Source organism: Chenopodium album, chromosome 12, assembly GCF_948465745.1.
Source record: "Chenopodium album chromosome 12, dcCheAlbu1.1, whole genome shotgun sequence".
In the NCBI taxonomy this organism is placed as follows: domain Eukaryota; kingdom Viridiplantae; phylum Streptophyta; class Magnoliopsida; order Caryophyllales; family Amaranthaceae; genus Chenopodium; species Chenopodium album.
In genome coordinates, this window is record NC_137845.1 from 15,346,877 (window position 1) to 15,418,965 (window position 72,089).

The following is a 72,089-nucleotide window of genomic DNA, read 5'->3' on the forward strand; positions in this document are numbered from 1 at the left end:
GAATATGAGAAGAATAAAGTAGAGGCCTATTTAGGGCAGGTTCAATCTCTTTTAGGTTGGATTTGTACCTTCATCCCCGAACTTCCAGTCATGGTTCCAGACCTAATGGAGTTAACGATCTCCTGGATTGTTAAGGGGTGTAACCTTCACCCTGTGGACGATTTACAAGTTCCTAAAACTTGTTGGCGACTCTTTTACTCTAGCTTCCTTCCCTTTGGACGCCACCATGCTTAAGTGTATGATCACAGTGGGGCTCAAGTGTGGGATGCTTGAAATATTCCCTATAGTTTTTTGGCGACTCCACTGGGGACGATTTCTATTTTAATTCCTAAAATTTATTTTGGCAATGATTTAGAATGAGTGGATGAGACTCGAAAAGTTCTAAGTATTTCATGTGTGTAATTTTGATTAACATTATTGGCATAAGCATAAAAAGGTTCGCATTGGAAAGACCATCCGTAATGTGTTTAAAACATAGGATTTTTACACGTAGGTGTAGGGAATATTTCAAGCATTATGATCCCAAACTTGAACCCCACTGTGATCATACACTTAAGTATGGTGGCGTTCCAAAGGGAAGAAAAATAGAGCAAAAGAGTCGCCAACAAGTTTTAGGAACTTGTAAACCCAAAAGACAATCCAAAAGGACCATCAACTCCATAAGGTCTTGAACCAAACAGGGTCCGGGGATGAGGGTATGAATCCAATCTACAAAAGAAAGGACCCGCCCTATAAAATAGGCCTCTACTTTGTTCTGCTCGTATTCATGTGCGCTTTTCGAATAACATACAAACATTATATTGAACCTAACCTGTTTATCTATGTTGGTTGAATATTAATGCACAACTAAATCTATTATTGGCGATCACTTGAATTAAAATCACATTAGCCTAAACCAAATTAATAATTATCTTATTAAGCGTGATTTCAAGTACAAATTCCCTTTAACGATCATAAAAGGCGTGATCAAGCAATAACAATAATAATATATATCAAGCAACATAATAATAAACAATAAATAAATAATAACAACGATAATAACATGATAAGGCATAATAAAGCTTAAACATAATAGCAAGATCCTAGGCATGATACTAACAAGATTAATAACAAATCCTAGCATGTCACTAAGCAATAAAGATCAAAGCTTTAAACCTAATATGGTACTAACGTGATATTAGAAAGAGTAAAGGCATCCTAAACATGATTCTAGAAAGCATAAAATAACATCCTAACATGACACTAGGAATCATAAAACAATAATAAGCATGCTTTCTACATTGTTAATAAAATAGGGAGTAAGCTAATCTACTTACTTTGAAGCCTCGTACCTCTTTCTAATAACAAAATACACAAGTTAGTAAACTTCAATGAAAATAATAAAGAACAATTAAATAATTAAATTAAAATCAAATTAAATAAAGTTTTGACTAGTTTTGGACCAAACCCTCAGAAATTATCAAATCTTGCACGTCTAGGGCGAAGGCAACTTCGAACTTGGCTAAGAGACTCTAAGTCTTGTGAATGCGGAATTGTGTTTGAAAGGTTGGTTTAGAAAGAGCGAGAGAAAGAATAAGCTATATTGCTTAGAGAGAGAATAGAGAGAATTAATGATGAGAGTTGATAATTGATAGTTGATGATCTGAAAACAGAAGTTCGGGACCCTATTTATAATGAAAATAGTCCGAAAAAATACAGAATTTGATAAGGAATGAAAATAGTCCACTCGCGCCAACCCTTCCAAAAGTAAGGCTTCCGCGCGGTGCATCCGGACTCATAACCATGGACCCTCTTTGACTAACCCATATCCTGAACTTTAGAGAACTAGAGCCATGGTTAGGTTGCAAACTCATTGCATCACATTGTGACTATTTGACTACTTGTGCATTATTTGCTTGTGCATAACCTATATGCGTTTTCACTAACCGTTTGTTTGACTTGTGAATGAGTCTAAATAAACTAATTAATGACTAAAGGACTTTGCTAAATTAATTAATTAATTAATACAAATGATTAAAGTCTAAATAAACTGATCAAACTTGACTTAGTACGACTTTAGGCTTATCCCTTTGAAGTAAAAATACTGGAAACAGTCCCAGACCAATGTTCCAGCAATGGTGCAGAGGTTTGGACTGTAACGCCACACGCTAGTAATTAGCGCCAGGCGACAATGTTGTCGTCTGGCGCTGGTCCTTAGTGTTTAGCGACAGTCCGTGTTTTTGCTCGAGTCTTCATAACGAGTCTAATTAATTAATTAATCAGTTTAATCAGTTTATTAATGACAATAGTCATGTTTAGTCCTTAATTAAGCATAGTCACATAGTCTAGTCCCATGGTCATGACACGAGTCAAACATGTCACCTACACTCACTAGTCTTAGCACACACTTTGTGTATATGTCATCACGACCATGTCTTAGGTTCATGCATAAGTCGATTTTTCCGTCATTTGAGTTGGGGGTACATTCTATTCCTAGTTCTTTCATAACTCTCCATCTACATCGTTTTTCCATTCTCTACATGTTTTCTCCATATCACAACCTTCATTTTTCCTACCTCCTTCCATCTACTGCATGTTGAATAGAGTTTGAGTCAAATAATAACAAAAAGTATTCATAACTCCCCTTTTCACAGTACTTGGTCAAGGAGAGAAGGGGGATTAATCAAGGACAACACCTTTGTTTAAGTACTACTTTTTGACAAACCAATCAGTCGGAAAAGAAAAGCTAAGAAGATAACGACGTCTCGGGAAGAAGTCAACGAACTTAGGAAGGACGTGGCTAACTTAACCGAATTGATAAAGGCTATGGCTCTTCAAATCAATGACCCTGTGAAGCAACAACAAATGGAGCTCATGCAAGAAAGCTTGAGCAAACTCTCCAATGACTATAGATTCCAGAGCATTAGCTCACAAGGGGTCTCAGTGGATTAGGAACTTCTTCCGCAGAAGTTCAATGCCAATGACATCCCTAGGTTCAAGGCAACTGACAATCCTTATTTCCACTTAAGAGCTTTCGAGACTATAATGAACATTAAGGGGATCGATAGGAAAGTCTTTTATTCATTGTTTTCTTTATCTCTTAAAACCGTTTGTCAACATTGGTTCTTTTCTCTTGATAAAGAGAAGACCTCTTCTTGGGATTCCATAGTAAATGCTTTTATAGATAGATACAAGTGCAACATCCAAGTCGACACAGACCATAGACAACTTGAGATGTTAAAACAAAAAGAAAATGAAGGGTTCACCTCTTTCTTCAACAAGTGGAAGGAAACTTTCGCTAATATGGTTGAAGTTCCTACTGAAAAGGAGTCCGTAAGGATGTTCATCAAGAACCTTCAAGACAAGTATTCGAAACATTTGACATATCAACATAATTTGAATACTTTCAAGGCCGTCTATGACATAGGTATTGAAATCGAAGATGACCTTGCAAAACAAAAAGCTACTAACAATAGCAACAACAGTGGCTGGAAAGGAAAGAAGAACGACAATCCTTCTTCTTCCGAAAACGCCCATTCTAGCAACAATGTTAGTACCTTTGATCTCAATGAAGTCTTAGCCATGGATAGTCAGAGACCTAAGAAACAGCTAAGGAAAGAGTTCACCCCCATTGGAATGAACTACGATACCGCTTTCGATCGACTCCATGCCAAAGGACTCATCGCTCCTATTGGACCTTTTCAAGATCCAGCACCCTAAAATAGGTCACCCAATTGGAACGCTGACGCTCATTGCAAGTACCATCAAGGTAAGGGACACACTACTGAGAGTTGTTGGAAGCTAAAAGAGGTCATCCAACATTTGATCGATAATAACAAGCTTCCCATACCTCCAGCTGACAAGAAGAGCGAGTAATGATAAGACACAAGACATGAGGCGAGTTTCAATGACAAGATTTCGTGACCTCTTTTTTTATTTCTGTTATTCATCCTTTCCCCAATAAGTCTAGCATAGGCACCTTTTATTTTCCTTAGATCTTATTTTGTAGGTTTTTCCTTTATACCTTTTAATAAAATGAGCATTTATTTTCTTGCATATGATCATCGCATTGCATTTTTAAAAAAAAAAAAAAACGCCGAGCTAAGCACAAGGTATACTAATGATTTGAGGCACCCCTTATAGCCACATCATATCACCTTTCACCCTTCAAATATACAATCATTTTCTTGACAAACCACTTTGAGCCTCGTTTAACGATAGACCTTTATTTTTTCAACCCACATCTATCTAACCTTGGGACGAGATGGTGTGCAATTTATGCAATTTCAAAATACGAAAGCTTGAGTGATTTTACATAGAACTCAAAAATTCAAAAAAGCAAATAGCAATAAAAAGTGTACAAAAGAGCAAGTGTTCCAATGTCAGCAATTGTGATTTGTTGTTGGCCAGGAGTTTTATGCTTGTTGAGTGTTGTAGTTGGGGAGTAGGAGTATGCCTACGTTTGATTATGAATATGATTTGATAATGAGTATGAGTATGCTTATGTTTGATTATGAATATGATTACTATAATTAGTATGCTTATGGTTGCTTCTGATAATTATAATGAGTTTGAGATTATGAGATTGAGGTTCTAATGAATATGATTTGAGATTCTGAGTAGGAGTATGCTTATGTTTGATTGAATATGATTTGATAATAAGTATGAGTATGTTATTATCACATAGTGATGTTATTATGGTTATCACATAGTGATGCTGATTATGGTTATCACATAGTGATGCTGATTATGATACTTTAAATGATGGCTAAGAGATTTGCATGATGAAAATGAATTGAGAATGAGTTTAGTTACATGATTTACTTGATGTAAATGACATATTATAAATGATTTGCGCCCTCTTCCTCCCAGCAAGATGATAATTTGTGCATGGATTATATTTGTTGGTTTCCTATTTTTGCTTCTTTGCTTTATTCCACAGTCTGCTGACTATCTTTCTACATATATTGAATTCTTGCCTTGATTGAAACATTGCCCCTCTTTTTAAATGGTTTCCTTCACAGTTTCTCAAGAGGAATATGAGGAGCCTCTGTGAAGTGCTGAGCCTTATCTTCCGCTTATGATGTGTTCTTGATACGCCATCATTTGGTTGAGCTTCACCGTTTCGATCACTGTCATGTTGCTGAGTGTTGGTGTTATGTTGATGATTAACAGTTTCATGGGTTTCATCTTCTTCTGCCAATAAGTTTAGATCAATGCCTAGTCCCTCATTGACTTCTGAGCTATCTTCACTAGTGCTTTCATTCTCATCTTTACCATCTTCATCATCACTTAGCAGAATAAGATCTGGTGGTAAGTTCAAATCAAAGCCTGAAGTCATGGAAGAATAAGGCAATGATGCCAAAATCTACTGTATAATTTTTTTTTCCTTGTCAATTTTTTTTCCCCTGATAATCAGAGATAGAATTCAGAAATTTGTGACTGGAGTATATGAACAGTAAACTCCCTTTTATAGTAGTCCAACAATTTAAAAAGAGGCGGACCTCCAAATTTTCATTCTGAAAATTATTCATGTGAGGCATAATCCGTGTGATTGTAAATAACAACAAATGTTTAGTCCTTTTTTGTCCCATGCATTGAATATGATTGGGCTTTTGTATTTGTTTAAGATTGCTGACATGTTCTTGTCATTTATGAGCACACTATTTATTCTCTCTCTCTCTTTTTTTTTTAAATTTTTTTTTATTGGTAATGCAAGTAATATACTTTGGTACTTGTTTAAGGAATCTACCAAAAACCTTAATTCCTGTGAAAAATGAGAAATGAAACTCTAATAAAGGGACGAAGGGAGTATTTGAAGTTGGAAAGATTTTAATTGGGATATTTAGCTACTAATATAGGCAATAAAAAGTACAAAATATTTTATTAAATTAATAAGTTTGACATATTTTAATTATTATTAAGTATTGGACAGCGGGTAGATAATTTGCCTTAAAAGTGACTTTTTTGCCTTGGCAATATCAGCGTCTTTCTAGTATTTCTCTTTCTTACCAACCCCATGTATACTTATTTATCTATCCCACCAACTTTGAGTGTCACATTATAAATTTTCTAAAACTTTGTGAACGTGTTGCAATTAATTCGAAATGAGGGTGTAGTATAATGTTGAAAGCTTGAACCCTAAATTGAATTAAAAACCAAACCCTTGTTTTCGAAAAAAAAAAAACAAAAAACCAACCCTAGCACAATCAACCGCCACTCCCCGCCATTGTTACAAAGCTCGAAGCAAACGCTAAAATGGCTGCAACAGAAATGGAGGTCGAACAACAACAACAACCCAATTCAAATTCAACCTCATTCAAACGATTTGGCCTCAGAAATTCCATCCAAACCAACTTTGGCGATGATTACGTCTTCCAAATCACTTCCAGGTACTCTTTTTTCTGCTGCAAATTTCAATTTAGCTTTTCAATTTGTTCAGAATTCAATTTCATCGTTTAATTTTTGTGATATTAAGGGAAGATTGGTCGGCTATGGCAGTTTCATTGTCGAATAATTTGGTGAAGCTTTACTCGCCAACAACTGGGCAGTATATTGGGGAGTGTCGAGGTCACACTTCTACTATCAATGAAATCACTTTCGCCGATTCTTCGTCGCCGCATCTCTTGCTTTCGTGCTCGTCTGATGCCACAATTCGAGCTTGGGATACTAGAAATCTTCAACAGGTAATATTTGCTTTGAAGTTGGTGTTTAAAATAGTCCGTCGTTCTTTAATAATTGCAATAATCGGACAAATGTTTAGTATGTGAAATACAGTTGGAGTATTTTCAATGTATATTTTTCAAAAGATTAACTCTTTATAATTATTGAGTATTTGAATAATGTGTTTTGTTGCAGGTATCTTTGATAAATGCCGGTCCGTCTCAGGAGGTTTTTAGTTTCTCTTACGGTGGAGTGAATAACCTTCTTGCTGCTGGATGTAAAAGTCAGGCATGTATGGATGTGCTCCTTATTTAAATTTTTGTATGATGTTGATCATATGTTTTTAAATGTAACATACATGTGTTGTTTAGTTGGGACGTCGTGATTTGGTTGTAGTATTAACTGTAGACCTTGGTGTTGGAAGTTGGGTATTTTGGGCAGCTTACATTGGTTGCTGTGAAATCTAAGCTATGCTGACTCATTGGGTCGTTATTCTTGGGGGATTGTGATTTGTGGTGGATTGAGTGAGAAACATTGTATTATCTTGATTGAACACCTCTTTGGATTGTGAGATGCATTAACACTTGGATTTAATGTTTGTGGAAGGAGTATATGATCTTCCCATGAAGAAGTAGTGTGTCCATGAAATGTCGAGATTTATAGAATATTGGGATCAGCTTCTGGATGCTATTATGTGCAGTATATTAGTATTGTAGTTCATGTTAAAAATGTTGTGTGCTGTGCAGCTGTGCTTTGCAAAAGAGGTTTTTCTTTTTTTTTTTTTTTTTTTTTTTGGCCATTGATTGTATTTCCATACTAGAGTATGGATTTGTACCATTAAGGGATTTCCTGAATCCTGAATATGGTATAATGATTAAGGGGAGATATTAATTAGGAGGTGGACTATTGTTAAAGAATTGACTTATGAGGTGAGATTTTTAAGGGGTAATTTCAGTTGAGGTGTAGCCGGTTAATACCAACCCAAATTCCACACCACACCACCATCTTAAAAACATTCCTCGACCACCTCCACCACCAACCACCATCTTTAATCCTCTATTGACGACCCCAACGGAATGAGAAGAGAAAGAGAGTGACAAAGACTACATGCCAGTGAAACCACCATTGACACACATAATCTGGCTTTAAATGGGGGATTTCGATCAATAAAGTTCTAGATGGAACTGTGATGGTCAAGTTTGACCACCAAAAAGCTATTATAAATTTTGAACTAATGGTGATGAAAGAAGAACAAGGGCTGCGTGAAAGAAATACCAAAAAGCCATAATGAATTTCTGAACTAATGGTGATGAAAGAAGAACAAGGGCTGTGTGAAAAAATAATAGTAGTGACAACTCTGACAAGAGAATGACGGTGATGGCGCGAGAAGAGTGGCGGCGGTGAGAGAACGATGATGATGGTGAGGGTGGTGGTGATGGAGGTATGACTGGGATTTAGGGACACTGATGAGAAAGTCAATGCTTTAAGGATTGAAAAATTACAAGCTAATTGTTACCCCTTGGGGAGAGGGAAGAGAGGGGGGGGGGGGGGGGGGGGGGGGTGGGAGGGATGGGTAATGTACTACCCTCTAATTGAGAATCACAAAAACATAACCCATTCCAGGCATATGGTTTAGGCCCATAAAAAGTACCCCTTTAATCATACACAGCCTTTCTTGAAAATACTTTACCAAACACCCCATTGTAATGACGCATTATAGGAATAATGGGATACATCAAGACTGCTATAGACTCAATGTGTTCAGGTCTACTTTGTAAGTTAACTTCATCACTATAAAAGATTTTGTGACCCTGCTTGCAGAATGACCTCTGTTAGCGTCATTATCTGCACTCAACTGATTAGACATCATCTCAACATCTCACTTGTAAATTCATGCAGATACTTATCTGGGATTGGAGGAATAAAAAGCAAGTTGCTTGTTTGGAAGAATCTCACGTGGAAGATGTGACACAAGTAAGTAGATGTATCTCTGTATTTTGTAAATAGTAACTTCTCTTTCTTGTATTCTGTACCCATTTTCTCTTTTACCATCCATTTGTTCATGCCTTCACACCCAAAAGGAAAATGAACATTCATATATTCTTTATCTTTGGACATTTGGTTGTTGCTGAGCATATTGATTTTTAATAGGTCCGTTTTGTTCCTGGTACTCAAAACAAGCTTATCTCAGCCTCTGTTGACGGTTTGATGTGCCTATTTGATACTGCTGGAGACATAAATGATGATGACCATCTATATTCTGTAAGTCCGGCCACTATTCTATTTTCTATTCACTCTGCTACAAGCCTAATACAGAACATTTTGGATGTCTAATTATTTACTCTTGCTGAGATGAGATTTTCTCCTTTATATGTGTAGGTGATGAATGTGGGTACCTCAATTGGAAAAATTGGGTTTTTTGGGCAAGACCATGAAAAGCTTTGGTGTCTGACTCATATTGAAACCTTAAGGTATTATTGACAGGTGATTTGCTTTCCTGGTTGTCTATCATCCTTCTGCACTATTGTTTATAGCTCTTTGATAGGCCTCTTAGGGAATAAGAAATATATGCTACTCTTAAATACAGAAGATGTGTCATTTTTATTTAAAATAAAAAATCTCCCTAAATATTATTCCTCCTTTTCATGAGTTGTTTTTAGTTGTAATGTTTCATTTGAGAAGAGAAAAACTTTGACTATGAGTTGAAATCTATGTCTAAGAAAAAATAGTCATATCTGGTTACTTTATTCTTCTCAATGTTTGGTTTCAAGACACTAAAATTTTATACGAGTAATACATAAGTAAAGAATACATATATTTTTTTTTTTTTGTTGAAAGAAAGATAAAGAATACATATATTAATCCTTAAACATGTGTTGAAAACTGTGTAAAAAGTGAACAGGGATAATTCAAAGAAACGGTAGGAGTATTCCCTGTTTTTAATAATATGGACAGGACAGACGAACATTTTGTACAATCAAGCCAACATATGATGTATGGGTAAAGCTGGGCTGTTTTTCTAAGCAATCTTTTACTAGTGAGATTGTATACTTCTAGAGGGAATAATGGACAAGGATGTATACGTATACTGTACATTTATTAGTTATCGAAAACTGAATGACTGTATTGCATTACTATGGTAGCAATCAGCTATTATCTGAGTTCATTCTTGTTGGTTACAATATACATGCCTTCTCTGCTTTATTCTGAAATGTCCTCATATGTGCATGTAATTTGGCATCAACTGCAGCGTCTGGGACTGGAAAGAGGAAAAGGTTGTAGCTGACTTCCAGGAGCTCGTTCATTGACCTCTGAGAGTTGGGTTCAGGATCATGTAATGATGCTTAACTTAAATCTACACGTTCTGTTTGATCTAGCCCATATTTATGCCTCTGGGAAATATTGTGATGCCTGCAGGTTGATTATTTTATTGATTGCCATTGCTCATCAGAAGATGATCGCTTATGGGTGATTGGAGGCACAAATTTGGGCACCATTGCCTACTTTCCTGTAAACTACAATGGGCAAGTTATGTCTTCCCCTGAAGCTATTCTCGAGGGTGGCCATGCTGGCATTGTTAGGAGCATCTTGCCTGCCTCTGGCTTGCCCGGACAGTCATCAAACAAGGGTATGTTTGGGTGGACAGGTGGCGAGGATGGTCGATTATGTTGTTGGATGTCTGATGCGACTTCTGATTTGAATCGCGCATGGATATCAAGCTCCCTGGCAGTGAAGCCAAGTAAAACTCGCAAAAAATCTAGGCATCAACCCTATTAGCGATTGGTTCAACAGATATGTTTTCCGCTCTTTAGTATGTCTTTAACCGGGTTAATGCGCTCCTATATTTATTCGTTCTCTAGTGGTGACCTTTAATCCACGAAGTGTGTTTCATATGGTTTTGAACATATTATGTTATCTTAATTCTTTATCTAATTAGGGTTACAATTTTTGTTAAGTGAAATTTGTTATTCTATTTCAAAAGTTTCAAAATACAAGAGAAACTCTGCGTATGCAGATCAGGCTACTGGCAAAGTTACAATCACGAAAAACAAGGAATCTGTGGAAAATAGACAAATGGTTTAAAGGAAAAATGGTCTTCATCTGCATTTACTCCAAATGTTTGTCCATTTTCGTGGAAAGTAACAGCGATCTTTTAATCAAGATAAAGAAAATTGCATGCACGGTGCTGGGGCTAATGCTCATGCATTTTTTTAGTGACAGTAACATTTGAAGATCTAACTTCTTTCAAAAAGTCTGAACCCTATTTTTGGTGGGAAGTCGATGATGTAAAGTTACTTATCAGCTACCTCACCCGAGCAAATCTAACAGGTCTGGCAATGTCAGGAAACCGATTGTTGAGTCTCTCAGTTCAAGAAACAAGAACTACAACCAAACAGGAACTTGAATTTTGCACATATGTTGAAGGAATGGAGAATTGGAGATGAGAAAAACCTTGAACCTTGGTTAAGGAGGGTGTAGAAAACGGTTTAAAATCGAGTGATTAACTTGTATCAACTACTTTTTTGAGATTAAGTTTTGCTAAAAAATATGTTGACTTAACCAAGCATGCTTGAAGTTAGGTGGTGGAATTCACCTTATAACGTTGAGGTCACAAGTTCAAACCTCATCAATTATATTTGTTTATGTGTAGGGGATAAACTAGCTTAACCTAAGTAGGGTATGAGTAGGGTATTTCATCTTACCTCAATTAAAAAAAAAAATGATGCCCTTGATATTGCCTATTTGCCTATAGAAAATATGATTTGTTACTGAAAACAAATTTAAAAAATATATCTAAATTTTTGTACATCTACCAATTTTAAAAAACAGCAACAATTACGAGTTTTAATAGATGGCCTTTACTGAAACATTTGCCTGAATATAAACCAGAACCAAGCTCTTGGCCAATAAAAAGTGTCCAAGAGATTAATTTTGATAATCAATTATGCAGTATAAACTCACTTGTCAAATGAAATTAGTTTTTATAAATGATAACTACGTTTGCTATTCACCACCAATAACCAAAGAACTACGCCTACCAAGTGCTGTAGATATATCACTGGCTTTCGGCCTTCACAAATCACAATGACAAGGTTGAACACTACGGGAAACCAAATGACAATTCAACCACAGAGAATTAAGGGGCAACTCAAACCGTTTTACAACCTACCGAAAGATACATTACATTATCATACTAGTAGAATCCACAAACTTTATATTTCTAATCACCACCTTGCACACACTGATCACCCTGTTTTGCCAAAACGAGCTTAATTCCATAAAAGGTGGCTAATGCATCAAAACCAGCAGAACACCACCACAAGTAGCTCAGCACAAAACCCAGCTGCATTTCATCTACCACGGCCTCCAACTGCCACAAAACACAAGGATGATCTAAATTACACTTTTTCAAACCCAAGTGGCACACATCATTCTCAAAATATATAACATTGGGCTGGGGGAGGTGACTTCTATAAACTTGGATCAGTATTGTATCCAACAAACTAAATACGCTGTAACATTTTCCAAGGGCTTAAATTTCTTCTAATTGAAAACTAGATTCTAAAACAATTAACAAAGAAACAAATCATACCTTTCCCACCAGGCTTCCCACCAGGACCACCCCGACCTCTGCCTCCAGCACCTTTGCCTCCATCATCCATACCGCGTCCAATGCCTTTTAACTGCCGGCCAGGACCATCTTCTCTACCTCTTCCTCTCCCACGCCCTACACCAGGAGGCTTCCTATCTGGAAAGAGCAAATACATGAATTAAGAACCAATGCAAAGGAAGATTATTCACTAATTCGTAAAATTATCAATCCACAATTAGATAATAAAATGGTGTAGCCTATTACAATTAAAGTATAACAGAAAAATACCTGTGCGGCTCTTCTCCTCCTGGACTTTATCAATGACCTGAAAAGCAAAAGCACCACAAGTAAATTAGACAACTCATCGAAAACAAGATTCCGCAAAAAGGTACTTTCTTTGCTTGGTTTTAGTTGACACATTTCTTTATTCACTTTTGCCAATGAACAAATTCAACCATTTTTATCTTTAACTGTCGTTTAGAACAAAATTATAAAAAGCTTGATATTTTGAAATCGTAAATTGAAATGAATCTAACAAAACCCCACATGACTATTTCTTACAATATGCAAATTACAAAACATGGTCAAAAGAGAGTGTGAATAGTGCCCAAGAAAAAATGTGTCAACTAAAACAAAGGAATTATAATATGCTGTTCAACTATGAATAAAAAGCTACTTCAATATAATCGAAGAAGAAAGCAAGAGTAATTATGAAGTTAAGTCACAATACAGAGGCATTGTAAGATTTGTAACATATAAGGGCCATCTAATTGGAGGTACACCGCAACAAAATTATCTCCTCTATATTTCAAAGTACTTGCTTCGACTATTTTTCAGTCTTTCACCTAAACCTCCTCTTGAATCAGTTGAGCCCAAAAACCCCATTGGCTGATCAGGCAACAACCCACCCACCCACCCACCCCCCCCCCCCCCCCCCCCCCCAAAAAAAAAAAAAAAAAAAGAAAAAACCAACTCTCTACTTCCCTGACCAACACATCTTCTAATGTCCTTATCACATGTGCAAATCCTTCTTTGTTTTATAGTACTCCATGGTCTCCATCATACCTTATAGCGTCAATGATAGACTACCTTATCAACCCAAATTGGTTATCTTAAATGCTTGTACATTTCCTTAATCAATAAAGAGCTTTATCCCTCTTTAACGGGTCTTCAGCATCCCCTTTGTTCTTTTAATTGGTGCCAAGAAGCTCTTCTTCCAAAATCGTGGTATTATGCTAAATAAGTTTTTTACCCAATCAATACCATCTAACCATCTAATACAACAACTTTCTTAAGATTCATTATTTTAATACCTTCTGGACTAGCAATTTGAATTCTAAGCATATATCATCAATTGATTTCTGGATCTTCAATAGAGATTCCTCTTGAAACACCCACTTGATTTTCATCAAGAAAAAACAAATATAAGTATCTTCCCTCCCTTTCCTTATTGTCTTCATCCTAGATTAGAATCCTTTGGACATTAATTTTCAAACAAATCACCATATGGTCCTTATTCAGTACTTCTTCAAAAAAACCTTTTCCTTAGCCTATCAAATAACTCAAAGGCCAACTATTAAAGAATAGAGGTCTTCAATTTTTTAACATTACAAGAAATTTTAAAAAAAATTAAATAAAAAACACCCCAAACATATTGATATTACGAAAACAAGACTTCTAGTCTAATTACCCTACAAATTGGTCATCCATCAAAAGGTCTTATGCTTCCCTTACAGCCTTTATTTTTCCCACTTTCCTTCCTCCACCCATATCCTCCCCTTTTCTTCCCAACTCCCATCGTCAAGAAAGTTGAGCTCTACCATTCTTAATTGGCTAATTTGTCTCAGCTAAACTCACTATCTTCCCCCCATCTTTTCCATGTGTGAGTGTCAATATGCGATCTCCACTCAGAGTAGAACAAAAGTGAAATAAACAAGGGTTGTTGACAAAAGCAAATTAGTGAGTGTAAAATTTTCTTGGTGAATAGAGATTTAATTCAATTATTCAAAGAGAAAAAGAAGAAAATGAAAATTGTATATTAAAATAGAGTGAAGGATTGAAACCATATGCAATGTTTTCCAATGGGATAGACAAAAATCTTATCCCATTTGGCAAGAAACTCTTTATTATTGCACTTCCAAGAGTCCCTTATCCCACTATTAAGTCTATTGTTCCCAAATAATCCCTCTTCCCCTTACAGTAAAATCAAAAGTCTAAATGCAGTCATTTAGTATCCATCCTTAAACTCCCTCTCTTTTTATTTTCTCTTAACCATTTATACGAGTTTGATTTGTAATCAACAATTACTAATTTATTATTATGCCAAAATCTACTAGGAACTTAATATTGGAAGGAGCGTGTCAGAGGAAGTACAATATCTGTCACCAAAATTCTGAAATATTCTTATTTGTACAAAAGTGTATATCAAAGTGGCAAAATCCCTCACTATAAATCCCTCACCATCTTTTGTAAAGTCATCTCGCGACCTACCATTTTCTTTTTACAAAGAGAGTAAATATAATTTGTGACACATTTTCCATTCAAAAGACTAGCTCCAAATAAAATCATGTGCAAATCACCAGAATGTAAATACTTTGTATAGATATTGATATACCAGGCATTTGAAAAGGGACTTTGTTGAAAGACAAGCTCATAATAATAGTCATGAGATTTTAAAAACAAAAAGGAAAAAGAAAAAAAAAACCTTGAGTTGTGGGGTAAGATAATATATGGAGGGCACAATATTGGGGTGTACCAAGGCTTATGACTCCCTAAATAGAAGCAATAATTTTCCAACACCTCCCCCCCCCCCCCCCCCCTTCTTCTTCTTCTTAACTCCATCACTACCTCACCTCCATCCATTTTCATTCCTTTGATTAGGTCTCCTATTAGCTATTACCCCCTTAATTTCATTACTTCCAATCTAAGAATGCTCTAAGAGAAGAAGTGGGAGGCAAACAATGAAAATCAGGATTGTTAAAAAGCATATTAGAACATATAGATGTTCTCATGGTATTACTTCAGTGAGTGAAGATATGTGGGACCTAAATCTCATACTGATATATTTATTTACTACCATTCCTCTTTTGTCGCAAATGAATCAACCAGGCTTCCTTTTATTGAGATTTGACAGATATCTCTTTTCTACAATTGGTGTCCACATACAAGCTTCTAAGAAAAAGTGCCTCTCACTTAAACACAGCTGGCTAGCCATGCTAGGTAGCTAGGTACGTAAAGATTCAATTGCTGATTACAACACAGCCAGATACCAGGAAGCAGACACTTAACAATCTCTCTCTCTCTCTCTCCCCCCTTTTTTTTATTTTTAAAAAGAGGGGGTATAACAAATGGAAGCAAACAGACTATTAACATAGTAGATGTGTTCATCTCATAAGAGGTTGTCATAGTAGATTTTAAGATATTTATAGAACAGAAGTTGGGAACTAAAACAAAATTCCAGAGTTTCTAATGCTCATTCCGCTGCTATATGGTGGCAAGTCTCCATGTAGGGGAGAGATATGACATCTGAAGTTTTTTGAAGGCACCAATTCACCAAATGGGATGCAAGATTTGCATCCAGTTTGACCATTTAGAACATATTTATTCCTAAGCAACTAAGTTAGTGTCTTTCGATTCTAAATTGACTTCAAGTGTAACTTAAATGGAATAACAGTATCACCCTCATCAGAGTTCAAGAAAATATAGAGCAGAATATATGGCCATGTAATATATTTTCTTAAAAGAGTATAGAAATCTAATAAAAAGAAACATCCATTACAATAGAAGAAATGTCACTAAGAATTTAAAATAGGCATAGAGGAAGATGAGTATGATTTTACAATTGATGTCTAATCAGAATCTGAATACAAAAAAATTATGTCTTTCACCATAATTAGAGTTCAAGATAATATTGAACATATTAAAAGGTCTGGTTTAATGTATTTGCTTTAATGAGAAAAACAAGAATACTAAAAAGAACCCACACTAGAATAAGAGAGCCCCTCAGAGGATAAAGAAGCCTCTTAAAAACTTGTAATTCCATCCTATAAGATGCTGAATTAGGAGACAGGTACCATTACAGTGATAGTGAAGTGACTTCTTGAGACTCAAATGGAAGTTGCATTTATTGTAAGTTTGGATCTCAACAGTCAACACGAGTATCAAAATTTCAAACTACCTTTAGCCCTTAGGTCTTGTCATTGCAGACTGTAAAAAAAGTGCTTCTAGGATTTTTTAAGTCCCAACTGCTTGTCAATCCCTCTATACTACAGACAACACAATTCAAACACCTTCTCCCCAATCCCAACAAAAAGGAGAGAAAGGAGAAAGACGGGCAGGATCCTAACGAATCAATATGATTGAATAAGCACTATATAACAAACACAACTCTCTCCAACGAAATTGAATCGAAACCTTACCTCATCAGGCACTCGTAGATACTTGATAGTATTCCCTCGGATGTAACATTCAGGCATTCTCCAAAACCTATCTCCATCCTGCAATTTGCGTAAAAAGAACTCATGTTTCACAACCGAAAATTCGAATAAAGTAAACTAATCAATCAAAAGTCAGACTTAATTACCTTAGAGGTACAGATGACTTCACGAAGATGAATATTCATCCATGTATCACAATTAACCAAATGCCCATTATATGTCTCCCCATTCTTCAACTCCACCAACTATTAATTAAAAAACAAAAAATTCAATCTTGGGTATATCCCAAAATTCAAAACAAAATAAAAAACTAAAATTTAACAAAAAATAAAAATAAAAAATAAAATAAAATAAAATAAAAATTGGGTATTAAGCGTACTAACCATAGGATGGCCTTGCGCAGTCTTCAGTAATGATAGAGGAAGCTGAAATTTTCAAGCATAAAATTGAATTACTTGGAAAAAAATAAAATACTTAATATAAATCATAACAATAAGAAAATCAGCTATAATTAAAGAGAGAGATAAATTACCATTGTGAACTAGAATTAGATAAATCGATCAAAGAGCAAAGAACTGCAACAATTACCAAGAACAAAAATTGAAATTCAATTAAATTTTAGAGAGCGAATAGTGGATTCAAAGATACAAATAAGTGGAAATTGAAAGAATTAAGCAATGAAATAATATAAGAAGCGATTAATACCTAGAAAGTGATGGAGTTCGACTGCTGGGAAAATTTGAATGTGCCCTAAATCAATCGAATCCTGAATTTGGGGAAAAAATAGTGAGGAAAGGAGGAAAGGCACGGCTTTGTACTCGAATTCCGAGGGAGTACTTCTTACTTAGTACTTCAATTTTCCAAATTCAACATATTTTAGGGTTTGTATTTAGGGGTTGTAAACATTATTATTAATCGTATTAAGAAATATTACCATTAACTAGGGCCGAGCAAAACTACCCGAAAACCCGTTTCGTTACCGTTACGAAATTAGGGTACCCGATCCGACAACCAGTTCGAGTACCCATTCCGATAATTTGTTATCGGGTATGGTTTTTTGGGTGTCATTTCAAAATTAACGGTTACTCGTTCCGATCCAATAAGCAATTTTTCGTCTTTTTTTTTCCTATCTAAATCTATTTTTCCAATATCTAAAATCTTACTTTATTTCCTAATAACTATATAATATCAATGATTAGTAATATTATTAATAATTTGGTCAAGAACATATGATATTGTTGTTAATTAGTGTTAAAAAATATCATAATAACTAATTTATTAAGTTTAATTATCACTATTGGATATCTTATTGGGTACTCGATAACCGATCCGAAAATTCGGGTACCCAAAGTCCAGGTACCCGAACTTATTGGTTCAGTTTATGGATATCACTTTTAGTGATATTGGTTATCGGGTACCCGAACAGTTAGTACTAACGGTACGGATACCCGTCACATGCTCACCTCTACCACCAACAGTCCCAAGTTTAAAAGGTTTATACTACTCTCTTCGTTTATAATTTATTCTCATTATATCGATGTAAATCTTTAATTGCAAATATCTTTAATTTCACAGTAGCAAAAATTATAAAAATTGGATATCATATCATATAACTAATATATAAAGCTAAACTTTTAGCCAGGTCAAAAGGCAGCAACACTTGACGTTCTAACTTTTCGCCAAGTATCACGTCACGTTGGATAAATTTAAAAAGATTTCATAAGATTAAAAAATTAGTTTAAAATTCTATTTGGATAGAATTTTAGGATAAAACTGTTAGTTTAGAGTTCTATTTTCGATAAAATACCAATATTTCAGAAGTACAAATTGAATTATAATTCTATTCAAAAAAATTATTAGAATTATAATTCTCAAAAATTATCACATAAATTTATTTTTTATATCATAATATTTTTTGAGCTAAGGAGGTAGTTCAAAGTGTAAAACATACATTTATAATATATACTAATTGGTTAAAAATGATATATTTTATAATTTAATATATATATTAAAAATTTATCTTAAAATTCAATAAACAATCCGGGCATCGCACGAGCACAAAACTAGTGGTGATATAAATTCAACACTTTGAGAAGTCAAATTACCCGTACATCAAATTATATCCATATCAATAATCAATATACTAAAAGACACACCAATAATGACACGTGTCATCTCTTGGTGTATCCTTAGTTATTTTTCTTTTTATTTAAAAAAAAATCTATTAAATAAGGAAACAAATTATATATTTACAAAGATAATATTATTTTATATACATATTTATATTAATACATAGTAATTATTATATTTAAAATAAAAAGATTTCACAAATCTTTCTAAAAATATTTGGACAACTATAAATCAAAAATTATATTCTTAAAATAATTTGTTACCTATATTACAACAAAGCAAAAATATTGCTCAAATTATTTGCTTACTATTATTTTTAGTTGTGTTACTTGAGTATAAGAAGCTATAACTAAAAAATCAACGTATCACGTACTTTTTATTATTCCTTGACTAATTTCAATTATAATACTCATCAATAAATAATCTTTTTTTTTTTTTTTTTGAGTTCCACCTGGTTCACCCTTAGGGCTAATCTGGACTCGGGAATCAGTTTTGGATGGTTAGGTTCTATCCCCTCCTGATTGTTGTTGTGGGGGATCGAATACGAGCCCTTCCTACCAAGTGTAGTCTCAATCACCACTACACCAACATCCAATTGGTATCAATAAATAATCTATAACTATATATAATTATAGATCACCGTGTATGGCACTGGACCTAACCTAGTTAATAATATAATCATCGAGACGAATAAAACAAGATTTCATATAATTATGTTTAGGGCTGGCAATCCTTAACCCGACCCGAAGTTACTGAGAGAAACTCAAACCTAACCCAAACCCGAACAACCCGAATTCGACCCGATTTGACCCAAATTTTCATATTTCGTAATAATATTAAGTTTTACACTATATTTGATATTTTCTAAGCGTAACCCGAAATCTGACCCAAACCCGACCTACTGACCCGAATTGCCACCCCTAATTATGTTTGTTCCTATATATAGAGAAAAATTTAGAAGATTTCCTCTAATTTTTAATAAACAAAATATTCTAAATGGTACTAACATAATGAAACGAAGGGAGTATCGATAACTTTGAGCGATTCTACTACTAGGGTCTTTCTCAAAACGATCCCAAACATATTTTTAATTGATTTGACCGGTCATTAGTGCCACGTGTCCAGTTTGCCTTAGGCGAAGTTAAAAAAAAAAAAATTAATCCTCCCAAGGGCTCCAACACACTAAACACCCACCCCTTCATTTAGGTCTTGTTCTCTTTACCTTAAAACAATTTTTTTTTTAGTAAAATGGACCACTAAGGGCCTGTTCACTTCAGCTTAATTTCAGTTCAGTTCAGCTCCAATCAGTTCAGTTCAGTTCAGTTCCAATCAGCTCAGTCAGTTCAGTTCAGCTCCTAATTTCCCTCTCTCATTTATTCATTTCAACTCAGTTCACTTCAGTTCACCTTTACCAGGTCATAATAAGTTATTAACTATTTCAAGAAGGACCTCCCAAAACTTGGGACTGCCTTGAGTTAATCGATAGTGTTGACTGTTGACTTTTAAAGAAGAATGTTCATAGTTACTACTGGTAGTGTCAAGTTTTTCTTATAATTATTAGGCAAAATTGGCATCCCTAAATTATGGCTTGGGTGCACCTAGCACCCTATACTTTGCTTAGTGGCCAAAACACCACAAACTAATGATTTGGATGCAAAACGCACCTTTAGTGAGTTTTCCAGCCACCATTCTCGCCAGAGTCGGTGAATTTTTTCGATTTGTGTGCTAAAAAATGTCCCGTAAAGGTTTCGGGAGTCATTTTGACCCTTAAGATTTGGACGTTATTTTTTTGCTTGTTTCGAGCTCAATTTGGATCTTTAAGAGTTAAAATGATCCCCGAAACCTTTACGGGACATTTTTCAGCACACAAATCGAAAAAAATTCACAGAATGATGGCTGGAAATTTGACTAAAGGTGCACTTTGCATCCAAGTCATTAGTTTGTGGTGTTTTGGCCACTAAGCAAAGTAGAGGGTGCTGGGTGCACCCAAGCCATAATTTAGAGTGTTGAGGCTAATTTTGCCTAATTATTATGGAATATTAATTATTATACTTTTTGTTAGTTATTTTATTTCAAAAAAGAATTTTAATTAGAACTGTATTAAATTATAATGATTCAATTAATAAGAACCATACAAAGTATAAGTTTAGCAAAAAAATTTCATTCAACAAAAATAAACTATGTTTAGTAAAAATCATAAATAATAACGAATTAGTTAAAATAAGAGACTGTTTAAAAAAAATAAAATAAAAATAAAAAAGTGACTTTTTTTTTATTAAGGAAAAAATAAGAGGTAAATAATTTAATTTCATAAAAACAATTTAAGTTTAGTAAATATTAGATGAAAAGGTTATATTCGCATATGGGATAGATTTTACTTAACCTAGTATATTGATATGATAAAATATACGATGAAACTTATAAGACTTTTATTACAGAGTATTAGGATAATAAATTTTGGTGGTAGCCAATTAAATACGAGATTATTAATTTCTTTTAGAATTAAATAATTTAAATGGCACGTAAGCAAAATTGGCGAATGAGAATTCTCAGTTTAAATTAATTAAATATAAAACATTATCTTTTAATATCAGGAATTTTATCTAAATATATAACAAATTTTAGCACATAAATATATGCATAAAAAAATTATTTTAAAAAATTCATACAAACCGTGCATCGCACGGGCTTCATCTAGTAATGATTATTTGATACTTAAAATCTAAAGTTAAAATCTTAAAGCGAGCTTTCAGTAATCATATCTTAGCCAGACTACGAGACAATGACACTTGGCGTTTCAACTTTTTGCTAGGGGTGTCCATTAGGTTTTCGGTTTGGATTTAGCACAAATCCAATCCGATCAGAAATAAATTTCGGTTTTTAATTTTCAAATCCAATCCGATCCAAATTACTTGCCAAATCCAATCCGATCCAATCCGAATTATAATTCGGTTATTTGGATCCAATCCGAAAATCCAAATTAAAATACTTTGCTAATTTTTTTGGGTCTAATGCGATTATAAAAATAAAATTGCAATAATACAAATTCAATTCTTGAAAGTATAGTCGTACATGATTTAGGGCTTGTTCACATTTACTTAATTTCAGTTCAGTTCAGTTCAATTCAGCTTCAATCAGTTCAATTCAGTTCAGTTCAGCTCTTAATTCCTCTTTCTCATAAAATATTCAGTTCAGTTCAATTCAATTCAGTTCAGCTCAGTTCAGTAAATGTGAACAGGCCCTTATACAAGTATTGAAAATAGGTTTACATGATTAATATTGTTATAATCATAAACATAGTTTAACATGATTAATATTAATAATTTATTTTTGTAAAATAACGCTTTCATAATTCGGTTATTTTGGTTTTTTTTTATCCGAACAAGGTCAATCCGATCCGATTCGAAAATCCGAATTTTCAAAAAAATTCAATCCAATCCGATCCAATTTAAAATTTGGATCCGATCCGAATTGATAATTCGGTTTGGATTGGATTGGATTAGATTGGATTTCGGTTTTTATCCGAATAATGGACACCCCTATTTTTTGCCAAGTGTTGCATCATGTTGGATAGATTTATATAAACTTCAATTCGTAGGATAAAAAAATTAGTTTAGAATTCTATTTCCAATAAAATTTAAAATTGTTAGTTTAGAGTTTTATTTTCAATAAAGTACTAATATTTCATATGTACAAATTGAATTATAATTTTATCCAAAAAATAATTAGATTATAACTCTCAATAATTATCATATATTTTTTTTTTGTATTATAACATTTTTTTGGAGCGAAAGAAGTAGTTCAAAATGTACCACATCCATTTATAATATATTTTTAATCAATTAAAATATAATATACTTCACAATCTAATATAATTTTATTACTGCCTTCAAAATTTATTTTTTGAAGTGTAGACTCGTCAATCAGGTCGGGTCAGCCGTCAGAAGTCAATTCGACAGGGTCATTTCAGGTTACGGGTCAAGAAATGTTCAACCTTAGCCCAAGGTTTTGGGTTTGGGTCGACCCAGTAAGCTTAATATATATATATATATATATATATATATATATATATATATATATATATATATATATATATATATATATTTTAATTTAGTTTTGCTACTTTTTAGAATTTTTTAATATTTCATGCTTACTTTGCTATTTTTAAATATATGTAATCGAATATTTTCGCCAATATTATTTTTAGTCATTACATGTCTACTACATAGTTTAAATAGTCACAAAAACACATCAATTCCTAACTAATTTTGTATCAATGATACATTTTAAAATTTGACATATTCATTTAAAATTTATCTTAAAATTTAATAAACAGCCCGGCCATCGTACGGGGCACAAAACTAGTTTATTATAAAAATAAGTTAAAGTTATTCTAATCGTATTTAAAGTTACTCTTATATATTACAAAAGTTATCATTTTTGTAATACAAATTTTATCCTTATAAACAATTATAACATATTAAATTAATCATCTTAGCTTTCATAATATCTATTCCATAGAAAATTACGTATTAAATTACAATCAAATCAATATAATTAAAAGGAACTCTTAAAGAGATTAAAGACAAAAAAAATTATTAAAGTTTTTGTTAATTGGACCGTCTTACAATAAAATTAACGTAAATCCACTTTATACAAGACTTATTGTCCAGATATTTCTTTAAATTTCACAATTCTCACGTTCATACTTTAAGCATATTTCTTAGATGGAGGGAATATAATTCATATGGAATTTTTTATATAATTATGTAATATCAATGTCCGTCACTTTTATATGACAAACATAAACTCCAAATGGTACAATTAAAAAACTTCAAGTACGAAGCATAAAACATGTAACGACCAGAGTTGTGAATCCTGTGACCTTTAAGTTTGTGGGCCCATGTCCTAGACAAAAATGTAATTTCGCGTATTACTTACCCATGTTGTAAAAATGTAGTCTCTCTCCTCTCAATAATAGTATTCAACACTATAATAACAGTATATAAATCAAGAATAATAGTATACAAACCAATAATAACAGTATAGAAATTAATAATAACTGAACACCGACAAACAATTACCGTCATCAACTTTAACCGCACTCAGACGATTTTCAGCATAGAACTCATCGTTTTTAATGGCTAGAGCCATAAATTTGTCTCTCGTTTTTGGGTTATGTTTTTTGGGTGGTTTCTGGTGATTTAAATGGAGGTAGTTGCGTATTTTTGGATTTCGACCAAGGTAGTAGCTAGTGAGGTGGGTTTCTTGCTGTCAAAGGTGGAGGTGTGGTGGGCGGAATTTTGGCTGGCAATGAGAGCTATCCACGGAGGTGGGGAAAGGGAAAAAAAAAAATTATAGTGTGGTATTGGGTAAAGGACCCATACCTGGGAGTGGGCTAGAGTTCCTCAAGTACTTGATCTTGGAAAAATGAACTATGATAGGATAGTTTTTATTACTGCTGACTACAGGTAACTGTTGTTGATACTCCGAATAAGCTTTCACCCGACTCACATTTCAACATCCAATCTAACCAAAATTCAATAGCCGTTAATTTACTACAAGTATTTTAGAGGAAGTTGAAACCAAATGAATTTACTAGCATCACAGAGTGGAAGAACAATGCCATAAGGCCATAGCACCTTCAGTATCCTAGACATAACATGACAATCATAATCATATTGACCATAAAATCCATGTGAAATATTTAGTTAACAAGGTCTTGCAACCAGCTGTCATAAAAAAGATAACTCGAATATCTAGACAGCCTAAAAATCCTACTTTGAATGCTTCAGATGAGCCTGGGTACGCCTGTAGCTGCCAGATTCCTGGGAAAAGGACCGCTAACAGAAAATCTGTCCCACTCCCAAAATACAGAAGCAAACAATTCCAAAGACGAAGAGACTGCTCAGTCTACGCCACAAACCACTATAATAGCAGGCCCAATCATGTGGCTGGGCTGCTTTCAACCTTATGCGCTCGACGCTTCAGTCTTCTCTGCAGCAGCTGCTCCCTCCAGCTTCTCATCTCCTTCTCTTTCAGCACCTTCCTCTGGTTTTGACACTTCTGCCTCTGCATAGGAGAATGCAATGAAACTTCATTAACAAGGAAATTGTTACCTGTCTCTCCAGCTAGGTAAGATTCAATCAAATGAGCAGAGAGTATACAGACATATGGACTAAGAAAATGTATGAGCATGAAAAGTATTATCCCATAGTTCTTGTCTTTCTTCACAGGCATGCCCAAGATACACATGACAGCGAATGCATCATAGCACTATCATATGGATTGAGTAGGTGAGGAATTCTCATAGATTTCCATGTCCAGACCCCTTCAGAGATTGACATATACTAAGTCCATCATATAAAAATGTTACTTCGAATTTTGGCATTATTCACAAAATCCACTTACATCATTTTATAGAATTTAAATGCAAAGCAAAATATAGTTACAATTTTGGCATGATGTGTTGTCTTGTTAGATTCATCTAGATATTTATCTTCAAATTTTCAACTTATTATAATTTTTATAAACGAACAATTAGATATATTAATGCTATAATAGAACACTGGCAAGCATAAAAATGTAAAGTTTCATCTTTACAGAACATAGGTAGTATACAACAGCTTAACAAGATGTACAAACAACAAGAAAGAGAGTTAGACAGAAGATAATGGATCTAAGATAGCCCCATGCCCATGACAGGTATTGTGATAATAATTCATAGTGCTAGTGTTGTTGGGAAAATTAACAGCTCCGTCCAGTAAATATACTTGCAAAGTGACTTTGATTTCACTGTTCAACTTACAAGTCGATAGCATTAAACTACATCCACATGCATATGGAAGAAAAGAAAGAAAAGGAAAGAAGGAATCTGAGACAGATCTATAGTGTATTTTTATTGGTTTTAGAATATGAAAGAATAAAAGACAAGTTATTTTATAAAAGGGAAAGTATAAAATTTAAGAATCCTCAATCTGACATTCTGACAACTTTGGTAGTCGAAGCAATAGCACAATACTACCAACCAACATTGAAATAGTGGAGCACCAGACTGCCACAGCATAAAATACAATAATAAAGCAACAATTGGTTCTTAAAAAAAAAAAGGAAAAAAAAAGGCAAGAATCGGTTATTGCCTGAATGCTTTGGGTATAAACATTCATTCCACACACAAAAAAAGTATGTGTCACATTCTTTAGCTAATTGCTTTGTTGCTTTGATGATACAAAATTACAAACCATCTTATCATGTTGCCCAACTTTCAATTTGAAGAGAAATTGGCAAAACATAATAAGAAAAAAAGATATCTCTAATGCAACAGCTCAGACATCAAGTGCAAGAAGCATGAAGTAAATACTGATATTAAAAGAGTGAGAAACAAGAAATTAAAGTAATCATAACATAGTATCAATATGCTTACCATCATCATCACTGTCTTCAAATTCATCACCACCACCACCACCAAGTCCATCAAGACCACCAAGCGCACCACCCATATCTCCGAATTTCTGCAAACTTAAAATGAATCAGGAAGCCAAAACAAAATGCAGGGGGTATGAGTATTGTATAAAAACAAAAACCATCCTTACCGAGAAGTCCATTCCACCAAGATCAAAGTCTCCCGGACCTGAGGAAGCAAAGACATGTTAGATAAGATACACTCACCACATGAAGGTGTTTAGAAAAGTACACCATGAAAAAACCACACATACCAGCACCACCAGGTGCACCAGCACCAGCATCATCATCTTCATCTGCCCACTTGTCCCAATCAACCTTCACATAATGTGGAGGCTTACCCTCCCCACGCAGAAGCCTATTCCACCATTTTTTCTCTGACTTCTCCAGAACACAGAATATGCTTCTTACTCCATAGCTAATTTTGCTTTCCTAAAATATTATATAAAAAAAAACAAATATATAAATAAATGATGAGCAGATCAAATTAAGGAAAGAAATGATTACCCAAACATAATTAACTCCCAAATAAAATTCATAGAACTCAATGAGCAAACAGAACCTAAATTAACCCAGTGACTCCAGGAGACATAATTGGATATATCTAGTACTCTGAAGTTATGGTCAAAGAATGCAGCTGTCCCAATATGAACTTTTAAAAGAAGCAAATCTGGCTAAGTAAAGGGTACTACAACAACCTTCTATTCAAAGAAGCACCAAAAAACATGTGAATCTTGTGTTCTTCAATGGGCACTGATCTCACTATGTTGTAGGGCCATGAATTTTCTCACGTCCATTGGGAAGATGTAATTCCTAAGGGCTAATTAGTGAAAAAAAAAAAAAAAAAAAAAGGCCAAGAGAGTCACCATGTTAACATTGTGCCGAAATTAATTTGTGGTTTGTATTTGTGCGGAAAATAATTTGTAGTTTGTTTAACCCCAATAGAAATATTGTGCAGAAAATATGCTTTAAAAAAGGTAAGAGTTAACGCGAAACAACAGATACATTGCCAGATTAACTCCGTTCACAACTACATACCAAGTCAATGTAAACAAGAGCTAAAAAGACTATATTAAAAGCTTAGCTAAATTAAAAAACTTAATTTAAGACAAGCCAACTATAGCCACAATTGAGAAAGAAATGCACACAACATTCTAGTCAGATAAGCCATGACCCTTAAAATTACCTCTACATCGACCTTGTCAAAAAGATCTAGTGTAAGTTCATAAACATTATCACCAGCCCCACCGGTAGCAGAAAATGTAAAGGTTCCTTCAGGCGCCAGATTAACTTTCGGGTTTTTTGCATCAGGAAGCATCACAGTCAGGTACACTTTGTCTTCCCTCTCGGCCCATTTAACTTCAGGATGACGACTGCATAAAACAGGAATAAAAAGTGATTTAGCAAAAGATGCAAATTTAGACCTTTCACGTTTAAACAATGTCAGCACACTGTAAGTTTAGAAATCTCTCTTTCTCTCTCCCAAAAAAAAAACCTCACCTACATGTTGCATTTAAAAAAAAAATTGAGGAGTATCATTTTCAGACAGGCAAAAAATGAGAGTGTGGCTTATACAAGCCCAAGAAGCTACAAAAAACAGTTGCATAATGTTACAAACACTGCAGAAAGCTATGCAGAACTAGGGTTTATGGAAATTCATTTCTGATAAAATAAAACTAACAAGTACACATCTTAAATAACCAACCAGAAGTTTTGTGCTAACGGATCAACAAAGCCAATTACAAGAAAATAAAGTATAATACCTTCATAAAATAAGCAGAGTACCAGAGTTCAGTCCTAGATACAAAATCATAAGCTATACCAGTAGACCTTAATCCCAATAACCTGAGAATCTATTCCTCATACTAACAACTCACAGCACTTAAAATACTAGACAGAAATTAGACAAGAACTCGTGCAAGTCATGCACTAAAATGAAGAAATGAATAATCCTCCAAAGCAACCTTTAGCACACCCCTTCTTTGTTTGGCACCATACAAAAAAGCGAAAGGTCAGTTGTGCACCTCTCCTACCTAATCTATACTATACCAAAGTGTTACTTCACCAACCATTATTCGACAGAATTTACTAATAGAAAAGAAACAAATATCTTTCATTTACGGACTACAAGTTGACTTTCATTAACTTGCTACTCCTATAGACAGATAGGTTAAATAAAAATAAAATGACAAAACAGTATTCCGACAATGGCGCAAGAGCCGCAAGACATAATGTGGCAAGTGATACAGCCTAAAACTCCGGGGAGCCGTTAAACAAAAACAAAGTGTTCCATCATATTGTAAATAACAAATGCTAACATAACGGATCCTCCAAGCACAGCGAAACACAGTGTCGAAAAACACGGTTCACATATTTAATCCCTAATAATCATGGGAAGGATCAGTACATATAAAATTAAAATCCAACAATCCCAAAGGTCCCGCCTTTCACCTTTAAATTTATCATCTATCAACAAAAATTAATAACACAGCACAAACACGAGTAAATAGCTAAAACAAAGAACCAGATATAACAACCCAGAAATGATAAACCCTAAACCCTAACCCCAACCAAGGTTTTCAAATTACAACAATAATAATCACGAAACACAAATTCTAAACACAATCAATTCAACATGCTCTACAATTAGGGCAGATTTCAAGATTACAATGCCGAAATCGACATTGCTAAAAGCGATTCAAAATGTTGATAAACCCTAAATAAAACTCGCCGCCATTTCTTCAAAATGGAAAATCAAACACATAAATTAAACATAAAACAAAGAAAATTGAAGCACGAAATTGAGCATTGAAAGATTATGAAGATCGAAAAAGAGGAGAGAGAAAAGGAAGAATACCTCATGTTGTGCTTTAGGAGAGAAAGTAGAAAACCCTAGAAGAAGAGGTAAGAGAGAAATGAGAATGAGTTAGAATTGCAGAAGAAGCACAAAAAAATGTGGTGATTTGTTTTAAAGTAGTAGTAAGATGTCGAGTGATTTTACTGTTACAGTTGGAAACTCATCGGTCCAATTTGGTAAATTCTCAATGGTGACTCTGTATCTTAATACTCCGTATTTTTGTATAACTGTGACAGTCGAAAAATTCATTTCCTTTAAAATTTAGAGCTTCACTCCCGATTTTAGGATCGATTTTTACCCTGTCCTTTGTGGCTCTCTAAACACAAAAAAATTTCTATTTTACCTATAAATTATTTGAACAAGAAAAATCTAAAATATTAACGCCAACGTGATGACGGCTCATGCTTGTATCAAATAACACAACGGAATAATTTAGAACCAAAATAAACTTCAAACCAATTTAAATTAAAACCAACCTCAAATACAAAGTGGAATCTTATAGGCTCGAAACAAAACCAAATAAATAACCAAATAAGCCAGTAGCACCAAACTAATCTTTTTAGTTTTAAAATTTTTAAATATTACAAATAATACCCCTTTATTGTAACTAAAAAGAAGCAGAGGTAGTATAACATTACAGTTCTAAATATCATGAATTTACACAAGTAGTTATCTACACAAAAACCTTTAACATGCTTTATGCTTCTCTACCTGAAAATGTTTTAGACTATTTAAAAGATTGAACAGCTCGCCATTAATGAATCATCACAAGGCCAGGATAAAAATAAGGGCAACAAATACAAATAAAGCATACTTCAATTCACCAAAACTGAGTACATACATCACATATAAATACACTAACATTATTTGTCCTAACAATTCAACATTTTTACCTTTTGTCAAACAAGTCAACAAACCAAACAAGACTCATGCACTAACGATATATATAGTTAATTAATTTTATTTGGAGTACGCATTTGTTACACCTAAATTTAAAATTGTTAACTTTCGTTGACTATGACTTGTTAATAAGAGAAGTTAACCAAAGGATGGACCCAATGTAGGACGTTTGACCTATAAATAAATATTAAAAAGTCTGTCGCTGAGTGGATCATTACCTTAAATGGATGATGAATGTAATATCAGTCCTAATTAAACAAAGCCATAATTATGGAAGAAAGCGGCTTTTAGGGCATGTTCTGATTTACTGAAATGAGCTGAACTGAACTAAACTGAATTGATTGGAGCTGAACTAAACTGAATTGATTGGAGCTAAACTAAACTAAATAAAATTGAAATGAATTATTTATGAGCGAAGGAATTAGGGGCTGAACTAAACTGAATTGAAATTAAGCTGAAGAGAACATGCCCTTATTCAGTTAGAGGCAAATTCAAACAAGGTTGTGGTGCCAAGAAGGAAAAAATAGTTAATGGTTATAAAGAGATCATCGGTGTGTTACTGCGTGGATGATATGATTAATTGGATGGATGATAAGGTTAATTGTTTGAAGGAAATTTTCACTTTTGCTACCACCAAAACACATCAGTATCACTTTTGCTATCTATCTAAAGTTTTATTTTATTTTGCTACCACCTAAAATCACATAATTTATATTTCACTACCACTTAATGGAATTCGTTAAGTTTCCGTTAAGTTTATTCAAAAAATAAAATAAAAAAAATTAAAAATTAAAAAAAAAAAAAAAAAACAGCCACCTTAACCTGCCAGCCCCCTCCCCGTCAGCCACGCTCACCCCCCCTACCAGCGGCCGGCACTTAAAGCTTCGGCTGGCGTCGGCGACCTCACCACACTCTCTTTCCCCTACCGACGCAGCCATCCCCTTCCCTTTTTCCCTTCTTACTGCCCTAAAACCACCATAAGCTAAACCCTAAAACCACCATAAGCGAACCGGAAACCACCCCCTCCTCATTCGCCCCACCGGAATCGGCCCCCCTCCCATTCCCCCCACCAGAATCGACCTCCCCTCCCCTTCCCCTACCCTTTTCGACCATCCCTAACCCTAAACTACCACCCCGAAACCACCATAAGCGAAACCCTAAAACCCGTTTTGGGTGGTTTCGGGCTAGTGGTTTAGAGTTACAGGTGTTGGTTTATGGGGAAAAGCGAGTAGGTGGGGTCGCCGGTGCCGGCAAGGGGAGGGGTGAGGGTGGCTGACGGCAAGGGGGTTGGTAGTGTTGAGGGTGGCTATTTTTTTTTTAAAAAAAAAATAATTTTTTTTTTTAATTTTTTGGTGGTTGACGGGGAGGCAATTAGGGTGGCTGGGGAGGGAGGGTTGTCGAAAGGTGGCAGGAGGGTGATTGGATCTCACTAACGGAAATAATAACTAAAAGTGTTAAGTGGTAGAAATAAAAATTATGTGATTTTAGGTGGTAGCAAAATAAAATAAAACTTTAGATAGGTAACAAAAGTGATACTGATGTGTTTTGGTGGCAGCAAAAGTGAAAATTTCCTTATTTGAATGATATCAGTAACTATTTAAATGATATCTATCTTTAAGTGTTTAAGCTAGATGATATGGTTAACTGTTTGGATGATATCAATAACTATTTAATTTGGATGATATCAATAACTACTACTTGGATGATATGATTAATTGTTTTGATGATATCAATAACTACTTGAATGAAATGGTTAAGTGTGTGGATGATATCAGTAACTACTTGGATGATATGGTTAATTGTTTGAATGATACGAGTAACTAATTGGATGATATCTTTAATTATTGTCTAGGTTGGATGATATTTTTAATTAATGTCTAGGTTGGATGATCATGATAATTAAGATTAATTGGCTGGATAACATGGTTAAGTATTTGGATAATATCAGTAACTACTAGGATGATATTATTATAATTGATTCAATATTTACATAGCTTAGGCTTTCCTTATTGTGTGTTGGTCTCACAAACCTAATAGCTTCGTTCTCTACTTACATTTACTTTATTGTTCACATTACATTAATCTCATCACATATCTTATGATTCCTTACCCCACCTTGCATCTCTGTTATATTTTAGACTTGTTCTGTTTACGTTATTACGGATCTAATAAGTTTAGATAAGTTCAATTAAGTTAGGAAAAGTTCAGACAAGTTCACTTTAGGAAAAATAAGTTCAAATAAGTTCATTTTAGGAAAAATAAGTTATGATAAGGATTAACCAAGTTCAAATTACAACTAAAATAAGTTTTAATAAGTTTAGTTAAGTTCAAATAAGTGAAAATTAAGTGAATAGAATTATGGGTGTAAACAAACTGGCCCGAACCTGAAAATTGACCTGAACCGGACCTGTTTGGACCGGAATGGAACCGGATCGGTGAATTCAGGTCCGGTCCCGGTCCTTAAAGATCCATGATTCCGGGTTTCAGGTTCGGTCCAGGTAAAACCTAGAATTTTCAGGTCGGGACCTGAAATTGGTGAAGCTGTTATTTTTTTATTTAATAGGTCCATATCAGGTCTGAACAGGTCCAAACAGGTCCATATGAGGTCTAAATAGGTCCATATCAGGTCTAAACATGTCCATATCAGATCCATAACCAGGTCCAGCAGGTTTTTATTTAAAAAAAATAAAAAAACGGATAAATTAATAATCAGGTTTATTCAGGTCCAAACCCAGACCGGACCTAATTTTTCATGTCTGGACCGGAACCGGACTTGTTGATTCAAGTTTGGTCTCCGGTCCTTAAAAATCAATGATTCAGGTCCCGGTCCATTCAAGTGCGGGTCACGTCTGGTCCGGTTTTGTGTACAACCTTAAATAGAATTCATACTTAGCCTCGTTCACTTCACCTTATTTTTGCTGAACTGAAATTATTTTACTGAAATAAAATTATATTTGCCGAACTTAAATTAATTTTACTGAACGGAAATTATTTTTGCTGAAATGAAATTATTTTTACTGATTTTCTATTATAATTCTTCTTTAAGAAAACTGAATTTTACTGAACTGAGCTTACTTTTACTAAATTGAAATTATTTTTATTGAAGTGAAATTAATTTTACTGAACTGAACTTATTTTTGTTAAACTGAAATTACTTTTACTTAATATTATTTTTTTAAGGTGAAGTGAACAGGGCTTTAGTGTTAGCAAATCATTTTCTCAATCTCTATCTGATCTCTTCCTTATTATATATGGTTCCATTCTTTATTACTTTTAAGTAGAAACAATAATGAACTAAAAACCAAAAAGGCCTTTCCTCCATAACTTCAACCAAATCTTTACAACTAAGCATGTAAAAGCTGTTTGTGATGAAAAATATCACGAGGCTTGTAACATACAAGTATGGTAGTAATGTTTGATTAGAATTCTCCATTTTAAGCTCCAAAAATTTGCGTCATTATATACATTTTCTCCAACTCCTACGTTCTTATATATGCAATAATGCATATTATTGCTAGTATATAGCTCTAACAGAAGATCTTTGGTTGTGCCAAAATACTTTACATATTGTAACATCTTCCAAAGAAATTACATCATTATATGTACACTTAAGCCTTACAAATTTTACATGTTCACGATTATTCATCAATTCAATTTTTTTTTTCTTTATTTGAACTTAACAAATACTCGTGATTGCACTATTCAAATAGGTTCAATTGAAAAAAAATAACTTCGTTTTCTAAACCTTGGGTGGGTTGAGTATATTTTTGAGATAAGGACTTGGTTGAATTAGACACATTTTGTTCTTCTCAGTTGCCTAACACATTTATATACAAAGGTATGTTTATATGCTTGATTATTTATGACATGCATTATTGTTAAAAGGGTTTATATATTTATGAATTATCACGTTAAATATGATTTGAAAAGCTATTTGTTTATGGTATGCGCAATTTTTGCCATGCATTTACCACTTATTATTACAACTAATCTTTTGGTTTTGCTCTTGTTTATATATATTGAAGATAAAATATTGAATTGTTCATGCTTTAAATGAAAAAATGTAGAAATCTAGAACATTGTAAGAAAATGAAACTTAAGTTACTTTTATATTCCGTATATTAGTCATTTGATTGTTTAAGGTGGTAATCAAGCCGTTTATCATTTTGATCACTTGATGAACCAAATGCTAAGTGTTATTTTTTAAGCAAAAGAAAGTTAGAAACTAAAATATTAGGAAGACCTTTTACGAGGGAATGATAGTGTATGTAAATTGGTTGTCCATGTTTAACCTCTCTAGTCAGGAAATTAAATCCTATAAAAATTGAAATTTTATACTTTATATGTCCAAGTAAAATAATTTAGTTAATCTTTATTTTAAAATTTACAATTATTTTATGTGTCCGAGTAAAATTTTCTGGTAAATTGTAAAAATTGTTATTATCATTAATAACATTGTATTATTATTTTAAGTTGCTTATAACATTAATGCTCGCTTTTTTATTTAATTCCTGACTATCATTAATTAACACGAATAATTAAACATCAAAACGACGAATTTCTGAAATTAAGGGCCTGTTCTAATTGACTGAACTGAACTGAATTTATTGGAGCTGAACTGAACTGAATTGAATATTTTATGAGAGAGGAAAATTAAGAACTGAACTGAATTGAACTGAACTAAAGATAAGTTGAAGAGAAAAGGCCCTAAGACTAAATTGATCTAAGCCTTTCGTGCCGAAAAATCCTAATTTCTACATTTTAAAGAGTCGAAATACCTTCGATTGAAGCTTTAGGCAATTAGGCCACAATTAGGTTATGACAACCTCGAATTTCTATAACAATGACGAACGACTGCCCAAAAACTTCCATAATTTGTAGGTTTTTGACTAATGGTGGGGGGTCGCCAATGGGGGTAGGAAGCTGGGCGTAAATTAAAACCCCATCAAACCCTTATTCGCTAAAACCCACTCAAAAGGGGTCGAGGTTTAGGGTCGTGGTGGGGAAGGGAAGGAGGGTGTCCAAGTGCGTGGGGGAAATCAGAGGTGGGTCTGGGCCGGGTGTCGGGCTAGGGTCGGTCGGCGGGAGGCAAAACAACGATAGGAAAGGGTGGGACGATGCTGGCAGTGGAGGGAGGAGGAGAGGGTGGCTAGCCTTGTAGGGGAGGGGTGGTGATTTTTTTATTAAAAATTATAATTATTATAAAACTAATCAAGTTATTTTAATTAAAACAGTTAGGACTTTATTGCTTTCTCTATATTTTTCTTTTTGGAAAATTTCTTTGATAATACCTAATTTCTTATTTTTACTTTCGTTCTTTCTTTAAAAAAAATATGTAGTTATTTTTTTTTTTTAGCTAAGATGAAGGGTCCTATTGGGCCAGAACCCCTCACGGGTCAACTCGGCCCGAGTTAGGGCCTGTTCTCTTCAGTTTATTTTCAGTTCAGTTCAGTTCCTAATTTCCTTATCTCATAAAATATTTAGTTTAATTTAGTTCAGTTTAGTTCGGTAAATGAGAACAGACCCTTTTTCACTAGACCAAATTTAGCTTGGTACGTAGTTATTATATTTGAGGGCGAGTGAAAGTGAGGTACTATAGTGCACCTGCAAGACTGCAATAAAGTGTTGTTAGTGGACCAACTCAATCAAAAGTTTAAGTTGATGGTTGAGGCTCAGAAACATTTTTTATAGCACAGGCCCTTCCATACCCGGTGCAAATTAAATACACTTTGAAAGAGGGGTGGATGAAATTCGAACTCGTGACCTCTATGTCACGTTGGCTCTGATATCATGTTAGATTTTGTGAAAACTCCTCATACTGGAGTGCCTTCTGTTAATCAAATATATATAGGGTTACAAAGGTGAGCCCTAAACACGCTAGGAAACCTCACAAGATAATTACAAAATATTAACAAATTATATTCTTGTATACAGAATAATATCTAGAATATTAAATCGGTAACCACAAAATTCAAAAAAATAACTTTTTAAGAAATCAGGTGTTACCAAAGAAAATTTTCTAAAAAGAAAATAAAGAGAATACAACAATGATGGAGAAGAAAACAACAATGATGGTTAGATGTTGCAAGGTGACGGATGGAGGGAAGCTTCACTGGAACTCGGCGGCCGTAATTCCAAAGAATAGCATCGCCGCCACAATCAGGGAAGTCGAATTTTCAAATTGGGTTGAAGATTTCATGGCCGAAAAACGCGCTACTTCCACCGTCGATTATTCCAAGCCTGCTAAGCTCACTCGCCCTTTTATCGTCCGTAATGTCATCGACGTCTCGACGACCATCTCAACTTATTATCACCACCATATAATTACAACAACGAGAATTATTATGATGATGAATTGAAGGAGAAGAAGAATAATGATTACCTAAAGATGAATCATGCTTTGATCAAGAGGATGACCAATTGTTGAATGAGTTTTATAAATAATACCTCCGTTAATTTTTAGTTTATATGATTTGCGAGACATAAAAGATTCATTTGTTATAATTAAAAATTAACAGAGGTTATCACATTGTAGGATTTAAAATAAGGGTTATTCAAAATTATTATAAAAGATTATTGAATATTTTCAATTGTAAATTTATTTTATACAGTATGTCCGAGTTAAATTTTCAAGACCAATTGTAAAATAAAGATTATTCAAAATTTAGCTACTTCATATGTCAGCTTTTCTATAGTTTCTTGCTCACTGAATAAGAAATCATTGTTGTGGAAAGCTAAATTGTAGAGTTGTTAATATGAAGAGTCCGAGTAACATAGAAATTAATAGGATTATTTAATAAGTAAAAAGGGAGTAGTAGTTTTTATACTTTAGTGACACATGATAGTGACACTTGATACACTTTCATTCAAATGCTTATGGATTGTATACAACGCGTGTATTATGCAAAAAAGATCTATTTTTCTATCATTAGGAGTGATTATTAAGTATGTACAATTCTATTTTATAATATTATGCTTAATTATCAGTAATTTTTTTTTATGTTAGAATTCTGTAAGTTCTGTTTAAATGTATGATTTATTTCTTGTTTAATATGACAGGAAGTTGAAGGCAAATAATCAAAGACACCAAGAAACTATAGAGGGTATAATCTTGTTTAGCAATAATGAGAACAATGTCCTATGATTCTTGGATCACATCCCTTTCATGTTCTAATCCAGTTGCGAAAGATCATTCGTCTTCATCTGTATTACAGTGGGCTAAGTTCATCTTTCTTTCTCCATGTCCTCAAAGAGTTTTGCTTTCTTTTGCTGATGCCATTTTCTTGCTTGTGATCTTTGTTACCTTTCTACATCAGCTTATTCGTAAAGTCTTCTTAGGGAACTGTCATAATCCAAACAGACCGAGAACTGTAACAACTGGCAGTAGTCGAGTTCAGGTTCAGACTGATATTTGGTATAAACTATCCTACACTGTAACAGTTTTATTAGTAGTTGTTCATTTAGTGGTTGCTGTCTTAGCCTTCAGTAGTAAAAGTGGTGAATTTCAATGGAAGATGGTGGAGGGAACATTTGGGATTATTCAAGTTGTAACGTATGTGGTAATAGCAGGCATGATTGCCCTTGAGAGGAGGTCTGAAGCAACTGAACACCGATATTCACTCCAAGTGTTTTGGATTGCTAGCTTCTTGATCTATTCGTTATTCATGGTTTCAGGGCTAATACGTTTAGTAAAGTTTGACCATGATGCTAGAGGTCCTGACTTGAGATTGAACGATTTACTGACTTTTGTGTCATTTGCATTATCAGTTGTCCTTCTTGTGGTTTGCATTAGGGGGTCGACAGGGATAACAGTCTTAAGGCAAGAGGCTTCTTTGATTGATGATGGAACTTCAGTTGATGAGCCGCTTTTAGAGAACTTGGCTGTTTCTGATTTTGCAAATGCTTCCTTAGTGTCTAAAGTTTTCTGGTTGTGGATGAACCCCTTGCTTAGTAAAGGTTACAAAAGGCCTCTTAATGTTAACGACGTCCCATCTCTTTCACCTGAACACAGAGCTGAGAAAATGTCTATGCTCTTTCAATCTAAATGGCCTAAGCCACATGAAGAATGCAAAAACCCGGTTAGAACCACCCTATTCAGATGTTTCTGGAAGGAAATAGCATTGACTGCCTTTTTGGCAGTTGTTAGAATATGTGTCATGTATGTCGGTCCTTCTCTAATACACAAATTCATTGATTTCACTTCGGGTGTAAGAAGTCCACCCTACGAAGGGTATTACTTGGTCCTCGTTCTTCTGCTTGCAAAGTTGGTAGAGGTCTTGACTTCACATCAATTTAACTTCAACTCTCAGAAGCTTGGGATGCTAATCCGTTCTGCCCTCATAACAAATTTGTACAAGAAAGGACTGAAGTTATCATGCTCGGCGAGGCAGACTCATGTAGTTGGACAGATTGTAAATTATATGGCTGTTGATGCACAGCAACTCTCTGATATGATGTTGCAGCTCCATGCTGTTTGGCTAATGCCTTTGCAGATCTGTGTGACACTGATTCTCCTGTACAGCTATATTGGTGCAGCTGTTATCACTGCATTAATCGGAATTTTAGGAGTTCTATTGTTTATGCTGTTTGGCATGAAAAGAGACCGAATTTTTCAGCTCAATGTAATGATTAACCGAGATTCCAGAATGAAGGCCACTATTGAAATGTTAAACTACATGCGAGTAATCAAATTTCAGGCATGGGAAGAACACTTCAACAAGCGCATCCAGTCATTCCGGGATTCAGAATTTCATTGGCTAGCCAAGTTTCTCTACTCAGTCGCGACCAATATGGTAGTGTTGTGGTCCTTACCCTTAGTGGTATCATCCCTCACATTTGGCACTGCTATCCTTTTGGGTGTTTCATTCGATGCAGCTACAGTATTCACAACCACCACACTTTTTAAGATGTTACAAGAGCCAATCAGGACTTTCCCACAGTCCATGGTTTCAATTTCACAAGCTGTTGTTTCACTGACGAGGCTAGACAATTTCATGACAAGTAGAGAATTTGTGGAAGAATCAGTGGAGCGAGTTGAGGGCTATACTACTATTGCAATCAAGGTCACAGATGGGTGTTTTAGCTGGGATGATGAAGGTAGGGAAATGGTACTGAAAAACATAAATTTAAACATACAAAAAGGGCAGCTTGCCTCTATTGTTGGTACTGTTGGATCAGGAAAATCCTCACTACTTGCATCAATCCTTGGTGAAATGCACAAAATTAAAGGAAAGGTAAATTTGTTTTTTGACGTTTTATATCTATGAAATACAAGATTTGATCTGTTTTGATGTTCAGGGAATTTCATAATATATAGATTGAAGCAAAAATTCAAAGCAAAAGAAATGTGGTTAATCAGTTGAATTTCTTTCCTGCAGGTCAGAGTTTGTGGGACAACCGCCTATGTAGCCCAGTCGTCTTGGATACAGAATGGAACAATTCAGGAAAATATCCTTTTTGGTTTGCCTATGAACCAAGTAAAGTATAGAGAAGTTCTGCAGGTTTGCTGCTTAGAGAAGGATCTGGAAATGATGGAGTTTGGTGATCAGACTGATATTGGAGAACGTGGCATCAACCTTAGTGGCGGGCAAAAGCAACGAATACAACTTGCTAGAGCTGTCTATCAAGATACTGATATATATCTGCTTGACGATGTCTTCAGTGCTGTTGATGCTCATACAGGATCACATATATTTAAGGTTTTGCATTCTTTGGGCTTAATAGTTACTTTTCTTCAGTCATAGTCATCTATGTTTCTTGTTCCATCACTTAATTTTAATATATTATGTCTAAGGACTTCAGAACTACTATAGGTTACAAATGTTATTGTCAGAATCGAAAGCCAGAATTATAAGCTTTTACATTACTCAAACATTTTTCTACAAAATCATTGATTTTTAGTGGTTCTTTATGTTCTGTCAATGTAACTTTGATACATTGGTCAACATTTTAGTGGAGCCAACCTAATGTATCTAGTCCAATTCGCTGCAGTGAATTAAGATTTCCTACTACTCATCAGTATACCTTTTTTTTACCTATCAGCTTGTCTTTGATGAGGTAGATAATCTTATGATTTTTACTATAATTGAGGAACAAATACTATTATGATAAACAAGTTCATTACTATGAATTCTTAGCTTATTCTTTGATCAATTGCAGGAATGTGTAAGAGGAGCTCTTAGAAACAAAACAATTATACTTGTTACTCATCAAGTGGACTTTTTACATAATGTTGATCTCATCTTGGTGAGCCCTTCTTTTTGCATAAGGCGTCTCTTACGGTTCATGTTTTAGCTCAAATGGAAATGTTTGTTCCTTGAGCAGGTTATGCGAGATGGCACAATTGTTCAAGGAGGAAAATATGACAATCTTGTAAAAGCAGGCACAGATTTTCATGCCCTTGTAGCTGCTCATGAGACCTCTATGGAGCTTGTTGAAGCAGGCAGCACCAGTGAACTATCGAAAGATTCAACTCGACCTAAGAATTCTCCTAAAGCATTGCCTAGTCAAACAAGTGGGGAGGACTGTTCTGTTATTAGATCCAACTCAGAAAAGGTTGACTCTAGGCTGATCAAGGAAGAGGAAAGAGGAACCGGAAAAGTGAGTTTACATGTCTACAAAGTTTACTGCACAGAGGCTTTTGGATGGTGGGGTTTAGCTGCTGGTTTTTTGTTCTCTTTGTCATGGCAATCATCTATCATGGCTGCTGATTATTGGCTGGCTTATGAAACCTCAGGAGAGCGCGCTTCATCTTTCAATCCTTCATTCTGTATTAGCATCTATTCAATCACAGGAGCTATTGCTATTATATTGGTCTTCTTTCGATCCTTTTTCATTATGTTCTTTGGGCTGAAGACAGCCCAGATATTCTTCTCCCGGAGTCTCCATAGTATTCTTCATGCTCCCATGTCATTCTTCGATGCAACTCCATCAGGGAGAATTTTAAGTCGGGTGAGCTTATTGATCCCTTTTCTTTTTTTGATGGAGTTTTTTATTATTTACAGTTATTCTGTTATATAATTTCCTTATATTTTGATAGATTATTTCCTGCTGCGAGTCAAATAATATGCTATTGGAAAGAAACATATCGCAAGCTGTTCTGATAAAAACCGCAAGCTGTTCTGATAAAACAAACCTCCTGTCTTACAGGTTTCCAATGATCAGACCAATGTTGATGTGTCTGTACCTCTTTTTATTAACCTTGCACTTGCCATGTACATTACATTAGTAAGCATTATCATCATCACTTGTCAGTATGCTTGGCCAACCGTGTTCCTCTTGATTCCACTAGGGTGGCTTAATATGTGGTACCGGGTAAGCATACTTGCCTGTCCATGAATAAATCCTGTTATGTCATATTTTTGAGAAAAAGAAGGTGAAATTGTGACAAGAGTATTTTGGCATGCAGGTAGTTTTGTTTATAGTACAACTGTGTTTAAAAGAAGTTATCTGTGTTTTATAGGATTATTATCTTGCAACATCACGTGAACTGACTCGCCTTGACTCAATCACAAAAGCACCTGTCATTCATCACTTCTCAGAAAGTATTTTGGGATTCATGACAATTCGCTGTTTCAGAAAGCAGGAAGACTTCATTCAGGAAAATGTCAAGAGGGTGAACATGAATCTTTGCATGGACTTTCACAACAATGGATCAAATGCATGGTTAGGTTTCCGTTTAGAACTTCTTGGGAGCTTTGTCCTCTGCATATCAACATTATTTATGATCCTTCTTCCAAGCAGCATCATCAAACCAGGTTTCTTCTTCTAACTTTACTGATCAATTTCTCAATTTTGAACTTTAGTACGAATGTCATTTTTGCTCTTTATGTGTCTGATGCATAAAAAAGGGCGTTGTTCATTTTCTGCATGATTCAGAGAATGTTGGACTGTCACTATCATACTGGCTGTCTCTCAACTCTGTGTTGTTCTGGGCTATATACATGAGCTGCTTTGTGGAGAATAGAATGGTTTCTGTTGAGAGGATAAAACAATTTACTGAACTCCCTTCTGAAGCTACATGGAATTTCAATGATCGTCTCCCTCCACCAACTTGGCCAGCACAAGGCAATATTGAGCTTGAAAACTTACAGGTTTAAGCCCAAATAACAGTTGAACAAAACAGAATGAAACACTTGTTGTCTATCTTGCTTTCATTACTTTTGTACTTTTCTTGCTTTAATCTTTTTGACAAGTATTGTTTTGACAGGTTAGATATAGGATTAGTACTCCTCTTGTACTGAAGGGGATAACATTAGGCATTAGAGGAGGAGAAAAAGTCGGTGTGGTTGGGCGAACAGGAAGTGGAAAATCAACTCTGATTCAAGTTTTCTTTAGGCTCATTGAGCCCTGTGCTGGGAAAATTGTTATTGATGATGTTGACATAACAAAAGTTGGACTCCACGATCTTAGGTCTCGATTTGGGATTATCCCTCAAGAGCCTGTTCTTTTCGAGGGGACTGTAAGGAGCAACATTGACCCGACTAGCCAATACTCAGAAGATGAGATTTGGAAGGTAAAATTCAACTCATTGAGAAGTGCAGAAGATATTCCTTTACTTCCTTCAGAATTTTGATAAGTTGTTTTTTGTTATGTACTTCATCCAGAGTCTTGAACGATGCCAACTTAAAGATGTGGTTATTTCCAAAGCCGAGAAACTTGATGCTCCTGGTAAAATAAACCTTTTATTCTCTAATTGTTTGTGTCTTCAAAGTAATTATACACTAAGAAGTTATTCACCCCTTCTTTTAAACTTTAAAAAGCGGTTGATAGTGGAGATAATTGGAGCGTGGGGCAGAGACAGCTTCTGTGTTTAGGCCGAGTCATGCTGAAGAAAAGCCGACTATTATTCATGGATGAGGCTACGGCATCTGTTGACTCTCAAACTGATGCAGTGATTCAAAAGATCATAAGAGAAGACTTTGCAGCTTGTACAATTATCAGCATTGCTCATAGAATACCTACAGTTATGGACTGTGATAAAGTTCTTGTTATAGATACAGGTATTCATATATAGTTGGTTCTTTGGCCTTTCAGAAGTTTACTACAATTGCTTCAGCTTAATTTATGTTATTTCTGAATAGGGAAAGCAAAGGAATTTGACTCCCCATCACACTTACTTGCAAGGTCATCACTCTTCGGAGCATTGGTTCAAGAGTATGCCAATCGCTCATCCGGGTTCTGATATTCAGTCCTGATACATCCCAGGCTCTAATACTGATTCTAGTTTTGAGATACAGTTCGCTAAATTTCATGGTAAAGACTCAACAGCGTGGAACTGATATGGTAAAGTTTATTCAGGCGGAGAACGAGGGTAGGATGAACTAGTATGCTGTAGTAGCTAAATCTAGAAAGATCAACAAGGCTGCAATTATTCAGTTTATTTTCTTCAGAAATATACCAAAATAATCAAAGTTTTTTTGGAAGGCTTGGACCGGCACAATGACTATCTCCTCAATAATCATAGTCCATAGTCCAAACGAAAATGTGGATGCCAACTAGCTTAGTTGGTTAAAGTTTTGAAGGACGATACCCAAAACCTAAGACTGAGCTCCGTCTACAGCTTTGCCCTTGTGGGCTCTCTCAAATAGTCCAAATAACAATTAAACATCTGAAATAGCAATTGGAAAATTTCCTCCCACTACTTTGGTAACCTCATTTATTTCTATATTCTTCTGATGATAATATTAAGTTTTATGTTGTGATTTATACCATTGTTTTTACCCACTGTTGTTGCAGTATTGTAATTACATCATATCAATTCATATTCCAATTGATCAGAAACTGATTAACTTTGTGTTTACAATATAACCAAATGAGAAATTCAAAAATAAGGCCACTTTAAATTTGAATCAGAAGAGCATTTTATGGAGTAAATGGAGCTAGTCTGTTTGAAGCACGTTTTCACAAAAAGAACATAATATATGTTATTTATCTCTTCCAATTAAGAATTTCTAATCTATTAATCTACCTAGTAATATGTATAATTGATCACCCAATCCCAAAAAGCAGCAGTAGCTTAAAATGGCCGTGTGAGATGTTCATCATCAGTAGTTATTGATCAAAACACCTTCATGCTCAAGAACATCAGAAGACATATGCGACGTTATCTCAAAAGTCAAAACGGTAAGCATTCATTTTCAGAGGATGAAGCTTCATCATCTCAATGATAATGCATGGCTGTAGTAGAGAGTTCAGACTGAAGACTACAGACCAGATGAGCGATTTGCGTATTCTTGTACCAGTGCTCCGAAAATTGATGGCCTCTCGAGCAACTTTGCTGGTGAATCAAATTCTTTAGCTAATCCTGTCAGACATAATTTATTTTTCAGAGTTATAATATTGTTTGAGCATACTTTATTGTAGTGAGGTACCGTTTTAGTCAAATGAGCTTAGAATCTTTACCTGCATCTACCACAAGAACTCTATCACAGTCCATAACTGTCGGTATCCTGTGAGCAATGCTGATGATTGTACAATCCGCAAAATCTTCCCTAATGATCCTTTGAATCACTGCATCAGTTTGAGAATCTACAGAAGCAGTTGCCTCATCCATAAACAAAAGCCGGCTTTTCTTCAACATTACACGACCTAGGCATAGAAGTTGCCTTTGCCCGACACTCCAGTTGTCTCCATTATCGGCCACTGTTACATTGGCCCAAAAAAATGACATTTACTTCCCAGTTTAATTTTGCTTTTGATCAAAAGGCTTCTTGATATAAATGTAATATAAACACTATACCTGGAGCTTCAAGTTTTTCGGGTTTGGAAGCCACTACATCTTTAAGTTGGCATCGTTCAAGGCTCTGTGAATTAGATAAAGAAACAAAAGTCAGAAAGATTCTAAAGAAGCAAGGAATATTTTTAGAGCAGCAGTTAGTTGATCTTACCTTCCAGATCTCTTCCTCTGAATATTGACCAATGGGGTCGATGTTGCTCCTCACAGTCCCCTCAAAAAGAACAGGTTCTTGAGGTATGATCCCAAATCGAGACCTAAGATCATGAAGGCCTAATGTTGAAATGTCAATACCATCAATGATAATTTTCCCGGCTGAGGGCTCAACAAGCCTAAAGAACACTTGAATAAGAGTTGATTTTCCACTTCCTGTTCGCCCAACAATGCCTATTTTCTCTCCACCTCTAATGTTTAATGTTATTCCCTTCAGTACAAGAGGAGTGTTGGACCTATATCTAACCTGTAAATATAAGTTACCCTCAATTAGAAGAATGAAAAGGAGCATCAAAATCAAGCTACAAATTGTATGTAGCTTGTGTGAAGATACAAGACATAGACATATAATTTTGAAAATTTCTTGTTCAGCATGTAAACTAGCTGACCTGCAAGTCCTTGAGTTCAACATTGCCTTGAGATGGCCAATTTGGAGGAGGAAGACGATCCTTGATTTTCCATTCAGCTTCAGATGGGATTTCGGTGAATTGCTTTATTCTCTCAACAGAAACCATTCTATTTTCAACAAAGCAGCTGGTATACATAGCCCAGAACAGTACAGAGTTGAGGGACAGTCCATACGATAGTGACAAACCGACATTCTCTGAAAAGCACGATTAGAGTTCAGCATCCCTATTTAGAATATGTATGGATTTCACCAAGAAAACAAAAGTGGGAAAATGTGCCACAGAAGTTAGAAATAACCTGGTCGAATGATACTACTAGGCAACAGGATCATACATAAGGCTGATGAGCACAGGAGCAAGCTCCCGAGCAATTCCAAACGGAAGCCTAACCATTCATTTGATCCATTGTTGTGAAAATCCATGCGCAAGTTTGCATTCACCCGATTCACATTTTCTTGAATAAATCTATCCTGTTTTCTGAAGCAACGTATTGTCATGAAGCCAGAAATACTTTCTGAGAAGTGATGGATGACTGGTGCTTTTGTGATTGAATCAAGGCGAGTTAATTCACGTGATGTTGCAAGATAATATCCCTGCAAATCAAACACATATTTCAGTACAGTATACAAGGTTACAAGGGTAGTAAGCAAGGTCAAGAAATCAAGCTTTAGCCAACCAAGGCAAACATGAGTTAAGTCCTATTATACTGAAAAAGTGTGAGGATTATATATCCTGCTACCAGTGTTCTGACCATTACTTACAACCTTCTTAATTTTTTGCTTCCAAAAATACAATATAAAGATCAAAAGAGAGGCCAGTACTCTTACCCTGTACCACAAATTCAGCCACCCTAGCGGAATCAAGAGGAACACTGTTGGCCAGGCATACTGACAAGTGATAATGATGATGCTAAGCAGTGTTATGTACATTGCGATTGTAAGGTTCAAAACAAACGGCACTAAAATGTCAACATTGGTCTGATCGCTGGATGCCTGAAAGCAATGAGAAGTTCCAATCAGTACTCAGTATTACGCTACTTGGCAGTTGGCATAGAGGAAAGTATGAAAACAAAAAGTAAGGACAATTGAGCTATCTAAATACTATATAAATGACTATATGGAAAAAGAAAAGGATATGAAGGGGGGAAAAATAAACTAAAATAATACTCACCCGACTTAGAATTCTTCCTGAAGGAGTAGTATCGAAAAATGACATGGGAGCATGGAGAATACTGTGGAGAATCCGAGAGAAGAAAATCTGTGCTGTCTTCAGCCCAAACAAAGTGATAAAGAAGGATCTTACTAGGACTAATACAACAGAAACCAGGGCGATGATAGTATAGATACTAATGAAGAAAGAAGGGTCGAAGTAAGGAGCATGCTTTTCAGAAGTTTCATAAGCCAGCCAGTAGTCACCAGCCATCACAGTAGCTTGCCACGACAAAGAACACACCAAAGCTGCAACTACACCCCACCATCCAAAAGCCTCAGTGCAGTAATCCTTGTACACCCGTAAACTGACTTTCCCAGTTTCTCTTTCTTCCTCTTTGATGAGCATAGCATCTCCCTTTTCTGACTTCTGTGTTGCATCTGATTTAGATCTTTGTAAAGAACTGCTCACGCCATTACCTTCGCTGTGAGTAGGTAATTCTCTAGGAGATTTCTGTTGTGTAGAATCTTCTAAAAGCTCAGTGTTACTGCCTGCTTCAACAAGTTCCATAGATGTATCATGGGCAGCTACAAGTGCATTAAAATCTGTGCCTGCTTCTAGAAGTTTGTCGTATTTTCCTGCTTGCACAATCATACCGTCTCTCATGACCTGGTCAGGCAACAAATTTTCTAATTACAAATTTGATAAAACTATAATATGGAGCATTGCAGTCTTGCAGACACCTGAAAAAAATTTGATGCAAGGAAATGGCTCACCATGATGAGGTCAACGTTATGCAAAAAGTCCACTTGATGAGTCACAAGTATAATCGTTTTATCCTTCAGAGCTCCTCTTACACATTCCTGCAGTGGATCACAGAAAAGATCAGAATTATAGTGAAGAGCCGGAATCAGTTGTTTTTGAATCAAAAGAAAGTCAAATAAGTAAATAAACCATGTTGAGTAAAGTAACAACAGCTCAATTATATACTGGTCTACAAAGGATTACTCCAAGACTCCTTTTCAGACAGTTTCAAACCTTGTACCCCAACTTGACTTAACAAGTAACCTCGAATGTTAATGTAGGAAACAAACACACTTCAAGAAATAAGATATCAAGTCAAAATATCACTAACCTTAAATATTTCTGATCCAGTATGAGCATCAACAGCACTAAAGACATCATCAAGAAGATAAATATCACAGTCCTGATAGACAGCTCTAGCAAGTTGTATCCGTTGCTTCTGACCACCACTGAGATTGATGCCACGTTCTCCAATCTCAGTCTGATCCCCAAATTCCATCATTTCCATATCCTTCTCTAAGCAGCAAACTCTCAAAACTTCCTTGTATTTCTCCCTGTCCATAGGTAAACCAAACAGGATGTTTTCCTCAATGGTTCCGTTCTGTATCCAAGACGTCTGTGCTACGTAAGCCGTAGTCCCACAAACCCTTACCTGCAGTAAGGAAATATAATCAGTTATACCATATATCCATATGCCTTCCAAAGTATATTGTTCGAGTAATGCAGTACTTTAGCTTTTGTATACAGAAAGTAAAGCTTAAAAACAAAACTAAAAGTGTCACTACAAAGCGCACACAAATGATAAATGCTTAACAAGTAATGCAAGGAGAGAAACACAAGATTAATGAATATACCTTTCCACTTATTTTGTGCATCTCACCGAGAATTGAGGCAAGCAAAGATGACTTTCCTGATCCAACAGTGCCAACAATAGCAGCAAGCTGCCCTTTCTTTATGTCTAAATTTATATCTTTCAGCGACTCCTCTCCACCTTCATCATCCCAGCTAAAGACACCATCTTCAACCTGTATGGCTGTAACCCCATCACAACCCTCAACTCGCTCCACCAACTCATCCGCAAGTTCCCTACTCATCATAAAATCATCAAGCCTTCTGAGTGAAATCATAGCCTGTGAAATTGAAATCATAGACTGAGGGAATGTCCTAATTGGTTCCTGCAACATCTTAAAGATTGTTGTAGTGGTGAAAACTTTCCCTGCATCAAGCGGGATTCCTAAAAGGATGCAGCTTCCAAATGTAAGGCTGGATATCAAAATAGGCGTGGACCACATAACCACGATATTGCCTGCTATAGAGTAGAGGAACTTAGCTAGCCAACCATACTCAGCATCCCGAAATGATTGGATCCTGTGGTTGAAGTGCTCTTCCCAAGCTTGAAACTTGATCACTCGCATGTAGTTAAGCATCTCATTTGTAGCCTTCATTCGAGAGTCACGATTCTTCATCAAATTGAAATTAAACCTGTTGTTCCTCTTTGTACCAAAGAAAACAAACACTAAAACTCCAAGGATTCCAATAAATGCAGTGACCATAGCTAAACCGACATAGTTGTAGAGAAGAGCTAACGCCACAGAAAGTTGCAAAGGCATCAACCAAACAGCATGAAGCTGCAGCATCATATCAGAAAGTTGCTGAGCATCAACGGCCATATAATTCACAATTTGTCCAACTCCATGAGCCTGCCTAGCCGAGCATGTCAACTTTAGCCCTTTCTTGTACAAGTTAGTGATGAGGGTTGAACGAATTAACATCCCAAGCTTCTGAGAATTGAAGTTGAATTGATGTGAAGTCAATACCTCAACCGACTTTGCAACAAGAAGAATGAGGACCAGGTAATACCCTTCATTGGGAGAGCTTCCCACACCCGAAGTAAAATCAACAAACTTCTGAACAAGAACAGGACCAACATACATGACACAAACTCGAATAACTGCTAAGAAAGCTGTAAATGCAACTTCCTTCCAGAAACATCTTAAAAGGGTAGTCCTAACCGGGTTCTTGCACTTTTCATGTGGCTTTGGATACTTGGATTCGAAGAGGTTAGACATGAGCTCAGCTCTATGTTGTGGTGAAAGGGATGGTACATCATTCGCCGTCAGAGGTGTTTTATATCCTTTGCTAAGTAGAGGGTTCATCCAAAACCAGAAGGTCTTTGATACAAATGAAGCATTAGCAAAACCACTAACATTCGGTTTCTCCAAAAGTGGTTCACTCAATGAAGTTCCATTCTCTACTGTTTCATGTCCTGCTACCATTATTCCTGTTGACCCTCTAATCCCAACTACAAGAAGAACAATGGCAAGAGCGAAAGAGACAAAGGAAACTACATCCTCCAACCTCAAATAATCAAAACCAACATCTCCATTGTAAGAAATAAAACGGACCAAACTCGAAACAACAAACAAGGCATAGATTATAAAGCTAGCAACCCAAAATACTCGAAGCAAGAATGGGTGCTTCAATGCCTCAAACTTCTTCTCATGAGCAATCAAGATCACTATTGCAACATAAGTCAACACTTGAACAATCCCAAATGTTTTATCCACAATGTTCCAAGACAAATCATGACTTTGATTACCAAAAGCTATGATAGCAACAAGTAAATAAGCAAATGCTAACAAACTTGTTACAATGATGGATAGTTTATACCAAACATTTGTCTGAACACGAGCTCGATTCACAATGGTGTACTTCCTAATGCTCGAGTCTTGGCGATTTCCTAAGACAACCTTGTAGATGAAATTGTACAAGAAAACACCAAAGAGGATAACCAAGAAAATAACATCAACAGAAGTAAACAGAACTCTTTGAGGGCATGGAGAAAGTAATATGAACTTAACCCATTGTAACAATGATTGTGATGAAGGATTTGAACATGAAAGATTAGTAATCCAAGAATTGGAAGACATCTTTAATGTTCTTCACAAAGTTGCTAACTTTCTATGCTTTTCATGTATCAATGCTTGAGTTCAACTTTCTGTGAAAAAAGTTTAGGAAAATAATTAAGAGCAAATCCAAATATATTAACAAAAACTCAAAAAACTAAATTCCAAAGAATTCCATGTTATGAGGTAAAAGGTTACCAACTTTTAGGCAATTAGCTAAAATTGTGAGAGTATTGATTCTACAAGCTAAGCATTAAAAAAATAGTAACAAAGTTGATTTGATACCAGAAAATATTAAAAGCACCATTATTTGCATTAAAGTTAATTTTCTTTTTTGTAATGTGGGTGTCCTACAAATCTAGTGAATTAGGCTGGAAAAAGAAGAAAAGGTAGTCACCAAATTATAGCTTTTTTACGCTCACTTTGATTATGTCATTAAAAAGTATGGGTCAAAAATCATAAAAAAAAAATCAAAAAAAAAAAAAAAAAGAAAAAAGGCCACCTAATAACAACTTTTTTTTGAGATCCAATATGTACTTGGTCCCTTTTCTGCTACTTGCACTATATATGAACACATAATTTTGCAATTAATATTTCTCAAAAAAAAAAAAAAAAAAAAAAGGCAATTAATAAAGACATGATTGAATGAAAATGATGTATGCAATAAATAGTGACCAAATACATGTGGACGAAATATAACTGTAGATAATGATCCTCAAGATCGACTATTCCATTCAAGAATAGTGTTTTTTAACCCCGCCAACTCGACGAGGTTGCAAGTCTTAGGTGAAACAAACTTATACGAAATAATTAAACAGTAGGGAAATTTTGTTACTTAAAAAAAGGACCGCTAAAAAAAAAACTTTTAAGAAAAATACTCGTACATATTATAAGTTCGGCTCATACAAAACGTTGTCATAAAATGAATGATAAAGAAAAGACCAAAGAAATTTGAAAGGGAAATTACATAGCAATAAGCTCGCTCCTCGAAATCGGCCAAAAGCAATTAATAAATTTCCCGCCAAACGAGAGAATAAAATCAAGAGCAGAAGATAAGATTTCAAATTAATCGAGGAAACAGAGAATTAAATGAGGGGAATCAAATGGTGGTTAAAATTATCATTTCAGAATCCCAAACCATCTTACGTATGAGAAGATAAATTAAGAAAAAGGTTGGAAAGTATTCCAAAATTAGTAACAAAAATATAGAGGCCTTCGAAAAATAAATACGATTGACATACTTATTGATTTATAACTCTGTTAAAATATTAAATTATTCACGAGTACGTATTTGTGATACGATATAAAGTTGATACATTGCAAATATACGTTGATAATCTCAAAGCATCTTATAAATTACGAGTAAGTTTTATTTGTATATGTTTGTACAAAATTTACGGTAAAAATGAGATATGTAGATTAAAGTTTAACATGTACTCCGTAATCTAAATGGAAGAGAATGTAAGGGTGGAGCAGAAGTGAATTAAAAAAAGAAAAAAAAAATTAAATAAGACAATATAGTACAGAGTAGTATTAGCTTTAAATGGACCCAACTTAAAGAAGAAATTAAAAGCTTTTCGTGAAAAATAAAATTACTGTAACATAAATGGAAGATTATTTTTATGAAATAGTGGAAGTATAAAAAAAAAAAAAGGGTGTAAATATACGGAGTAGTATAAATAAAACGAGAACAGCATAACAAAGGATGAGGAAATAAATGATAACGATCTTGATTTACAATTTGTACTTAATACGACTATACGAGTAATTTAAAAAAAAAAAAATGAAAAAAACTTGATAGTTAGAACTAAAAAGTATTGAGCTAATAACAACAATGAAGTTTTTCTAAAAAAATAAATAAATAACAATAATGAAGTTTAATTCGGCGGATCAAATTCTACTAGAGAATCTAAAATAATTAATGTCACATGTGCTGCCTATCCCTCAAGTAAATAATGAGAAAACCTTTTTTTAAAAAAATACAGGGAAGTAATGACAAAATTCAGAAATAAACCTTAGTTTAAATACTGGGCAGATAAACAAATGGTTAATCCAGAAAAAGACAGAGTTGGTCAGATGGAGAAAATATAATGATCCAAGGTCTATTTACAATTAATAGAAGGTTCTGTTTATAATTAATTAAATTATTGTGCGATAGACGTAGCCAAATTTTTAATCACTACTAGTGATGTTTGGACAACATTTAAAAGGACTAGTCATAATTCATAAAGTTTAAGCTATTACTAGTAATTTATATTTTATAAGGTGTTGCTAACTAGTGGTGTCGTGGTAGGTTTTTCTAGAATGCTTTTTGATTTTGATAGAAAAACGAGTGTAAAACAACAAATTATGTGTTTTACCATTCTACCTTGTCTTTGATTCTTGATTAGCATGGTAGGGTTGTTCTTTTGTTGTTTTCTGACTTAATTTTATAGGACAAGTTTTAAGGGACGAAAAGTAGAAACGTGTAATTTTAGACATATTAAGTGATAATTTTATTTCTATTAGAAACTTTGAACATGTTTTTAGTTATTACGCAAGTTGAATAGAACAGACTCTAAAACAAAAAACTTTTACTGGAAAAAATATATCGTAAATTTTAAAGGTGATTGTTATTTGACAATTTTTAAAAATGATTGCTATGGAGTATAGAGTGATTAGAGTCCTCTACGACTATATATATATATATATATATATATATATATATATATATATATATATTCACCAGAAAACTTTTTCATGCTAAACATGGAGTACAACTCTACAAGTATACAACTTTACCAGTACTACTTGCACTGCTAATTTAAAATTTTATATTGACTAATTGTCAATTTTTGTATTTGTCAATGTAAAATTTTAAATATTTACATCTCGATTTATTTCAAATTAATCTAATACAGAGTAATAATTACTTTTATTGTAATTATCATATCAGAGTAGAAGGAACAAAAAAATTCAAAGCGTAACACGATTATTCTGAAACAATAGTAATCGAACAAGCCCCATTTTATCTTTGTACCCGTATTAAATGAATAAACCATTAACATTATTAATGATTTTACTAATGTTGTAAACTAATTAACGACTTTACGTACTCGTATAAACTTAAACCTTGTACTCGTATTTTGTTAGGTACTGTATATTCTAGTGAAGAATAGGGACAAAAAATCACGTGGATGAAATCTAGCAGTAACATTGACCAATCAAATCAAACCAAATCCAATTATTAGTAACAAATGCAGTAAACATAATTGCACAACTCGTAGAACATTTTTTAATCTTTCATTTCAAAAAAAAAAAAAAAAAAAAAAACGAGTACTTTTTTTTTTTTTTTTTTTAAATACAGAATTAGTGAGAGATCCGATGAAAGATTCTACTCCGTATATCTTCATTTTATTTTATTTTTTGAGGTAATGATTCTACTCGTACATCTTCATTCTTACATTAAAATTAATTATTCTCTCAAAAAACGTTATTACTATTATTTGAAAAAAGACAAATAAGAAGCTAAAAATAAAAAAAAAAAGACTAAATAAACATTTATTACAGCGATTTGCTCGTAAATTATCGATAAATTCTCAACTTAATACTAAAAAATGAACTACTCCCTTTATCCCTTTATTTTTGCCCCATTTAACTTTTCACGATCTCTAAGACTTGTTTTAAAACAAATATATCTCTATTTTCATTCACGTAAAAATTATAAAAACTTGATACTAATAAAATATATAACGAGACGAACTTTTCAAGATCACACATGATTATATTAGCTCTTACAGATCAATGACAATTGATGGTCAAAATTTTAAAAGTTTGACCCAAACAATAGCAATGGGGCAAAAAATTAGGGACGAAGGGAGTATATTAAATGCTTATATGCAGTCCTAAGGGCTACGTATAGCATTACTCTTATTGTATTTCAAAAACAGACTAAATCATACAACCAATAAGAAGCTAAAACTAGAAAGAATTGACAATACTCCCTCCGTGTTTTTTTAAGTGACACACTTTGACCGACACGTAGTTTTAGGAAATTTTATTGACTTTAATAAATTAAGATGTTAGTGGGGTAGGTTGGAGGAGTGAGAAATGATAAAGTAAAAGAATGTGAGAGGAAGTGGGGACCATGAAAGGAGTGAGAAATGATAAAGTAAGAGATAATGGGGTGAAGATATATTATTAAAAATGTAAGGAATTTCTAAAAGAGGAAGTATGTTACTTAAAAAAAAACGGCCGTTTAAGGAAAATGTGTCACTTAAAAAACACACGGAGAGAGTAAATAAAAATTTATTACACCGATTTACTCGTAAATTATCGATAAATTTCCAACTTAATACTAAAAAAGGAAATATATTAAATTCTTATATGCAAGGGTTGCATATAGCATTACCCTAAAAAATGAATGGGAAACTAAAATATTCACCAATCCTACCGCCAAAAGAAGAATTGAATCAAAGCAAAAAAAAGATCCCTCACAAAAAAACCCAAAAAAAAAAACCAAAGCAATAAATGTATAATATACACACCAAAAAAAAAAAAAAAAAAAAAAAAAAAAAAAAAAAAAAAAAAAGTTAATTTGTTTTCCAAAACCAAAGTACTTTATATATATTTCATATAAAATTGAAAATTTATTTACTTTTTTTTTTTTTTGACGGGAAATTTATTTACTTATTAAAGTGGTGCAAGCTGTGCAATTAAATTTAAGATTGTATTTTTAGAAAAATGGGGTAAATCAGGAACTTTCATATTAAGCATAGACATGTAGTAAACCATTAATAACATCCATCGACGCATGATATACACACAAAAAAAAAAAAAGATCATACAATTCATATATACCATCATACCAACCTAAATGAAGGAAATATAAGAGGAAATAAATGCGTAATACGTAGAACTAAAGAGAAATGATAATGAGAAAATGACTAACCTTAATAAAGATGATAAAGTGAAGCAATTTGCAAGCAAATAAACTCGTGTTTTGCAAGTGTTAATGAGGTAAATGAATGAAAGGAGAGAGAAGAGAGAAGAGAAAGGAGGAGAGGTAGAGAAAGAAGACTTAAATGAATTTATAAAATCGTGGACTTATAATAAATTTAAAAAGATGGACTGATTTTGATTAATAAAGGTTGCAAAATTAAAAGTGTAAGCGACGTGGTCAAATTTTTATGGCTCAAGATATTGTTTGGACGACAGCAATGAAAACTGAAAAGAGAAGACTTTTTTTGTTTTGCCTTTTTGTTTAATTATAAGATGCAAAGAGTGGTCAGTTGTTTATTAATTTTATACCACTGTATATCATTTGAACAGAATTGTCTAAATTAACTGGATATATAAATCACGTGTTTAGTTTTCTACCATGTTTTTACTTTATTTGTTTCTTTCTTAAGGTATACTTGACTTTTTAAACTTACTCCTTACTCTATTTATTACTCCCCCACCCCTTTTTTTTCATTGGTGTAACACTTTCTTTATTTTTTGTTACTTTTTAAATTGCTCATGCCAAAAAAATTTACTCGATTAAGGACCTGTTCACATTTACTGAAATGAGCTAAATTGAATTGAACTGAACTGAACTGATTGAAGCTGAACTGAACTTTACTGATTGGAGCTGAACTGAAATGAACTGAACTGAATTGAGCTGAAATGAATATTTTATCAGAGAAGAAAATTAGAAGCTGAACTGATTGGAGTTGAACTACACTAAACTGAACTGATTGGAGCTAAGCTGAACTGAACTGAACTGAAATTAAACTGAAGTGAACAAACCCTAAGACTTTTTTTTTTTTTTTTTGACCTCAACCGACCCTAAAATCTTAACCAAACAATTTTAGTGACTCAAATATCGAAGCATGCAAACCAAGCCATTTCTGTTCACTTCAAAAGGAAAAAAAAAAAAAAAAAAAGATACCAATATTCACCAATAAATAATTAAGTGACACAAGACATCATATAATACCAAATAAATGGGTCATAACAAGTCAAAAACCATTTTGGAAAAGACCCACCATAATTAGAATTGTGTTAGCTAATCAAAAGTTTGAACCTCTTATAGAAAAGGGCTGGTAGTTGAAAATATTGGCATCTATTTTTTGTTTTAAGTTTAGGACTTGTTCTCTTAACTTGAAACAAGTAGATTTGGTTTGAATTTTGTAAGAGCCTGTTCTTTTTAGCTTATTTTCAGTTCAGTTCAGTTTCAATTATTTTAGTTCAATTCAGTTCAGTTCAATTTTTAATTTCCTTCTCTTATAAAATATTCTGTTCACTTCAGCTCAGTAAATCAGAACAGACCCTAAGGTCTGTTATGAATTTTTCTGATCTGATCTGGTTTGATCTGATTTAATAATTTGACTAAATTTTGACCACATTTTAATGCTAATCTATAAAGAAAAACACCATCAAAATGGATTTTGTTAGATTCGTCTCATCGTGAATTTTTTAAATATGTAGTTTTTTATAAAAAAAAAAATTAATACACAATTAACGATATTTAATGATAAGTAAATGGCCTGGTAATCAAAATTTTTGATCTGGTCTGATTTGAATCTTTCTGATCTGATCTGAATTTATTAAGGAATAAGTAATAAGTATCTGAAATAAGTTGAAGAGAACAAGTCCTTAGTTTACAATAAACTAATTTTTGTAATTGACTTGGTTGACTAATTATAATGACAATACCTAGGGCAGTTTAGTTTTCAGAAGGCGACACTACAACCTTATGTCTTGGCTTTGAATCTTCAATATATATTGATATGGCCTGGTGAAGCTTTCTCAAAGAATAATTGAAGTAATATTTAAAAAAACAAGAAAAGTGTATAATTTTATTAAACTTTATTAAAAAGTTGAATATACCTAGGCTCTAAATTCATTAAGGTCTTAATAGATTTTTCTCAATTGGTACAAGTATTTTCTATGTATCAAATTTTTAAAATTTTACCAAACATGTGGTTAAAATATTTGTGTAAAATTTCTATGAAAAACACCAAAAACAAACAAATACGAAGACAGTTAAAAAACAAAAAGAATATTAATTAATGCAAAAACAAGGTAAAATCACTCCCATGCGACGCTTGTACAATCTTTAATTTGTCCAATTCTTAGATATGGAACAATAATCGACTTATATGTCACTATTGAAAGTGAAGATATTCTACATAATGTAGAAAGAAATCTTTCAAAAATAATACATAACATAAAAGAGGTTTTTAATGAAAGGCTTCCCTCGGTGCTGCGAGGTAGGAACCAAGCCTTCGCTCGATCGATCCATTTGTTTTGTGTCAAAAGGCATATGCTTAACCCATTCAAGTATATCCGTTCGCCCTACGGATATCTTTCCTCTATCGTTCCAGGAGACATTAGTTGAAAGACTAAACAATAAGACTGTTCGCTTTTCTTGGGTCGTTTCGGGGTTAGGCTGCAATAAAATGTTTGCTATGAAAACGAAGTAAAAGGGGCAAATCAAAGAAAATATTGTACTTCACACTTCTTATTTCATATTTTTGTATTTAAATATTTTATCATTTAGAAGGCAATCAATTTATCTTTTTATCCGTTACGTAAAAAATAAAATACTACAGAGAGATAAAAGCGGGGATTATAGTCGTACAGTCGTATGATATAGTAACAAAATAGAGCCACGTGGTACATGCCAAGATGTTATGACAAACAAAAATGAAAAAATGGGGCAACCGTTGTTGAGAAAAATACGTCACTAGTGAGGTCACGTGAGACTGATTACTACAATGAACAATTTTGTGTATAAATCCTGAAATTCGGTGTGTTTTGTAATTTTCGTGATCGTATATTTTAATGTTACAGATTTATGTGGAGACCACGATTTTAATTAAGTACGTAGTACAAATGATATGAGTAGTAAACGACGTTTCTTTCTTGCATTATACTCGTATACAAATAGAAAATGCCACTAAAAATTATGGAATATTTTGCGACTTTTTTAAAAACTTTTAATGTAAGCTTTTGTGGGACTTTTGAACTATACTGATACTGATAAATGATGATTAATTAATTATTCATATAGCAATCTTATCCTCAAGTTTTTCTCCTCGAGAAGTTGAATATTCCACTAGTATAGATTTTTTTTTCTTTTATGTTTTTTAATTGAAACACATTTGAATTTGTATATACTCTCGAAGTTTTTTAAAAGTGTCCCATAATAACATAACACGTATGTTGATTCAAAACTTTCACTAATACTCTGTACATAATAATATCTCAATTATACTTAACTATTCCATAAATTATAACAATTAAATACTAATTATCTACCCATTAAGATGATTTCGATAAGTACCCGTAACACTATATTTTTTCTTATGTACTTTTCACAAACATTGATCAAAGTATGTTTAGTGAATAGTGTCGTAATCTCCAATGGGACGCTTAAAAAAATAGAGGGAGTAGTAATACTCCGTATTATTTACTTGGTTATTCGAGTGAAAAAAAAAAGTATACTTTGTATCATATTTTATAATTCTTATTATTGAATATTACGGAGTAATGATTAAAAATATGAAAAATGTTATACATATCTCTTAGGGCTACATATAAACATTAAAAACAGTCTTGAAAATTGTTTAAATTTATAAAATCATGACAAAATCTCGCTAATTATAGTATTATACTGATCTACGCGTGTTTTTGTCATGAATTTCTAATTTTTATACAATTTTCTAGAGTGTTTTAAATACTTATATATAACCCTTAGGGCTATGTATAGCATTACCCTAAAAATATATACCATGTATTAAAAAAACTTTTAAGATGTGTTTTATGTTAAATAACGGAGTATCTTCTTTGAAATTTCATGGAGGAAAAAGACGGTATACCTTGATTGACAAGCGAAATTGATGGATAATTATTTATTGACTTGAAAGAGTTCCCTAGTCAATTCATGTTCCACTTCGCCAATTGTGTTTTATAGACGTGAAGAACTTGCATTAGGTGATCACTATCCATACAGAGCTACATCCTACATGCATACCTTGGTAATCATATATGGTTAATTAACCTTACTAAAGTTTTAATACTAGATTTGTTTTTTTTAGTTGCAACAAAAGATTTTTTTTAGTCTCACAATTAAATAATTCAGAGTACCTCTTTCTTAAAACTAAAAAGAAACGGAGGTAGTAAAATGTTGAATTTTTTTTAGTACTCGCACTTTTTATTTTGGACAATTTTCATTATGGGATATTGGTATACTTGATTTGTCTAATAAGGGATGTTAACGAGTAAATGATTAGAGCTCATCTCAAAAGAAAAGAAAAGAAAAACAAAGAATTTGATTAGGGTAAAGACGATTTAATAGAACTGTGATACAGAGCTCTAGCCATGTCGCTGACCAAAAAGTTGTGATGGTTCAAAAACATCTTAAACATCAAACATTTTTATGCACTAGTATCACTTGTTTTAATATTTTAGTAAAAATATTACGGTCAAAGTGAGACATGTGAATAATATAAAATTTATATTGTTACACTTAATTACCTAAAACGAAGGAATTACTATTATATTAATATACTGTTTGGATTAAGAGAATTGGAGGGAAAGTAAAAGAAGAGAAAGAAAGGATTCGTCCTCCTTTCTTTGGATACTTTTTGATACAAGAGAAGGGAAGGGAAATGAAAAGATTCATATTCCCTCCCTTTTTAATAAATCAAATCCTTCTAATGTTAGAAAGATTTGGTGAGAAAATGTAATCTTACCTTCTCCATCCCCTTATGTTCCACTCCCTTCCTTCTTCTTCCCTTCCTTCCCTTTCTCTTTCACTTTACTATCCAAGCAAACCACTAATAACCCCACTATGATCTTCCACATTCACAACAACAACAACAACAACAACAACAACAACAACAACAACAACCACCACCGCAATGATAAATGATAACCAAGAAATAACATACAAGGTATTCCAAAGTCCAAACGGCATCTTGTGAGCCACTTAAATAGTGTCTCGCAGGGGCGGGTTGGTTATTTCATGCGGGAGTTAAAATTTTCCATGTAGATTTAATGGTACAAAATACATTTTCAATGGCACAAGATACACTGTCAGTGGTACTTTTAAAAAAGGTTCAAATATCTCATTAGGATGTCACCTAATACCATTGGAGCTTCACTAGTACAAATTACACTCTCAATGATACAAAATACACTTTCAGTAGTACTTAAAAAATTCAATGGTACATTGTATAATATTTTATTTGTAAGATAGAGGAGTAGCGGCAGCTTGTGAGCCGTTACTGCTTCCTCATATATATGTTATAATACGTAGCAAAAGGCTCAAAAGTCAAAACTAATCATAGGTTGAGTACAATTTCTAAAAAAAAAAAAGTATCTTGGTGTAATACGACCTAATGCTAAAAGGGGGATTTAAATCAAGTCAATCTTGTTATTCTGAATAACTCCTTGATTGGCAAACCAATTAACTGTTCTATTCGCCTCTCTATGGATATGCTTAACTTCAACTTGCCATGCTGAATTTGCAATTAGTTCCTTGCACTGAGAATTAAACAAATAGTAAGAAAAGTCGGTGCTTTCCCTAATAATGTTGGAAAGATTTATAAATACAACTACTTTTTATAAATTTTCCTAACTACCGTCCACATCAGCTGTTCAATGAGAAAATTGTTTACGATTATTTTTTTAAAAAAAGTTACTTAATATACTCCATCCGTTTTAAATAAGTGCTCTATGTTGACCGGCACACTTGTCAACACGTAATTTTTACTAATAATGTCTTTAATTAGAATTATTATAGGATAAAAAAGTTAATAATTCGAAAACCATACATTAAGACAAATCATATCTAACAATAACATACATCAATAGATCCGATCTTATGTATTAAACATAAACATACTCAAAAGTGGTTTACATAAATAAAGCAAAAGTCAAAAGGAGCACTTATTAAAAAACGCAAGGAGTAGTAGTTTAGGTAGGAAATCTACTTTCTAAAGTCTTATTAAAAGAAATCTGCTATATGAGGTCTTACTAAAAGACAACTGCTGTATGAGGTCTTACAAAGAAAACCGCTACTTGAAGTAGAAACTTTCCACCTAATACAAAATGCATAGATTAATAATAATAATAATAATAAAAGTTACCTTTTCCCGTATGGGGATTTGGTTATGTGGGGTTTGTTGCAAAACTCATACGGTTCGTTCTAAGTGTCGTCATAGTGTGGGTGAGGATGTGTCACCCCATGATGAAGGAGATGGTATTGTTCGTTTTGTGCTTTATAATTTCTCCAAGCCACAAGCTCCCTCTTCCCCGGCTCGTATTGGACATGTGGATGGTTTGGTGAGAGATCGGTTCTGTGGGTTTGATGTGGCTCTCCTTGATTGTTTGTTCTCAAAAGGGTTTCGCACTGTGAAGTCTATCCCTCCCAAATGTCGTTTGGGATTTTCTCAGGTTCTAAAAGGTGCTCTTGATAAGGTGATCTCTAAGCCTAATGACATTTCTAGTTGGGTCTCGTTATTGGTGTTACCTCTTTGCACCTTTAAAACCTTTCGCCCTCGGAGTATTCGTGAGTCTAGGTCTTCCGTAAAGCGTCGACATCAAGAGGAGAGTATTTCTCGTGAAATTTGTTCTTGTAGTGCACCAGGTGGTTGTGAGCAGCTTGTAAGGGAAACTTTGGTAGAGGATTCTCCTACTTTGTCGGTGGTTGATGATGAGGACCTTGATTTGGAAGAGCGTAATATTAAGTAGTGTCGTAGGAAGATTTGTGATGGCCATTACACAGCTGTAGTCCGGGTTCTTTCTTCTTCAGGGGTTGCTCGGTATAATGAGGCCACTCTTGCAGATTTACTATCAAAACACCCTTCTTTTCCAGCTCCATCCTTGCCTACTGATATACATGTTGATCAACTTCATCTCGTTGCTACTTCTTCTGTTGTTTTGGATTGAATTAAGAGTTTTTCGCGTGGCACATCATGTGATAGAGACGGTATATGTGCTCAACACCTTATGGATTGCATGAGTGGTGCTACTGTGGCTGTCTAAGATGAATTAGTTGGCTCTATTTCCGAGGTGGTTAACCTCTTTCTAGCTGGAAAATGTCTTATGGAACTAGGAGAGTATATTTCTAGTGCTCCTCTCACACCACTTGTCAAGCTCGGTGGTGGTATCTGTCCTATAGCCGTGGGTACTGTTTGGCGGCGTTTGGTTTTGAAGGTCGGTGCTGTTATGGTTGACCAGTTTTTGGGAAGTTACTTTGATGGTCTTTAATTTAGTGTTGGGGTTTCTTCAGGTGGTGAGGCAATTCTTCATGCAGTAAATCTGTTGATTGAGGATCGTGGTTATGATGTTGGTCTTTCAATGTTGTTGGTGGATTTTTGCAATGCCTTCAATCTAGTTGATCGTGCAGTCATGTTATGTGAAGTCTGTCGTCGTTGTCCGAATATTTTGCGGTGGGTTGAATTCTGCTACTCTTCTCCAGTCAGATTGTATTATGGGGACCAAACTTTATGGTCGTCTCAGGGGGTGCAGCAGGGTGATCCCCTAGGTTCTGTGCTTTTCGCTTTGGTTTTACACCCTTTTGTGTGTAAAATTAGAGATGCTTTTGAGGTATATCTTCAAGCATGGTATTTGGATGATGGGACTATTATTGGTGACACTTTGGTGGTAGGGAAGGTTCTTTAGTTGATTATGGAGGAAGAGCCTCATTTTGGATTGCATCTCTGATGTGTTCATTTTATATATATATTTATCCCCGTCCCTTGGTCGTAATTAGTAGTGTTTTTGGCTCCTACGAGCCAGTTTTATTACTAATTTGTGTTTTCCAGTGCTTTGGTAGTTTTGCTTGAGTTTTGTAGGAATTTGCGTACTTGGAGCATTTTCCCGGGTTTTTCGAGGAGCATCTACAAGTATTGGAAGACCGCGACCCAGTTCGATAGCCCAAGACCGATTGGAGGGTTCAAATCGGTGATTAAGGGCTCGAGTATGAAGATCCAAGGAGGAAACTCAGATTGGGCCAAGGAAAAGAGGCCCAATCGAGGTTTTGGTGGCCCAAGAGAAGCGGCCCGGACCAGGTTCTCCGCCCGAAGGCGCGCCCGGCCGGGCGGGGCGGAGCAACACCTTGAAGGGTCCCGCGCCCGAAGCACGCGCCCGACCGGGCGCGAGAAGACATCTGAGGCAAAGGAGGCGGGCCCGGTCGGGCGAGCCACTGCCCGACCGGGCGCGAGAAGGCATTTGAGGAAGAAAAAGGCGGGCCCGGTCGGGCGGCCCCTTGCCCGACCGGGCGCGTGTTGGCTTTAGGGAGTTTAGTCTTCCGTTTTGCTTTTGTTTTAGCGGAGATTTTCTTGCTTAGTATTAATGCAATTTTAGGAGGCAAAATTCGGTACTTCTTCATAATTCTCTTACTCTAGTTTTTATTCTCTTCCTTCTCTCTACTCAACTTTCTCTCTCTAGACTTTTATTTTCTTTCTTGTTCCTCAACTCTATTGTAATTCCGCCGTCTTGGTACGATTTCTCTCTTAATTAATCTCAGTATTTTATTCATTCTATTTTTCTTTCATGTCTTGTTTAATTATTATGTTTTGCTTAGTTTTAATTATGTCTGAGTAGTTTTCCTTCTAGGGTTTATGGGGATCTAATAAATAATATGAAGGGGGTAATTTTATGATTGTTGATCATTAATGCTTAATTGATTTCCTATTGATTGTTTTAATGCTATGCAATTAGATTTGGCCAGGTTTAATTGTATGAGTTTAGCAATATTGATTCGAGATTCGAGAGATGAGAATTGATGTTTAGGCTTAGTTTCAATAGGCAGATTAATTTATAAATGGTTAGGTCGAGATTCGAGAGATGAGATTTAATACCGGTAAATTAATTCTGTGATTGTAATACGTAGCGAAAGCCCTTTATGATCTGATTAATTAATGCATTGATGATTGATTATTGTGTTTTACCCTGGAATATTGTTTATTAGTGAACCTATGCCCTAGGCTTTATTATTATTGATTTCTTCCTTAATTATTCTCTTTACTCATAATCTTCGTAGTATAATTTATAATCACAACAAATATTGGTTAGTTTAATAATTTAGACTATATTAATTAATTAGGAGTAGAAAGACTAGTTTCCCTGTGGATTCGACCCTACTTCCCTATCTACTTTAGTTAGAGGATTTAGGTAATACTTTTGATTAGGTGATACGACTTTAGCCTGTCAAAATTTGGCGTCGTTGCCGGGGAAACGGTTTTATTTTTATTTCTAATTGTTTTTGTAGTTTAGATTATTTTTCCCTTTTGCCTCAAAGGACATTAGTTCTTTGAGGTAGTTCTAATATCTGTCTTTTTAGTTCTTTGTTTATGCCCAGGTGTTCCAGATCAGGTTACATTCCATTCGATCCTGAGATCGAACGCTCGTTTCATAGACAGAAGAATTTTTACAGGCAGATCCTAGCAGGTTCTGGGAGTAATAATATTCCTAGAAATCCATTACCTACTTCTAGTGATTCGGAGCATTCTACTGATTCAGAACTAGAGATGGGTACACCACCACCACCTCCACCTCGCAAGCTTAGCGATTATTCGCAACCATCGCTGACGGATTTCCCACATCTTTCTCCTACGCCCGATCTCGAGGGAGTCCAGTTCGAGATCAAGCCCCAGTTCATAACGATGATAGAAAGAAAGCAATTCAGTGGAGCAAAGGGTGAAGATCCTAATCTTCACATTGCAGATTTCTGTCAATACTGCAATACTATTAGGCAGAATGGGGTAACGCAGGATCAAATCAGGGAGATTCTTTTTCCCTTTTCTTTATGTGGAAAAGCTAAATTATGGTTTAATGGTTTGAATAGAGCTGCACTTGGTATTACTAACTGGGAGACTCTTGCGTTGAATTTTTATAATAAATATTACCCTGCAGAGAAAACAGCTTTATTGAGAAGCGCTATCCAGAATTTTGCCCAAGAGACAGATGAAGCATTATATGAAGCTTGGGAAAGATTCAAGGATCTGCAGAGGGAGTGTCCCCACCACAATTTGGCGAAGTGGCAGTTGATTCAAGCTTTTTACAATGGTTTAGGAAATGCATCTAGGACAATTTTAGATTCCGCAGCTAGCGGTAGATTTATGAATTTAAATGTTGATGATGCAGGTCAGGTTATTGAAGATATGGCAATCCATAATTCCCAATATGGGAATGCTAGAGGTTTTGCTAACAAGGGCAAACATCATGTTGATTCAGTCACTCTATTGCAAGCCCAGCTTACTTCTATTTGCCAGAAACTAGATAACCTTACTACTAACAATCCTAATTCTGTTGCTAATGTTTCTGCTGTTTCTAATAATGCTAATGATGCTTTCTGTGAAAATTGTGGAAGTGTAGGTCATTATGAACAAGATTGCAGGAGTTCAATGGAGCAAGTTAATGCTTTTCAAACCTACAAGCAAAATAACCCATACTCCAATTCCTACAATCCTGGCTACCGGAACCATCCCTACCTATCTTACCGTAGCACCAATGTTCAAAATCCTCCACCTCCACAACAACCACAACAAGCACCCCCTCCACAGCAGAAATATTACCACCCTCATGCTAACCAGAAACCCCCATCACAGCCCCCTACTACATCTTCTGACCCTGCTTTATCAGAAATTAGGGCAATGCTGACCAGTATGCAAAAACATATGGAGAGTAGAGACCAACAGATTGACTCTATTATAGCCCATAATAAAGTCATGGACACCCAAATTGCCCAATTGTCCTCTACCCTTCAATCTCGTCAGCAGGGAGCTTTACCAGCGCAGGGAATTCAACCTACGGATCATGCTAATGCAATCACCCTAAGGAGTGGTTCACACTACGATGGGCCCCTGATGCCCAAAGAGGATGAACCTGAATTAACTAATATTGCTAATCCTGATTCCGTTGTACCAATTTCCCCTGCAGGGCTGCAGGGTAAAATTCCTGATGCTAATATTTTTGATGATTCATTGCAGGGTACAACCTTAGGGAAGGATGCACCCCAGGAGGAGAGTAGGGAAGCACCACCAGTTATCAAATTACCATTCCCTAATCGCCAACTAAAGACTAAGTTGGACAAGTAGTTTGGTAAGTTTCTGGAGGTCGTTAAAAATTTGCAGGTAACGGTTCCTTTTACTGAACTTATTACACAGGTTCCTGCATATGCTAAATTTATGAAAGATATTTTGACTAGGAAGAGGGTCTTTAATGAGGTAGAAACTGTAGCTTTTACTGAGGAGTGTAGTGCATTGTTACAAAATAAATCTCCTCCTAAATTAAAGGATCCTGGTAGTTTTTCTATCCCTTGTCATATTGGTAATGTCTTCATAGATAAAGCATTATGTGATTTGGGTGCTTCTGTTAGTGTAATGCCATCGTCTATTTGTTCTAAATTGAATATGGGTGAATTAAAAATTACTAATATTACTTTGCAAATGGCAGACCGTTCTGTTAAATATCCCCTAGGTATTTTAGAGGACGTCCCTGTTAGAGTTGGTAAATTTTTCATCCCTGTTGATTTTGTTGTTTTAGACATGGCTGAGGATACACAAATACCCATTATATTAGGTAGGCCTTTTCTCCATACTGCAGGAGCCATTATAGATGTTAAAAATGGTAAACTAACCCTATCTGTCGGTGATGATAATATTACTTTTAATTTAGGGAAGGTTTTAAAAGGTCCTATGCTAGAGGAAAACTGTTGTTTGATTGATGTTATTGATATAATGGATGATATTTGTGAGGATAGCTTGACACAGATTCTTGCAAGGGATCCCTTGGAAGAAATACTTTGTGGTAATTTGTCTGCAGGTGATGCGAGTGTCTGGAGCAAGGAGGTGGACATTATTGAGAAAGCTCTTGCCATAAAAGAACTTGATGACAAAGAAAATAAGAAGGTAGTAAAATTAGTTCAGGAATCGAAACCTGTAGAGGTAAAGAAACCTGAACTAAAACCTCTCCCTTCTCATTTAAAGTATGTTTTTCTTGATGAGCAGGAAATGCACCCTGTGATCATTAGTACTGCACTTGATGACCCACAAACTTCCCAACTTCTAGAGGTTCTCCGAACCCATAAAAGGGCATTAGGGTACAGTATTGATGATCTCAAGGGTATAAGCCCAGATTTTTGTATGCACAAGATACACCTAGAGGACAACTACAAGCCCTGCATTCAACCCCAGAGGAGGTTAAATCCCAATATGCAAGAGGTGGTCAAGAAAGAGGTTATGAAATTACTTGATGCAGGTATTATCTATCCTATTTCTAACTCCAAATGGGTAAGTCCTGTACAGGTGGTTCCTAAGAAGGGTGGGATGACAGTGATTAAAAATGATAAAAACGAATTAATTCCCACTAGAACTGTTACAGGGTGGCGTATGTGCATTGATTATCGTAGATTAAATGTCGCCACTAAAAAGGACCATTTCCCTCTCCCCTTTATTGATCAAATGCTTGAAAGGTTAGCTAACCATAAGTTCTTTTGCTATTTGGATGGGTATTCGGGATTTTTCCAAATTCCGATCCACCCTGAAGATCAGGAAAAGACTACATTTACATGCCCCTATGGCACTTTTGCATATCGTAGAATTGCCTTTTGGTTTATGTAATGCACCTGCTACTTTTCAACGTTGCATGATGAGCATTTTTTCTGATTTCATAGAGTCTATCATGGAAGTCTTTATGGATGATTTTAGTGTCTATGGTTCTTCATTTGATTCATGTCTAATTAATTTAGCTAAAATCCTTAACAGATGTGAAGAATGCAACTTGGTCTTAAATTGGGAGAAATGTCACTTTATGGTGACAGAGGGAGTAGTCCTAGGTCACATTGTATCTGATAAGGGCATACAAGTAGACAAAGCTAAAATTTCAGTGATTGAGCAATTACCCCCCCCAGTTAATGTTAAGGGAGTTAGGAGTTTCTTGGGTCATGCGGGGTTTTATCGCCGTTTTATCAAAGATTTTTCTAAAATTGCTAAACCACTGACTCAGCTTTTGCTTAAGGATGCCCCTTTTGTTTTTACTGACGAGTGTCTTGAGTCTTTCAACAGGATTAAGCAGGCTTTGATATCAGCACCCATCATATGTGCTCCCGATTGGAATCTTCCTTTCGAGATCATGTGTGATGCAAGCGATTTTGCTCTAGGAGCCGTGCTTGGACAGAGGAAGGACAAAGTTTTACATGCTATCTACTATGCTAGTAAAACTTTGGATGAGGCTCAAGTCAATTATGCCACCACGGAGAAGGAGTTTTTAGCTGTCATTTATGCTTTAGAAAAATTTAGATCATATCTAGTTGGTTCTAAAGTTATTGTTTTTACTGACCATGCAGCTTTAAAGTACTTGATAGCCAAAGCTGAATCAAAGCCTAGGCTACTCCGGCGGGTTCTCTTGCTCCAGGACTTCAACATTGAAATAAGGGACAAAAAGGGTGCAGAGAACGTAGTGGCAGATCACTTGTCATGAATCAGGTATGATGAGGGTAAGGATTTTCTCCCTATAGATGATTCATTCCCTGATGACAACCTGTATGCAGTTGTAGAGCAACACCCCTGGTACGCCGATTTTGCAAATTATTTAGTGGGTGGTACTCTACCTCTTGACTTGTCCTACCAACAAAAAAAGAAATTCCTGTATGATGTTAAACATTATTTTTGGGATGATCCTTTTTTGTTTCGTGAGTGTGCAGATGGACTATTTCGCAGGTGTGTTCCCGAATGGGAGGTACATGGTATTCTCACTAGCTGCCACACTTCACCTTATGGAGGACATCATGGTCCCTCTAAAACAGTGGCCAAGATAAACGAGTCAGGATTCTATTGGCCCACCATGTTCAAAGATGCTAACATTTTTGTGCAGGCTTGTGACTCTTGCCAGAGGACTGGCAACATCTCGCGGCGGCATGAGATGCCTCAAACTGGGATTTTGGAAGTTGAAATTTTTGACGTTTGGGGTGTTGATTACATGGGACCGTTCCCTTCTTCTAGAGGGAACCGTTATATACTAGTCGCCGTAGATTATGTATCCAAGTGGGTAGAAGCCATTGCCACTCCTACCAATGATGCCAAGGTGGTCCATAGGCTTTTCAAGAAAACTATTTTTCCTAGATTTGGAGTGCCTAGAGCCATAATCAGTGACGGAGGATCCCACTTTCATGAGCGGAAGTTAGATACCCTCCTAAAGAAGTATGGTGTTTACCATAGGACAGGGCTAGCCTACCATCCCCAAACTAGTGGCCAAGTCGAAGTGTCTAATCGCGAGATTAAGGTCATCTTAGAGAAGGTGGTAGCAAAATCTAGGAAAGATTGGAGCGATAAGTTGGATGACACCCTTTGGGCATATAGAACCGCATTTAAGACCCCTATAGGTACCACTCCCTATAGACTTGTGTATGGTAAAGCATGTCATCTTCCGGTGGAGTTAGAGTACAAGGCATATTGGGCTATTAAGGAGCTCAATTTGGATGTTAAGCTAGCGGGAGAAAAGAGGCTTCTACAACTTAACCAACTTGACGAGTTTAGGTTGATGGCCTATGATAGTGCGCGAGTCTACAAGGAGAAGACTAGGAGATGGCACGACAAAATGATCCTTCCGAGAGAATTCAAAGAGGGTGATAAGGTGTTGTTATTTAACTCTAGGCTTAAACTGTTCCCAGGAAAGTTGAAGTCAAGGTGGTCGGGTCCTTTCACTGTAAAAAGGGCCAACAAGTTCGGTTCTGTAGAGCTGTTTGATGAGCATGGTAATGAGTTCAAGGTAAATGGTCAGAGGCTTAAGATTTATCATGACGGGGCTACGATTGGTGCAGTTGAACTACTACACCTGACTAGCTCCAGCTCGCCTTGAGAATACTATGGTAAGAAGGTCGTGCGGGACCTAGATAAACCAGCGCTTTGCGGGAGGCAACCCGTATTTTACTTGTTTTCATTTTTGTTTTTCTTCTTTTTCTTATGAGAGGACAGAGGAGGGAATTTAATGAGTTTTATGAGTTTTTGGTACAGGTTACAGGAAAAGGGTTAGTGAAAATTCGAAGAAAGTTAGGTCGACTAACTTTGCTCTCGGGCCCGGTAGGGCGGAGCGTCGCCCGACCGGGCGCGAGAGTAAATGTTGGAAAAGCTTGAAATTGGCCCGACCGGGCAAGAGAACGCCCGGCCGGGCGCGAGAGTTGACGTATACGGACTTTAAATTGGCCCGACCGGGCGGAATGGTGCCCGACCGGGCGCGAGAAAGGGGTAGATTTTTTGTGGAGATCGCCCGATCGGGCGAAAGGGCGCCCGACCGGGCGCGAGCAAACGACGCATCAGAAAGTCAAGGTCGCCCGACCGGGCCCCATTCCGCCCGGCCGGGCGCGACATCACCCCCCCTTACCCGTCTTCTTTCTTCTTCTCCTTTCCTTCTTTCTTTCTTTCTTTCTTCATTCGCCTTTCCCCCAGGGCAAGAGTCCTACACTTATGCCCTGTTAGTTGCCCATGCTAGGGGTGAGGATCCACAGCAGGCCCAGGCCCAACCACAGCTTGTAGTTCAACCCATTCCACAGCCACCATCACCACCCCGACAGTCCTATTCCGTCCCTCACGGTGACTCTGACCCAGTTTGGGACTTGCAGAGTATTGGCCAGGCCATAGGTCGCATAGAGCAGACCCAGACCGAGTTCAGACAGATGATTGGCTCTGTCGACCATAGGCTAGGCTACCTAGAGAGGAACCAGGGTAGGGGGCTCTACCCTATTTATGATGATTACGCTCGTCGGGGCAACATTCCCGACGATGCTGTTTACCCAGACTGGTTCCAGCCCCCACCTCAGGGATACGATAGGGATCCCACTGCCCATGGTATTTACACAGACTATTCTTCGTTCCATGGGTACGGTCAGGACATTCCTTTTGGGGGACCGCCGGGGGGGACTTTTCATGCTAACTATTTTGGTGGTAGCTCCTTTGGTGCAGATGGTGCAGGTTCCAGTGGTGGAGCAGGTGGGTCCTCTCGGATGGACCAGGATGAGGAAGAGTAGCCAGCTGGGCTACTTTCGAGCCAATGAGGACATTGTCCGATCTTGGCTTGGGGGAGATTTTTGGATTTGGTATATATTTTTCTTCTTCCTTTTTCTTTATTTTTGTTTATTTTTGGTGCGTTTTGTTAGTTTAGATTTATTGCTTTTTAGATTAGTTTATTGCTTTCCTTATATGAAAAGTACACAAAAATTGAAAAAAAACAAAAAATAAAAAAATACGAACCAATGAACTGTAAATCATGCTTCCCTGTGCCCCATACTTGAGAAAAATTGTTTTGATTCTTGGTATTTGATTTTGAGCATTGTGGATTAGTTGATCATGATTTGAAGTTTAGTTACTTGGATTCCTAAACATGCGTCAATTTTGTCCAACTACTTGTGAATATAGTGCTTGACTAGTTGATTTGGTTAGGAATGTGTGATTAGTTCCTGGTATGTCAATGAATTTGAGTATTGATTTGCAACTATGAGTAGTGTTTCATGACTCACTATTATGCACATGTGGAGGACGAAGGCATTTGTTCTTTTAGGTAGCCTTCAGATTTATTTAGATACATTTGTTCCCTTCTTGCTACCCATATTGTTGCTTGTGCCCTTTTATTGTTTTTAGCCACATTACAAGCCATGTTTGCCCCATTGGTTACTAGTCCCAAACTTGGCTTGGGGGAGCTATTAGTGAGTGAGGTGAGGGAGTTTGTAGTGTGCACATTATTTGCACAATTTGGGTGGGTTTGAGAAGTTATTTGTTTTTGATCATATTTTTGTTTTGATGGGTTTAATTGTGTATATATTTGAGAAAAAAATAAAAGTGTGATGGAAAAAAAAAGGAAAAGAAAAGAGAAGTTCAAGAAAAAGA

At 35.2% G+C, this 72,089-nt stretch overlaps 5 protein-coding genes and 1 pseudogene across 6 annotated transcripts in view; 3 read left to right on the forward strand and 3 right to left on the reverse strand.

Moving 5' to 3' along the window:
- The first annotated feature begins 6,158 nt into the window (after window positions 1–6,158).
- On the forward strand, window positions 6,159–10,663 carry LOC145572118 (WD repeat-containing protein GTS1-like; annotated as a pseudogene). The gene is made up of 8 exons (XR_014096689.1): window positions 6,159–6,371; window positions 6,458–6,665; window positions 6,838–6,930; window positions 8,542–8,616; window positions 8,794–8,904; window positions 9,022–9,113; window positions 9,893–9,976; window positions 10,060–10,663. The product of XR_014096689.1 is annotated as a WD repeat-containing protein GTS1-like (transcript).
- A 937-nt stretch (window positions 10,664–11,600) lies between these two features.
- On the reverse strand, window positions 11,601–17,583 carry LOC145572119 (putative U6 snRNA-associated Sm-like protein LSm4). Its single transcript, XM_081631141.1, has 8 exons — window positions 17,377–17,583; window positions 17,204–17,246; window positions 17,055–17,096; window positions 16,818–16,916; window positions 16,654–16,731; window positions 12,524–12,560; window positions 12,236–12,391; window positions 11,601–12,013 (listed from the first exon to the last, which is right to left on the reverse strand). Exons 2-8 carry the CDS (start codon window positions 17,204–17,206, stop codon window positions 11,994–11,996), a joined length of 435 nt encoding a protein of 144 aa, XP_081487267.1. The 5' UTR covers window positions 17,207–17,246; window positions 17,377–17,583; the 3' UTR covers window positions 11,601–11,993.
- Window positions 17,584–24,460: 6,877 nt separating this feature from the next.
- LOC145570403 (co-chaperone protein p23-1-like) lies at window positions 24,461–29,241 on the reverse strand. Its single transcript, XM_081629472.1, has 6 exons — window positions 29,120–29,241; window positions 27,449–27,635; window positions 26,517–26,694; window positions 26,394–26,431; window positions 26,225–26,312; window positions 24,461–24,873 (listed from the first exon to the last, which is right to left on the reverse strand). The coding sequence occupies exons 1-6, from the start codon at window positions 29,122–29,124 to the stop codon at window positions 24,773–24,775; spliced, it is 597 nt and encodes a 198-aa protein (XP_081485598.1). The 5' UTR covers window positions 29,125–29,241; the 3' UTR covers window positions 24,461–24,772.
- A 7,902-nt stretch (window positions 29,242–37,143) lies between these two features.
- LOC145570962 (ABC transporter C family member 4-like) lies at window positions 37,144–43,202 on the forward strand. Its single transcript, XM_081630075.1, has 11 exons — window positions 37,144–39,252; window positions 39,397–39,717; window positions 40,178–40,264; window positions 40,343–40,969; window positions 41,168–41,332; window positions 41,481–41,775; window positions 41,897–42,111; window positions 42,228–42,533; window positions 42,625–42,688; window positions 42,781–43,020; window positions 43,102–43,202. The coding sequence occupies exons 1-11, from the start codon at window positions 37,144–37,146 to the stop codon at window positions 43,200–43,202; spliced, it is 4,530 nt and encodes a 1,509-aa protein (XP_081486201.1).
- A 655-nt stretch (window positions 43,203–43,857) lies between these two features.
- On the reverse strand, window positions 43,858–55,321 carry LOC145570404 (ABC transporter C family member 14-like). Its single transcript, XM_081629473.1, has 12 exons — window positions 55,163–55,321; window positions 48,181–50,324; window positions 47,658–47,978; window positions 47,299–47,385; window positions 46,544–47,191; window positions 46,201–46,365; window positions 45,672–45,966; window positions 45,356–45,570; window positions 44,908–45,213; window positions 44,760–44,823; window positions 44,423–44,662; window positions 43,858–44,324 (listed from the first exon to the last, which is right to left on the reverse strand). The coding sequence occupies exons 2-12, from the start codon at window positions 50,254–50,256 to the stop codon at window positions 44,224–44,226; spliced, it is 4,518 nt and encodes a 1,505-aa protein (XP_081485599.1). The 5' UTR covers window positions 50,257–50,324; window positions 55,163–55,321; the 3' UTR covers window positions 43,858–44,223.
- A 6,989-nt stretch (window positions 55,322–62,310) lies between these two features.
- LOC145570963 (uncharacterized) overlaps window positions 62,311–72,089 on the forward strand; it is a 13,852-nt gene continuing 4,073 nt past the window's right edge. Inside the window, exons 1-2 of the mRNA XM_081630076.1 lie at window positions 62,311–62,392; window positions 62,498–62,880. Of these exons, the coding sequence (XP_081486202.1) occupies window positions 62,311–62,392; window positions 62,498–62,880 (465 nt within the window). The remainder of the gene's footprint in view (window positions 62,393–62,497; window positions 62,881–72,089) is intronic.

Excerpts from the sequence above, each read along its gene's own strand:
- LOC145572119 (XM_081631141.1), bottom strand. Across the intron at positions 16,917-17,054 it reads CTGCGCAAGGCCATCCTATG|TTGGTGGAGTTGAAGAATGG; the intron begins GTTAGTACGCTT and ends TTTAATTAATAG. Across the intron at positions 12,014-12,235 it reads TGGGAAGCCTGGTGGGAAAG|TTGGAGGCCGTGGTAGATGA; the intron begins GTATGATTTGTT and ends GTTTTGTGGCAG.
- LOC145570403 (XM_081629472.1), bottom strand. Across the intron at positions 26,695-27,448 it reads TTGACAAGGTCGATGTAGAG|GAAAGCAAAATTAGCTATGG; the intron begins GTAATTTTAAGG and ends ATAATATTTTAG. Across the intron at positions 26,313-26,393 it reads TTGGTGGAATGGACTTCTCG|AAATTCGGAGATATGGGTGG; the intron begins GTAAGGATGGTT and ends TTAAGTTTGCAG.
- LOC145570962 (XM_081630075.1), top strand. The coding sequence starts at position 37,144 with ATGAGAACAATGTCCTATGATTCTTGGATCACATCCCTTTCATGTTCT. Across the intron at positions 41,333-41,480 it reads GGCTTAATATGTGGTACCGG|GATTATTATCTTGCAACATC; the intron begins GTAAGCATACTT and ends TGTGTTTTATAG. Across the intron at positions 42,534-42,624 it reads CAGAAGATGAGATTTGGAAG|AGTCTTGAACGATGCCAACT; the intron begins GTAAAATTCAAC and ends TACTTCATCCAG.
- LOC145570404 (XM_081629473.1), bottom strand. The coding sequence starts at position 50,256 with ATGTCTTCCAATTCTTGGATTACTAATCTTTCATGTTCAAATCCTTCA. Across the intron at positions 45,967-46,200 it reads GGCTGAATTTGTGGTACAGG|GGATATTATCTTGCAACATC; the intron begins GTAAGAGTACTG and ends TTTGATTTGCAG. Across the intron at positions 44,663-44,759 it reads CGAAAAACTTGAAGCTCCAG|TGGCCGATAATGGAGACAAC; the intron begins GTATAGTGTTTA and ends CCAATGTAACAG.